General features: G+C 33.5%; 4 protein-coding genes, 1 long non-coding RNA gene and 1 other non-coding gene across 8 annotated transcripts in view; 3 read left to right on the top strand and 3 right to left on the bottom strand.

Moving 5' to 3' along the window:
- Positions 1 to 1,972, top strand: part of LOC124898784 — a 40,248-nt gene extending 38,276 nt beyond the window's left edge. The window contains exon 2 of the long non-coding RNA XR_007055559.1: positions 1,509 to 1,972. This is a non-coding gene — a long non-coding RNA (uncharacterized LOC124898784). The remainder of the gene's footprint in view (positions 1 to 1,508) is intronic.
- A 9,303-nt stretch (positions 1,973 to 11,275) lies between these two features.
- LOC107872145 (UDP-glycosyltransferase 92A1) lies at positions 11,276 to 13,428 on the top strand. The gene has a single exon (XM_016718929.2). The coding sequence runs from the start codon at positions 11,595 to 11,597 to the stop codon at positions 13,116 to 13,118; it is 1,524 nt and encodes a 507-aa protein (XP_016574415.2). The 5' UTR covers positions 11,276 to 11,594; the 3' UTR covers positions 13,119 to 13,428.
- A 171-nt stretch (positions 13,429 to 13,599) lies between these two features.
- Positions 13,600 to 25,095, bottom strand: LOC107871297 (protein CMSS1). The gene is made up of 6 exons (XM_016718185.2): positions 24,407 to 25,095; positions 16,227 to 16,419; positions 15,987 to 16,059; positions 15,027 to 15,076; positions 14,320 to 14,433; positions 13,600 to 14,029 (listed from the first exon to the last, which is right to left on the bottom strand). The coding sequence occupies exons 1-6, from the start codon at positions 24,678 to 24,680 to the stop codon at positions 13,903 to 13,905; spliced, it is 831 nt and encodes a 276-aa protein (XP_016573671.1). The 5' UTR covers positions 24,681 to 25,095; the 3' UTR covers positions 13,600 to 13,902.
- Positions 25,096 to 38,488: 13,393 nt separating this feature from the next.
- On the top strand, positions 38,489 to 43,538 carry LOC107871296 (E3 ubiquitin-protein ligase RGLG4). Of its 3 annotated transcripts, none has more exons than XM_016718182.2 (12): positions 38,576 to 38,592; positions 38,897 to 39,050; positions 39,796 to 39,880; positions 40,075 to 40,215; positions 40,334 to 40,447; positions 40,591 to 40,688; positions 41,011 to 41,090; positions 41,550 to 41,655; positions 41,746 to 41,873; positions 42,002 to 42,131; positions 42,954 to 43,010; positions 43,218 to 43,538. In XM_016718182.2, coding segments are annotated over exons 1-12 (1,179 nt in total). In that variant the 5' UTR covers positions 38,576 to 38,590; the 3' UTR covers positions 43,302 to 43,538. The 3 variants fall into 3 exon arrangements, with proteins under 3 accessions (XP_016573667.1, XP_016573668.1, XP_016573670.1); XM_016718184.2 differs by lacking the exon at positions 38,576 to 38,592 and adding an exon at positions 38,603 to 38,779; XM_016718181.2 differs by having other exon boundaries at positions 38,489 to 39,050.
- Positions 43,539 to 43,760: 222 nt separating this feature from the next.
- TRNAK-UUU lies at positions 43,761 to 43,832 on the bottom strand. The gene has a single exon. It is a non-coding gene; the product is annotated as a tRNA-Lys (tRNA).
- Positions 43,833 to 44,421: 589 nt separating this feature from the next.
- On the bottom strand, positions 44,422 to 46,788 carry LOC107871295 (organic cation/carnitine transporter 3). The gene is made up of 2 exons (XM_016718180.2): positions 45,814 to 46,788; positions 44,422 to 45,465 (listed from the first exon to the last, which is right to left on the bottom strand). Exons 1-2 carry the CDS (start codon positions 46,597 to 46,599, stop codon positions 44,815 to 44,817), a joined length of 1,437 nt encoding a protein of 478 aa, XP_016573666.2. The 5' UTR covers positions 46,600 to 46,788; the 3' UTR covers positions 44,422 to 44,814.
- Between the last annotated feature and the right edge of the window lie 22,620 nt (positions 46,789 to 69,408).

A 69,408-nucleotide genomic window follows, 5' to 3' on the forward strand; every position in this document is an offset into this window, starting at 1 on the left:
TCCAGAAACATGGGTGACTGAAATATCTTTAATGGCTTTGAGAGTATTAGAAAAAAACACTGAGAAGTCAATGACATGTAATATTGACTTCAATGGAGAGAGAGGTTTTAAAATATCAGATGGACCATATATACATAGTGTGGATTTGAGAGATAACACATGCAACTTTAAATCTTGGATGCTTATGGGAATACCATGTCCACATGGGACTGCAGCCATACTCTACAAGAAATTGGACCCAATTGATTTTGTTAATAGCTATTACAGTGAGGAGACTTATCTCAAGACTTATTGTCACTACATTCAACCAGTGACCAACATGAGCATGTGTCCATAGTCAACAAATCCTCATGTGGAGCCTCCAGTTGTTGTTCCTATGCCTGGTAGGCCAAAGAAGAGAAGGAATAGACAGTTTTATCAGACCAAAAAGTATGGAAAGATGTCATGAAAAGAGTTTTACATGACTTGTAGCATCCTTCATGGACAAAATCACAACAAAAGAGGCTGTCCTTTCAAGGTGTGTAACTTTAAATGACTTGTATTATTTATTTGTAGCCTAATTATTTTTGAATATGTGACTGCTTCAACTATTTTTATAGGATTCTGTTGGATCAAGTATTCTTAATGTTGGACCAAGTGATGTACCAAGTACCTCAAGACCTAGGGAGAGGCCAAGAAACACTCCTACTACTACTCCTGATGCACCTCCTAGACCTACCGGAAGGCTAAAAAAATAAGTTATAATCCTGATGTACCTCCTAGACCTAGGGGAAGGCCTAGAAAGACAACACCTGCTGCACCAGCTGGACAAGCTACACCAGATGCAAATATTGAACATGTTGCAGCAGCTATAAGAGGAAGGGGAAGGGTTGATGAACATATTGAACATGTTGCAGCAACTGCAAGAGAAAGGAGAAAGGGTGTTAAACATATTGCAACAACTGCAAGAGAAAGGGGAAGGGGTGTTGAACATATTGCAGCAACTGCAAGAGAAAGAGGAGGTGGTATTGAACATGTTGCAGCAACTTCAATAGAAAGGAAAAAAGGTGTTGAACATACAGCAGCAGCTGTAATAGAAAGAGGAAGGGGTGTTAAACATGCTGCAGCAGCTACAAGAGGAAGGGGAAGAGGTTTTGAACATGTTGCAGCTGCTGCAGTAGCTACAAGAGGTAGGGGAAGGCCAAGAATAACACCTCTTAGTGACATAGGAGTGTCAAGGAGGACACCTTTGTATGAGTGGTTTGAAAATCCAACCAGTTATGCTCCACCAAATCCACCTACTTCACCTGTTTATGATCCACCAAATCCATCTGCTTCACCTATTCATACTCCACTAAATCCACATGTTTCAACTGGTAAAAGGCCAAAGACAGTTGGAATAGGTATTTTGATTGCTGAAAATGGTCTCACAACATATAATGTAAGTGCTAGTTGATTTAATTTAAGTTTAATTTGTCTTTAGATGTTTATATATGTATAATTTTCTTTCTTTCTTTCTTTGTCTGCAGCCTGGGTTTCCAAGTAGTAGGATAATACATACTGGTTCTACACATCCTATAAGATTTGTTGATATTACTGGGGACCTTGGTTACAAACCAAAAACGGGAGTAAGGTGGAGGGGCAAAAAAGCAATGATTGGAAACTAACTTGAAGTGATGAGAGATGAGATGAGAATCAACAAAAGACAGAAAATGACTTCATCACAATCCAAGCAACAATGAAAGTAGTTTTAAAATGTTGATAGTTTTTGAAACTAAAACTGATGTTGTATTGTAAATTGGGGTAGGTTATTTTGACAAGATCATTTTTTGTGAAGGTTCTATGATGCACTAGAATGTTGCATCTCAGACATTTGTCCAGTTATTTTGTAGTATATATTGCACTTGAAAGTTCAAGTTGCATCTCAAACAGTTATGCACTGATTTTGTTCTATTGTATTGAATATTGGGATCTATAAATTTGTATCTATCCTTTGTGGTTGTGTTCTTTCTTTTCTATCAATTTTGGAATAATGAATTTAGCTCAACAAAATGAGCAAAACAAACAAGTATAATGAAGTTAGCTCAACAAAATGAGCAAAACAAACAAGTACTCAAAACCAACAATCAGTTTGAAATAAGAGATTTCATTCAATAAAATCAACTTCAAACCACCATACAAGAAACACTGTCATAGGAGAATCAAGTTCAAACTACCACACCATACAACAAACACTACTAACACTACACAAAATACTTCAACCGGCTATTTTGAACCATATAGCAATACACATTATGAAGAAACACACCATGAAAATACTACTAAAGCTCTCTATCTTCTTCACTTCTATAGTCTTCTGTGGTGTATTTTTCATCTCGTCTTTCATCTTAATAAACGAGCTATGTTGTTCTTCTATTTGAGTGAATACAAATTCAGCTTCCATCTCCATTATTTCCCTATCACTGTAAGCACTAACTGAATCTTCCGTCGTCTTCATTATCTTCAACATTTCATTTATGTCCTTCACTTTTTTCACCAACTTTGGAATAATGAACTTAGATCGTTCATCAACCACACCATCCCTCCAAAGAAAAAGTTACACTTGTTTGATCCATAATAAGGGCAAGACCAAAATCATGGAGTAAGAGACCATAATTGCATCGCACCTCTGCATTCAATATTGGATCTTCCTTGTCTAAACAAATATTATTCAAATCCAATTTTACATCTTTCATAGCTAAAACTAATTTCAAAAATCAAAAATTAAAAATTAATGAAAATAGTGAGAAGAAGTTAGAAAATAGTCAGAAATTTACCAAAGAAAATAAAGAAAATCAATGCACAAATTTTATCTTCAGGAATTAAGAGGAAAAGGTAGTAGAGTAGAAGAAGGAGATTTACCTCTCCTTAAATTGGTTAAATTAAACAACTAAATGAATCTAACCCAAATTTATAAATTTACGTATCAAAAAAATAGGTTTATAACGTTTTTTAATCACTCTCACGTGCTCAACGTCGGTGATTACACGCACATGTAAAAGTTAGCCGATATATGCCACTAAAATACAAAAATAAAGTCTAGGGGGGTAATAAGACCCCCGCAAAGTTCAGTATGCTCCACTGGAAATTTGGTTAAAGTTCAGGTATTTTCGTGGGTATTATTTCTAATTTAATTTAGAAGAAAATACATTATATCACAATTATTTAAAATTTCAATCATTTTAAACTAATTACACAAATTGTTGGTTTTACTTGAAAGCTTAATACATCATAAAAGAATGTGACGTATTCGTGTAAAATAAAATGACGTATTCAAAAGAATATGTTATACTCGTGTAAAAATTAAATAACGTATTTGAAATAATGTAATATATTCGTATGCATTAAATAATTTTTTTTTAGTAATTTGGGAAAAAGTTGATAGAAAGTAATTAGCTCTAAAAATTTATGTAACTTTTACTTTAATTTAAGATTTGTATTTAGCACCGGAGAATTGCTTTATGTCACTCTATTGACATATTCATTCCATCTCAAGTGGTTTTTTTTTTATCTATTAATAGCGTTTCAATAGAAAATACTGTAATAATTGAATTTTTTTAAAAGATGTAATTAGTTCACTAATAAAGAAAAAAGGGAGAAAGGTATTACTTTAACAGACAGTTAGAGATTAGGAATTAGAAATTGAGGGGGGGGGAAAGAGAGAATAAAAGGAGAAAAAGAAGAAGTAGCAGAAATTTCATGTTAACTTGGACATTGAATTTCAAGTACAGCAAAATGTAGATTTTAAAAATAAAAAGGAATAAATCTTCCTTCAAAAATTTATGAGTGTAATATGAGTATTTCTATCAAAGAAATTATGAGGAAAAAAGTATTGGAGATGAAAATATTAGAAATGGTTGAGAGAAATTTTGGGAGAAAATAGTTGGAGGTGGGAAGAAAGGAAATAAATGCATAAAATTAATTGTAGAAAGAAATTATATTTAATTTTTGGTGATATTAATATTTGATTTGAAGAAGAAAAAAAATGAAATGATAGAAAAACAAGAGCACTCGAGTGCTTGGTGAAGAATGAAGATGTCAATGATGAGGCCCCACAAAAGACACATGTCAATAAAACAAAAGGCCCTCATACAACTTTTGTTGGTTGTAGGAGACTCATAATAAAAATTTTCATGCCAAGTCATGTTTCCATAACAAGTTTCATCATTATACTAATTATACTATGGCTATAAATAGCCTTGTTCATTTGAAGGAAAAAGAACACACAAAAATAAGAACTTTCATACTCTCCAATATTCCCTTTGTTCTCTTTACTTACTTTATATATTTTATATCACGTTATCAGCAAGAGTCTCTGCAAAATCCTTCTGAAGGTATTTAAAGGTTAGTATTTAATTTTCTTAAATAATGTCTAATATTTTCAAACGTGAATTTAGTGTCCTAGATATATCTGGCAAAACTTATATATCCTGGACACTAGACACAGAAATACATTTAAATAAAACGGGTCTGGCAGGCACCATTAAAAATAATAATAAGACATCAGATTAAGATAAGGCCAAGGCCATGATATTTCTTCGCCATCATCTTGACGAAGGTTTAAAAATGGAATACCTCACGATCAAAGATTCCCTCGTACTATGGAACAATTTAAAAGAAAGATACTATCACCTAAAGATGGTCATTCTTCCACAAGCTCGTAATGAATGGACCTATTTGAGGTTTCAGGACTTTAAAAGTGTAACTAAATATAATTCTGCGATGTTTAGAATTAAATCGCAGTTTGATTTATATGGAAAAAGTATGATGGATCACGACATGTTAGAGAAAACATTCTCTACTTTTTCCTCCTTGAGTATGCTCCTGCAGCAGCAGTACCGAGAAATGGGATTTAAGAAATATTCTGAATTAATTGCTCATCTTCTTGTTGCTGAACAACATAATGAGCTTTTAATAAAAACTAATGAAAGTCGGCCTCCTGGTACTGCTCCATTCCCAGAAGTGAATGCAGCAGACTTTCGCCCAACTAGGCATGAAAGAAGTCCTGATCCCCAGCCGTGGTCATGGTTGAGGTTGAGGTCGAGGTCGAGGTTGAGGACGTGGCAGGTATTTTTATCAGGGTGATCGCCTGACAATAAAAAATAACCCTCCGCACCAACAGTGCAAAAGAAGGGGGAAAGCTCCTGAAGTAGCGCCAAGGACGAACTCTGAAAGTAGATGTTATCGATGTGGAGGAAAGGGACACTGAACGCGTACCTGTCGTACGCCAAAATATCTGGTAAAACTCTACCAGGCATCCTTAAAGAAATCATAAAATGATGTTGAAACAAACTTCCTCCTTGAAGATAACGTTGAGCCCATAGATCTGGAAGCTTCAGATCTCTTTGCCATTCCTGAAAAACATGTAAATCACCCTGAAGATAATGATTATAAAATGGACTAAGTATATTAATTTTTGTTAAAGTTAAATTAGTTTTCGTCCCTATTATTAATATTTTACTAATCTGATATATAAATAAATGTTTATGTGCATTTATTGTGTAGCAAAGTATTTTTTTTAATATTGGTATCTGCACGATAATATAGTAATAATTTATTAAATAAATAGACTTTTAAATTTAGTAATATAAATAGTCACATATTTACATAAACAAATAACTGAATAATAAATATAGTTATTGCAAGCACTATTTATATTGACATATAGGTAACATGAAATGAGATATTATATAATATGTTATGTGCTAGTTATATTATAATGTTTATTTTGTTTATATTTTTATTTTGAAGAAAATATGGATACTCCTCAAGTCTTAGTTGGATCAATAATCGATCATGGCGATATTTGTGTAATTGATAGTGGGTCAATGCACGCAATATTTAAAGATGAAAAATACGTTTTCCACTTACTTAGAAGAAGAGCAAATGTTACAACAATTGCTGGTAATTCAAAATTGATCGAAGGCTCCGAAAGATCTACTATATTTCTGTCGAAGGGGAAAAAATTAGTTATAGAAGATGCATTGTTCTCTTCTAAATCCCCAAGAAACTTATTAAGTTTAAAGATATTCGTAGAAATGGATATCATGTTGAGATAATAAATGAAATGAATGCCGAATATCTTAGCATTACCAAGAATTTCTCAGGTCAAAAACAAATGTTGGAGAAATTACCAACTTTGTCTTTCGGCTTATACTATGCCGAAATTAGTACGGTTGAAGTACACTCTATCGTAAATTAGAAGTTTACTGATATAAATATATTTTTTCTTTGGCATGATCGAATAGGTCATCCTGGCTCAATAATGATGAGATGAATCATTGAAAATATAAAAGGGCATCCGTTAAAGAACCTGAAGATTCTTACACTGGATGAATTTTCATGTGCTGCTTGTTATCAAGGCAAACTGATAACTAGGACATCGCCACTTAAAGTTAGCGACGAATCCCCTCAGTTTCTAGAATGTATACATGGGGATACATGTGGGCCTATTCACCCACCTAGTGGGACATTTAGATATTTTATGATCCTAATAGATGCATCTTCAAGATGGTCGCATATGTGCCTCTTATTATCTTGCAACCTGGCGTTTGCAAAATTATTGGCACAAATAATACGATTAAGGGAGCAATTCTCAGGTTATCCTATTAAAGCTATTCACCTAGATAATACTGGAGAATTTACATCCCAAGCTTTTGATAATTATTGTATGTCAGTTTGGATAAAAGTTAAACATCCTGTTGCTCATGCTCATACTCAAAATGGCCCTGCTGAGTCATTTATTAAGCGCCTACAACTGATAGCACGACCCCTGCTTATGAAAACAAAATTGCCTACTACTGTTTAGGGCCATGCTATCTTACATGCAGCATCACTTGTTCGTCTCAGTCCAACTCATTATAATAAATACTCCCCGTTTCAATTGGTTCTAGGCCATGAGCCAAATATTTCTCATCTATGAATTTTTGGATGTGTTGTATATGTACCAATTGCACCACCTCAGCATACTAAGATGGGCCCCCAGAGAAGGTTAGGAATATATGTGGGGTTTGAGTCACCCTCTATAATTCGCTACCTTGAACCATTGACGGGAGATTTATTTACTGCTCGATTTACAGATTGTCGATTTGATGAAACAAATTTTTTGCAATTAGAGGGAGAAAAACATGACCTTAAAAGAGAAATTGCGTGAAAAATTTCATCATTATCTCATTTTGATCCACGTGCCCCCATATGTGAAAGTGAGATTCGAAAGATCATTCACTTACTGAAATTAACAAATTAAATGCCAGATGCATTTACTGATCTGAAAAGTATAACCAAGTCACATATCCCTTCAGTGAATGTGCCTGTCCGAATTGAAGTTCCAAAAGAACCATCTTCTAATGTAACAGCTTCTGAATCCCAAACACGCCTGAAGAGTGTTAGGCCTTTGGGTTCAAAGGATAAAAATCCGAGAAAAAGAAGCGCAAAAAATAATAAAGATGGTATTATAAAAGATTCTCCTAAAGAGACTCAAAATTTGATTAATCCTGATATTCCTGAAGAAATTAGTGAACCCGAGACTCAAGTGAATGAAGAACTTTCAATAAGTTCTACTAATGATGAGGTAAATTTAGATAGATCGAAAATTATGGTGGATAATATTTTTGGATATTATGTTGCACTAAATATCATGCAAGACAATGAGGACCTTGAACCTCTATCTGTCGAAGAATGTCGACGAAGAAAGATTGGCCAAAATAGCAAGAGGCGATTCAATTTGAATTGAACTCACTTGCTAAACGGGTAGTTTTTGGACCTGTAGTCTAAACCCCAAATGGTGTAAAATCAGTTGGCTATAAATGAATCTTCGTACGTAAAAGAAATGAGAAAAATGAAATTGTAAGATACAAGGCACTCTTTGTTGCACAAGGATTCTCTCAAAGAACCGGTATTGACTATGAAGAAACATATTCACCTGTCATGGATGCAATAACATTTTGATACCTCATCGGTCTAGCTGTACATAAAAATCTTGAAATCTATCTAATGGATGTAATTACAGTTTATCTTTATGGTTCACTTGATAACGATATTTACATGAAAATCCCAGAAGAATTAAAATTACCTGAAGCATCTAGTTCAAAGTCTCGGAAATTATATTCAATCAGATTACAAAGATAGTTGTACGGTCTAAAACAATCATGGTGTATGTGGTATAATCGCCTAAGTAAGTACTTGAAAAATAAAGGATACATAAATGATGTCATTTGTCCTTGTATTTTCATTAAGAAAATGATGTCAGGGTTTGTCATACTCATTGTTTATTTGGATGATATAAATCTCATCGAGACTCTAGAAGAGGTCCAAAAGGCAATCGAATATCTAAAGAAAGAATTCGAAATGAAAGATCTTAGAAAGATAAAATTTTGTCTTGGTCTGCAAATTGAACATTTAGCAGGCGAAGTCTTCATCCATCAAACTGCCTATACCCAGAAGGTTTTGAAACGTTTTTACATGGACAAAACATATCCATTAAGTACTCCAATGGTTGTTCGATCACTTGATATAAGTAAAGATCCATTCCGACCTCTGGAAGAGGGTGAAGAGATTCTTGGTCCCGAAGTACCATATCTCAGTGCTATTGGTGCACTTATGTACCTCTCTAATGCTACAAGGCCGGATATAGCATCTTCTGTTAATTTGCTAGCGAGGTATAGTTTTTTCTCTACGCGAAGACACTGGAACGGAGTTAAGCATATATTGAAGTACCTAAAAGGGACTATTGATATGTGTCTGTTTTATACTAACAAAGCTAGTCCAGATTTTTTTAGTTATGCAGATGCAGGTTATTTATCTGACCCACATAAAGTACGGTTCCAAACAGGCTATGTGTTTACATATGGAGGTACTGCAATATCATGGCGATCGACAAAGCCGTCCATCGTTGCTACTTCTTTTAATCATGCTGAGATAATAGCAATTCATGAAGCAAGTAGAGAATGCATATGGCTGAGATCACTGGTACATTCCATCAAAGAGAGATGTGGCCTGAAGCTTGATACCAAGGTACCTACAGTCATATTTAAAGACAATGCAGCATGCATAGCTCAATTAAAAGGAGGTTTTATAAAGGGAGATAGAACGAAGCACATTTCACCAAAATTATTCTTCACGCATGATCTCCAGAAGAATGGTGATATTGATATGCAGCAGATTCGCTCCTGTGACAATCCAGCAGATTTATTCACCAAATATTTCCCAACTTCAACCTTTGAGAAGATGGTACATAAGATTGGAATGCAAAGACTGAATAAGTTGAATCGAGGTCTTCATCAGGGGGAGTAAGAATACGCGTTGTACTCTTTTTTCTTTAACTAAGGTTTTTATCCCACTAGATTTTTCTTGGTAAGATTTTTAATGTGGCGGCACTAAAATGTGTATTCGGTAAATACTTCATAGGCATCCAAGGGGGAATGTTGTGAAACTAATGGATGCCTACTCATCCTCCATAAGTGTATGGATGACAAATCATCCTCCATTTGTTAAAGATGTCAAGTCATGTTTCCCTAACAAGTTTCGTCATTATACTAAATATACTATGGCTATTAATAGCCTTGTTCATTTAAAGGAAAAAGAACACACAAAAATAAGAACTTTCATACTCTCCAATATTCCCTTCGTCCTCTTTGCTTACTTTATATATTTTATATCATCTTTAAAAAAAGTTTTATAATGACTAAAATAACTTCCTCGATGAAGGTAAAGAAGACAAGTTTAATTTCATATTGATTGTATTTTCTTTTTACTATTTTCTAAAAATGACAAATTTTACGACCGTAATTTCATATTAATTGTATTCTCTTTTTACTATTTCTAAAATATGAGATAAAATAAAATTCCAAATATATGTATGTAAGACCTTCGTAATTTTGTATGTTCAACGGTTAGAACAAACAGAGAAAGACTTTCTATGTGGAAATATCATTTCTTCTTTTTTTGTGGTTGAAAAATGACTCATTTCATATATATATTATAGATACTAAAATTCATTAGTCCGATTAATTTAGATTTGGTTTGAATAAAATATTTATTCATTCCATGACACTTTTCAATCGTCTTTTTACTATTTCTTATCTAGATTGTTTTATTTTGAGTAGGGGGTCTATCGGAGACAGCTTCTCTATCCCACCTCTGAAATAATCGTATAAACTGCGTACACTTATCCAGTTATCCTCCTAAGACCCCACTTGATGAAAATATACTGGGTACATTGTTGTTGTTACTTTGTATCTCATATTTATAGTGGATTCCCAACTAATTTGAATTAACATTATGTGGAAATTGCTTCCTAACATAATTTTTCTGCATTTTTAAGATTTAAATTTAAAATTTCTAATTTAGAATAAATGAATCGTATTCATCTTATCACGATCCGTATCAAGGCTTTCCAGAAGCCGTGACCAACCTAAAATCAAATAGTATGCAAATACATTATGACATACGTACCATTTGGGTCATATTTCAACATGGTACACAAGGAATTTAGTGAACTCAATTTAACCACGTATGTCATGATGTTGATATTTTTTTTTTCCAACAAAGAACTTTAAATTCTTTATATGGCCCCCTACCATAACAAATTTGCCTAATATCATTCATTGCATTTCAACAATAAATACAATGTATTCTCAAAGCGTATATTATTCAGATAAGTTAATAATTTAAAATAGGTTACATTTTTTAATTATTCAAATTAACCTCAATAACTGTAAAACCACATGTTTGTTTCAGTGAGGATGACAGGGGCGAAGCTAGCTAATAGTGAGGGGTTCATCCGAATTCCCTTCGACGAAAAATCATACTATTTATACAAGCTTAAAATTATTTTTTATGTTTATATAGCAGACGTAGAACCCCTTTCGACTAGTTCTTTTATTCATATTTTTTAATTTTATATCTCCTTAGTTAAGATGTTGACCCTATCATATAAGGATGATGTATATAATTAAAGAGGCAACATATTCAATGTGGTTAGCTTATTTCTACATATTGAGCCCCTGAGAACACATGCAAAAGCTCTTCCAAAATTTGAGTCGAAATTGTCTAATAAAAATATTTTATCATGTATTCAAATATTTAATTAAAATAACTCATAATTTAAGTATCTAAATAAAATATACTGAGGACTGAGGAATTTACAAGGTTGTCTATTTACCAAAATATTTAATCTTTTTGTTTTTCCTCTTAATTATGAAATGATGAGACCATTTTTAATGATACCAAAAGTAGGTTGGCTTTCTCAAGTTTCAATCTATAAAATAATGCTTTGGAATGATGATAACAAACTCAAATTCACTTTGTCTTGTGCCTTCTTCTCACCCTCACATATCTTTCTAACTCTTCTTGTCCTAATAAAAATTCCACAGATATCCTCTCTCAATTCTTTAGCAACTCAAGCAAGCTCCCAACAATTTTTGTACGACAACAACATATCTAGTGAAATCCCACATGTTAGGTTAGAGTATACAGACATATCCAGTGAAATCCCACATGTTAGGTTAGAGTGTATAGGAACCATATCACGCTGTTTTTGAAAGACGCCCGGCTCAAGTGCAGCAAATCCAGGTACAATGAAAATGGGTGACCATCAAGAACATATAGTAATGCTTCCATTTCTTGCAATTGGCCATATGATTCCTTTCTTAGCCTTAGCCAAAAAAATCCAACAAAGAACTAACTACAAAATCACTCTTGTTAGCACCCCTTTGAATGTCAAATATCTTAGTTCAACTATAGCCAAAGATTCAACAAAACAACTAGTACAAAATCCAAATAACATTTCTTTAGTTTCACTTCCTTATAATGGTTCTCAACATGGTTTACCACCTAATATAGAGAATACAGAAGCCTTGCCTTTAAAAGACATGGTGACAATGTTCAACTCTACATTATCTCTTAAAGAACCACTCAAGAAAGTGATCATAGAGATTATTGAAAAAGATGGTAAGCCACCACTTTGTGTAGTTTCTGATACATTTATGGGATTTGCTAGTGAAGTTGTAAGATCTTGTGGTACTTACAATGTGAGTTTCACTACTGGTGGTGCTTATGGGACAACAGGTTATGTATCACAATGGCTAAATCTCCCTCACTTATTAGCCACTCATGATGGTGTTTTCAAAATGCCAGGATTTGATGATTCTTGTTGTTTTTTCAGTGTTAATCAACTTCATCCTTTCATGAAATCAGCAAATGGTAATGATCCTTGGTCTAAAGTGTTGAAAACTTTGTTATCACCTTCTTTGGATTCATTAGGATTCTTGTGTAATAGTGTTGAGGAGATTGAGCCTATGGGAGTTAAAGCAATCAAGAATCTTACTAAACTTCCTGTTTGGTGCATTGGACCTTTGCTTCCACAATGTATGCTTAAGAAAGGTGAAAAAGATCAAATCTTTGAACCAAGAATTGGTAAAGAACATGGATTGTCACCAGAAGAATGCATAGAATGGCTTAACAAACACCCTCAAAGATCTGTTGTTTACGTATCTTTTGGTTCACAAAACACAATTAGTACATCTCAAATGATGGCATTGGCTAAGGGGTTGGAAGATAGTGAAAGGCCATTCATTTGGGTTATTAGACCACCTATTGGATTTCACATAAAAGGTGAGTTTAGACCTGAATGGTTACCAAAAGGGTTTCAAGAAAGAGTGGAAACTAGCCAAAAAGGTCTACTAGTGAAGTCTTGGGCACCACAATTGCAAATCTTGAGTCATCCATCAACTGGTGCATTCTTGACTCATTGCGGATGGAATTCGGTATTGGAGAGTTTGAGTCAAGGGGTGCCTATTATTAGTTGGCCTTTGGCTGGTGAACAAGCTTTTAATTCAAAGATGTTAATGGAGGAAATGGGGGTTTGTGTTGAGTTAACTAGATGGTCTTCAAGTGATATTGAAAAAGAGGATGTGAAGAAAGTGGTCGACATTGTTTTGGGTGAAAGTGGAAAAGGGAAAGATATGAAGGAAAAGGCTAATGAAATTGGGATGTGTATTAAAGGTGCTGTTAAGGAAGAGGGGGATTTCAAAGGTTCTTCTGTTAAAGCATTGGATGATTTCATATCTACACTACTTTGTAGAAGAAATATGTCATCTTAAGAAGGAAAAGAAAAATGTTAGGTAACGCCAACTTCCTGCCTATGTCACGGTCCATAAGGGAGCTAGGTGGCTCTGGTGGGAGTTATGATAGAATGTGAAATTTGCTTGGTGGGTTTCATTGAGTGATAAAGTTGCACCCTTGCTATCAGCTTATACCTTTTGGCATGATGACGAGCAATTTGATCCAAACAAGAGTTAAAAGAAGATGCAGAGTTTCCTGTTTTATGCTTTAACAGTTTTATTTCAATTGTAGTTTCATGTCAATTGGACTGTTTTAACAGTTCTATTTCAATCTATTTTTCTAGATCTACCTTTTTGTTCTAATTTGAAGAATTAAAAGAAAAGGACAGCTCAGTGCACTAAAGCTTCCGCTATGCGCAGAGTTCGGATTACCTTGCAATTCTGCAAGAGGCTGTTTCCAAGGCTTGAACCCATGGACCTCTCGGTCGCATGGCAGCAACTTTACCACTAATTTGAAGGATACAAAACAAAAATTTAGACATTGATTATCAACTCACCATCACATTTCATGAAAATTCCTTTTACATAAAGATCTCACCAAAAAAAATTTTAAAAAAAAATCCCATCATAGATCTCTCCGAAAGACATCCAGTTGAAGTCGGAATTCATTTTTTACCTGCCAAATTTACCTAGCTAAACAACACAACCTACAGAGATTCCTAGATAGTTGCTGCTTCTGTGTGTTCTCTTTCACAAATTTGTGATACAAAAATGCCAAAACTTGGCTGGATGTCGATAGTATAGAATCCTCGTCGTGAAGAGGCTAATCATCTTCGTTATTCTTCTTTCTCTTAATATTAGCCGGTATTTCGTCATAAAGACATATCCGCAATGCACCTTCCAGTATCCGTTGGTGAAAGTAGTTCCTATACAAGTCCCAGAATTCATCTCTGCAAAGTGACATGTATGCCATGAGATCGCACAAATTGGTGACCAGAAATTGTACGTAGAAAGGTTAAGGGAGAAAGATTGCTGATTTGCTATTTATTTATATCTCCAGGACCATAAAGTGCATTTACAACACATTCTGAGGGGGACAATGGAAAATGAGCAAGTCGAGGATGAAGAGAAACACGGAGGTTGATCCAACGCTTGAGACACCATATACCAATTTAAGTATTACTAGTAACTTTAGCTCGAAAAAGGTGTGTAATTAATTCTTAGGTACACAGAATCTAACCTGACTTGAGGCAATGTCAACAATGAATATCCCTTCGCGTCACTTTTCATATCCAGCACAATCACAGCTAATCGAGAAAGGTCGAGTGCCTCCATGTCTATCAGCTTCTTAATCCTGTCACCAGTTCGAAAGAATCAACTTAATGGTATATGACAGCACTTTCAACCACAAAAGTATCAAACCACCAATTGGTGCATTTGGAGATACACCTAGAACATAACCAAGTCATTTAAAGCGACATCTTAGTTTTATCTTATGTATATGCAGCTTGCACCCTCTCAACTCTCGTTGCTGTGATAATATTTAATCTTTATCAACTCATCTATGATGGTGCATCCATATGAACATCTTCATTACATACACGGTTTGCGGCAACAAACAAGTCCCACTAAATCATGCATACTTGCGACTTGCGAGAGAACAAAAGCAATTTGGAACACCATGAATTCATCATTCCTTGGATCATGAGGCTTCATCACCTTTGGGTAATATATTTACAAAAGTTTATGGAAAAAGTCGCTATAAATCAACAAACCGTGTATATAAATAGTCATTTTCATTTCATCTAAATGGCTCGTTGTATTGTAGTCACAAAAACAATCATAACGAATATCAGTAGAAAAACATTTCAATATCACTGTTCATAAATGGTAATTTTTTGAAGTTAGTTGAAATGAGTTCAACTTGCAAGGAAAAATTATACATACCTGCTTGGTGTCCCACTTGCGATATTAACACGATTCTGGAGAGAAGAAGCCTGTGATGAATAATAACAAATATCATCCCAAAACTAAACAAAAGAGAGTAATCAAGGGAGGGGAAAAGAGAGAAAAATAGAGTTGTTTCACCAACATAAAATCTACTGGTGTTTGCATGTTTTTCTTTTGTATGTATAGCTTGTTCTGAATGGTTATGGAGAAAAGCCATTTACTTACTGAGTGATGAACTCACCCTCTTCCATCTTGTTCTCCAGAAACGACAACTGAGGGTGAGCCCAAATGTTGAGGAACATTACGAGTTAACATTTAGTGGTGAGCCTTCTATTGTTATAATTTGTTTGGATAGTATGTCCCATCGTTATTGTCTCAAATATTGCGAGTGTTTTGAGGGTTTTACTTAAATATGAATATGCCATTTTCTTTAATATACTATAAGGACTACTAGAGACAGGGATACTTGAGTTGGTTCGCTTGGAGGTCTTAGCCCTTCAGGTGCTGGCCATGGATGGACCGTGACATAACCACTCTTGACCACTATTTCTGAACTCGCTTGCATCCTGTAGCTCCAAAGCAATCCTAAAATAGCATAACTTTCATATTGTTTCAGTTCCATATTGGAACTTTCAGTTAATCCTACCCCTGTATATAACCCCCGACTCACTTTTGGAATTTATTAGCTCTTTAGCCTTACGATAGTTTTTTTGTTATTTTTGTATGAGCTGGTATTTCCTCCACTTTTCCTATTATGCATCTTCTTGATGCTTTTGTGAATAATAAACCACTTCATGAAGAAAAAAGGGTGTAATACATTTGTTAAGAAGATGAACTTTATTGAACATGAAAAAAAAGAAAGGATAGCTTTTTGTCATTGACTCTTGTACTTAAAAGTTGATGAATCTTGTAAGTAGCATATGGATATTTATATAGATACAAGTAGTATATGGATACCTGCTCCTCAATCTTCATATGCTTTGAGAAAAGCTTTGCAGCACGGCATTCACTTGTCAAAGGCCGCAATTCTCTGCCAAAGCAAATTTATTTATAGATTATACTAAGAGAAAAACTACTAATAGTTTGAGCTACATTACTCCATGCATATCGAACTCAGAGTTTTATTACAGGATTAAGTTATGCGCGTGGAACTACTCAAAGAAAGAACAAGCTCCCGCTCTAACAAAAGAGACCAACCTGAGAAGGTCCAACGAACGCAAGGCAGATAAGCTAACAACCAGAAGGGCAGGTTGCCCTGGATCAACTGTCCCATCAAGCTCCTTTTCACATAGAATCTCTTTCCACGATGGTCCAAAAGCAACCTTCATATGGTCAGCCAATGCACTACTACTTTGAGCTTGATCAGGATTGAGCTCAACCATGCATGTCTCTGTATCATTACAAAACAAAGTAAGATTCGTAACGTAGTTAGACAGCTTGTCATGTGCGGAAAAAGAACGAATGTATGAGTTTAAAAAGCATCGAGTACTTTTCCTCCAAAATCGTACTTCTCTGTCCAGTCGGTAAGAATTCCTCTTCTTCCTTTCTTGATATTCATTGTTTATTAAATTTTACCTGTTCCAACTAACTGCCGAAAACCTTTTTCTAGCCGACAAAACAAATAGTAAAACAATTACTACTACACCTCAATCCCATGATAGTTGGGGACAGTTGTATGAATCCTCTTATGACCTCCTCAATATCATAAATGCTTTGCTTGGATCCATCATATTTCAATAATTTGTACTCAACGATTATCTAACACTAGTAGTTCTCTAATATATCCAAGCGCTTATTTCTAATATAGTAAGAGTGCACTAGTCTTCTAGTTGGATCACTTACATGGATTTTCAACTTTATTGTTTTCTATCTTTTGCTAGATCTGCCTTGAGTCCAAGATGTTCTAAATCCTTTTAGATGACTTCTTCCCATTAAGATTTGAACTTGAGACCTCATGGTTTTCAACCCACTTCATTCACCACTTGTCACGACCCCGTTATGCATTTGAGTTTCTTACTGCTTGTGAGGATAGGCTTCGTGCTTTGGGCCTTGTTGAGACTCGTGGTATGGATTACACCACATTTCAGTTGGATTTGTCTGCTCGTCAGTGGTGGAGGGGTTTCGCAGATTCTAGACCAGTTGGATCTTCTCCCTTGTCAAGGACTCAATTCTCCGAGATGTTCTTGGAGAAGTATATGCCGCGTAGTCTTAGAGATCGACTGAGGGATCAGTTCTCCAGACTTAAGCAGGGCTCCATGACAGTCGCCAAGTATGAGGCTCGTTTTCATGAGTTGGCCAGACATGCGACTTCTATTTTGGACATTGAGTATGAGAGGGTTCGATGCTTTGTCAAAGGGTTGAGACTCCCTATTCGGATGGCTACTCAGAGTCTAGTTGTTGCGGGTAGGACTTTTGCTGAGATTTCTATCATGCTAGAGTGATGGAGGAGATGCATAGGGAGAGTCGTGAGGGCGTGATAAGAGGCCTAGATTCCAAGGTAGATTTGGTAGGAGCCGTGGTAGTTTCCGATTTAGGAGTGGTATTTCTTATGCTGGATATCCTCCGCGTCCATCTTTTCAGCCCCTATGACTAGATTGACTAGAAAGGAAGTTCCTTTCCGATGTTCGAGGAGTGCGAGTTGAGCTTTGGGAAGCTCAAGGATTGTCTCACTTCCGCCCATGTGCTAGCTCTTCCAGTTGAGGGTGAGGGATTCTCTTGGATGTGTTTTGATGCAGCAGGGTCGTGTCGTTGCTTATGCTTCTAGACAGCTTAAGGTGCATGAGCGCAACTACCCCACTCATGATTTGGAGTTGGCGGAGGTAGTTTTCGCGCTCAAGTTGACTTGTTTGGTTTTTAGAGTCACTTTTCCAAATTGAAGTCTTCGTCGATTCCAAATGGCCGCCGAGCGAAAAATAATTTTGACTGCGCTAGCAGCTATGTAATATCGATTGTAGGATGGATAGACCCTTGGTTCTGATCCCACAGCACCCGAGCTCATTTCGACCCATTAGTCAAAAAGTCAAATATATAGGTGTGGGACCCACAAATGGCCTAAATGACCTCGGATGGAAAATCCGACTTCACTAATGCATCCGAAATGTCAAATTTAGTGGGGTTATATAGTTCGTTTGCAAAAAACGGAGTCCGAATGAGTCCAGGAGGTCAAAAACAAGTTTTGACCTTGCGGGCCCATTTAAACTCGTATAAAAAGGCCTTTGGGCCGATTTTTTAGACATTCTTCAGCATTTTGAAAACCGTAGCAGCCATAAATATTTGTTGACAAAAAAATGAGTCTTGTGGGTGGATTAGAAGCTTAGCAACTTGTGTAATCTACCTTTTTGCTACAAATCTAAGGTAAAAACTCTTCTAATTTGATATTGATTTCATGGTTTCTTGACTCAAAACCCCTAAATCATTGTGGGTCAATTGTAGCCCCAAAATTGAGTGATTGACTCAAATTACTTGAGGGTTTTAACTCCCTAAAGATAATTAGGCTATGGGTTGGTCTTGGAAACTCTTTTTCAAGGGTGAAACCCAATTGGGGTTTTGGTGTCCATTTGAAACTCATGGCCCAATGGTCCTATAATGGGTATTGTCATTTTTGTTGTAATGCTTAGATTGTATTGTTGATAACATTGCTTGTGGAAGGGGAAGCTTCTCGAAAAGGAAAAGCTCGTTGGTTCGTGAGTTGCTTAGATTCAAGGTAGGTTAGGCTTACCCGTAGTATAGATTGAGCTTGTTTGTAATGTAATCATGGATATCTTGCGAGATTGGGTGGGGAATTTAGACGATAGTTGATTAAATGGTGAACTTAGGATTCATTAATTACTATAGGCCATGGATTTGTAAGGTATGTTATTTGACCCTTAGTCTAGGACCTTGGTTAGCTTAATTGTGGTCTCATGACTAGTGTGAGAACACTATAGTTGTTCTAAGTAGACATGAATGGTATACTTCTCTATTCTTAGGAGTGTATTGACCTATATAATGCCTAGATAGAAAATGACATTGGTGTTCGGTTGACTTAGGAAGGATTCTTGAAAAGACTTTCCCTATAGACCTAGAAAGGATTGGTAAGCCCTTATGGTGAGGTATGGATGACTTAGCCTAATTCCGGGTAGAAGCTAGACATATGTTAGTAAGCTTGGCATTCTCGGGATTTAGAAGTGAGACTTGACCTACCTTAAGCTTGAACTAAGTAAAAGCTTAGCGACCTAGATACGTGGTGATTGTTCAAGCTATATACATATGTGTAGGAGTTATGATGGTTGCACTCGATTATCAAATTATCTTGTGATCATGACTTGAATACCCTTGTTAAGTTATTATTGTGCATGTTTGGTAAATACTCATGCTCTTGTTGATGCTCATATTACGTGTGAAGCTTATTAGAAAGGTAAAATGGCAAGTGCTATCCCACATCCCTACTTCTTTATATATTGTGAGCTTTTGTGTATGCTTATTGGTTTGGCTATGCATGTGGATGTATGTTGTTGTATCCGGAGAAATATGTGATATTATGATGATGCCCGGTTCGAGTCCCGAAGGAATGTATGATATTATGATGATACCCGATTCGAGTCCAGAGGAATATGTGATATTATGATGATGCCCGGTTCGAATCCGGAGGAATATGTGATATTATGACGATACTCGGTTCGAGTCCGGAGGAATGTATGATATTATGGTGATGCCCGGTTCGAGTCCGGAGAAATGTGATATTATGATGATGCCCGATGAATCCGAAGGAATATGTTGATATTGTGATGATGCCCGGTGAATCCGGAAGAGGTAAGAACATTATGATACCATGTAGGGCAAATTTACTTATATGCATTGATATTTGTAACGTTAGGCCGAGTGGGGCCAACCGCCTATGTGCTTGAACTATGAGGTCTCTCTTGGTAAATTGTTATTCGTTTCTTGTTCCAAATCACTATATAAGAGGTGTGACCCTCGTTGACGCTAAATTAGCTACTAGAGGAAACTTATGCCTAATATTGAGTTAAGGCTTAGCGTTATGCGTAAACTTGCATAAAAAAATTCAAGGGCTAACCTAATATATATACTTGACTTGAATAAGAGGCTATATTATGAAATCTTGCCTAGTAAGGTGGCTTACGTGGTAACTAGCTACTTCTAAAACATATGATTATTATTTCGAACCTAGAACCTAGTAAACTAGTTGGACTTTACTTGATTAAAATATGGAAACTAGTCCTTAAGGTTGTGACATGCTTAGTGATGATGAATCTAGTATTGTGTGATGGTTAGTTAAATTATCTCCTAACATGTGAAGATGTGAAGTTGAGATGGCTAAGTCATCCATACCTCACTATAAGGGCTTACCAATCCTTTCTAGGTCTATAGGGAAAGTCTCTTCAAGAATCCTTCCTAAGTCAACCCAACACCAAGGTCATCTCCTATCTAGGCATTATATAGGTCAATACACTCCTAAGGATAGAGAAGTATACCATTCATGCCTACTTAGAACAACTATAGTGTTCTCACACTAGTCATGAGACCACAATTAAGCTAACCATGGTCCTAGACTAAGAGTCAAATATCATACCTATCATACCTTACAAATCCATGGCCTATAGCAATTAATGAATCCCAAGTTCACCATTTAATCAACTATCGTCTAAATTCCCCGCCCAATCTCGCAAGATATCCATGATTACATTACAAACAAACTCAATCTATACTACGGGTAAGCCTAACCTACCTTGAATCCAAGCAACTCACAAACCAACAAGCTTTTCCTTTCCTTTTCGAGAAGTTTCCCCTTCCACAAGCAATGCTATCAACAATACAATCTAATGACAATATCCATTATAGCACCATTATGCCATGGGTTTCAAATGGACAGCAAAACCCCAATTGGGTTTCACCCTTAGAAAGGAGTTTCCAAGACCAACCTATAGCCTAATTATCTTTAGGGAGTTAAAACTCTCTAGTAATTTGAGCCAATCACTCAATTTTAGGGCTACAATTGACCCACAATGATTTAGGGGTTTTGAGTCAAGAAACCATGAAATCAATATCAAATTAGAGGAATTCTTACCTTAGATTTGTAGCAAAAAGGTGGATTACACAAGTTGCTAAGCTTCTAATCCACCCACAAGACTCAATTTTTTGTCAACAAATATTTATGGCTGCTAGGGTTCTAAAAATGCTGAAGAATGTCTCAAAAATCGGCCAAAGGACCTTTTTATACGAGTTTAAATGGGCCCGTAAGGTCAAAACTTGTTTTTGACCTCCCGGACTCATTCGGACTCCGTTGTTTGCAAACGAACTATGTAACCCCACTAAATTCGACATTTCGAACGCATTGGTGAAGTTGGATTTTCCATCCAAGGTCATTTACGCCACTTGTGGGTCCCACACCCATATATTTCAATTTTTGACTTTTCGACTAATGGGTCGAAATGAGCTCGGGTGCTGTGGGATCCGAACCAAGGGTCTATCTATCCTACAATCGATATTACATAGTGGTTGGCGGAGTTGAAATCATTTTACTGAATTTTTCGGTCGGCGGCCATTTAGAATCGACGAAGACTTCAAATTGGAAAAGCTATTCTAAAAAACAAACGAACCATCAGGTAACCGAACTATCGATTCCAGCAAGTCAATGACTTGGGACGGTTATGGAGGATCTCTATCGGCGAAAATAAGCAAGAACATGGCTAATGACCTGAAGGGTCTTTACACCACTATGCCACACCCTTGGGTGCTTGAGAACTGCTAGTTACTTTGTTATATTATGGCTATATAAGAAATTGTATGTATGCCTTAGTCGACTCATTCCCCTTAATGTTCAATTTTTTTGTACTTTCATGTCCATGGCCTACTAGTTCGTGTCAACCCTACTTAAGGCATTACATCTGGACAAACTTAAAAATTCTCATCCTATGAAAATTGTCACTTATAAGCAACCTCCCAAGCAGTTTTGTAAACTAAAGAGCAGCTTTCTCCCACCTTTGAGATTCATAGTCTTCTGATGGAAGCCACAGACCATCAAAACCCCTAAAATAAAATAATACTAGTATATTTATTGCTTACTATGAACCAATGGCTAATCAATGTCAAGTTTCCATCTAAAAGAGATCAGAGCAATTCCTCCATTTAATAGCATATAAACTTATAGCATCAAGAACCAAAAGCCTCACTGAATATATTCTTTTTATAATCGTGGTGTTTGGGCCTTGAGGGGTGTGATGTGCAATGCTTAACCTAATGCAAACATTAGTAACTGTCTTCAAAGCTCAAACCAATGAGCTATAGGCCATACCTTACTCAAAGACTCAAACTTTAAATTCATGTAAAAGAAATTCATTTGATAGGTATACATAATCTATCTAGCATCGAGTAAACAAAAAGGATTGTGGGGTTCCGAACCCATAAACTAAAAATCCTGGCATAGACTCTAGTACTAAAAGAACTTGGGGATCGTTTAGTAGAATGTATAAGAATAGTACGGATAATGTTGGGATTAGCTATATCGGGATTATTTCTTATTCACTGTTTGGGTTTGGTTTGGTGTATTAAGGGAAGTTTTGTCTTTAACCATGTTTATCCATGTATAATACCATAATCTACTTTATATTAGTTATACACCCTACATAAGTTGAAAATTCTACCAAACAAAGTATTAAATAATACCATGACTAATACTACTATTAGGAGTCGTTTGGTAGGATGTATTGGAGAATTTAGTATATGATAGCCATGGTATTATTTAATCCTTTGACTGGTAGGATATTTAACCTATTTACTATTATAGTTTGTATAACTAATACACAGCAAATCGTGGTATTAGCAATACATGGACTATTAATATATGGATAGGCATGGTCAAATATAGAATTACCCAATAAACCAAACCAAATGGTAGATAATAACTAATCCCAGAATTACTAATCTAAGTAATACGATTCTTATACCATCTACCTAATAACCCCTTAATACAATGGTTTACAAGGTTGAAAATAAGGATTAAATAATCCCACGACTACTAAAACAACAACATATCCGGTGTATTCCCACAAAAGCGTCTGGGAGGGTAAAGTGTACGCAATTCATATCACTACCTCAGTCGAAGCAGAGAGGCTGTTTACGATAGAACCCCAGCTACGGACAAAGTTGAATGTTGAATGTTGGTTCTTCAAGGGGTATAGTGCAACCACAAACAGTTGGAGGATTTGACAAGAACTCAAATGATATAAATAACTTGACTCAAACATGAAGAAGAAACTTATATAGAGAAAGGCAGGGAATAAATAAAAAATTGAAGGAAATCGTTAGTGGGCCAGCGACATGTAAGTCGTTATGGATCACTTACAAGTCACTGTCCCCCAGCAACTTCTAAATTGTTGGGCTAAGGGAGTTTTATCCCATTTGATTTTTTCCAGCATTCATTGTCCCATTTGGCATTTTTGCTCCAAAAATTAGCCCTTTCAGCTCCGAACTCAAACAAGACACCAACATAGAAGTACTATACCCTATCCATCCGAAATCACAATCATCACAAAAAACACCACGAAACAAGAAACTACAAGACACACGCAAAGCACTACGACTACATGCACGGCTACAAGTAAAGCATCCCTACCTAAGCAAGGACGCACTCTCACCCACTAACCAAATTTGCATCCTCCACACCTTCCTATACCATCTCCCTAATGACCCCTTAAAGCAATGGTTTACGAGGTTGAAAATAAGGATTAAATAATCCCACAACTACTACTACAACAACATACCCAATGTATTCCTACAAAGTGACGCAATCCATACCACTACCTCAACTCAGCTGAAGTGGAGAGGTTGTTTCTCATAGAAACCCAGCTACGAACAAGGAAAAAAACATGGACTAACACACCAATAAATAATAACAGAAACAAGACACCCACAAAGAAAGTACTATACCATATCTATCCGAAATCACAACCATCACAAAAAAACCAACAACAACAACAAGATACCCGATGTATTCCCACAAAAGAGGGGGGTCAAGGGAAGATAAAGTGTACGCAGTCCATATCACTATCTCAGATGAAGTAGAGAAGTAGTTTCCAATAGACCCTCGGCTCATGACAAATAACACTGTACCAAGCAGAGGACATAAAAACAAACAAAAAATATATGGTAACACACCACTAGAAATCATCACAGAAACACCACGAAACAAGAAACTACAACACACACGCAAAGCGCTACAACTACACGCACGGCTACAAGTAAAGCATCCCTTCCTACTAGCAAGGACGCACTCTCACCTACTAACTAAATTTGCATCCTCGACGCCTTCCTATACAGGGTCGTGTACTCAATAAACTGTAACGGCATATATTAATTTCTGTATTACAAGAAAGAACCTGTAAACGAATCGAGCTCGATAGAAGAAAGCTGAACCCTATTAGTGGATTCATACTGTTGATGAAAATACATCAGCTGTTGTGCTGCTGTTGGAAAACGAACTATGTCTTCTTTCACTTTGCTGCTTTTGGATTTCACATATTCAATAGATTTGCCATTGTTACTTGGTGTCTTCTTCACCTTTTTCTCCTTCTTCCTTTTAGTATTATTCACTTTTTTACTAGGTCCTAATCGTCTCTTCTTGTGGCTTTTTTTCTCCTTGCTGCTACCCATTGATCTTCGTTTGGTGGTGACTGTTTGCTAGGTTTGGAATATATTGTCCCAATTTATGTGTCAAAATCAAAATTTCTGAGATTCAAATTTTAAAAATGATGGGAGAATGAACTAAAAGAGATTTTGAGTGGAAATAAAGAAAATAAAATATTAGTGATATATATTTTTTAAATTTTAAAATACTTATATCAAGTATGACCAAATTTATTAGGCAATATATTTTAAAAAACAACATTTTAAATACTTTTTCGGTGAGTGTAATATACTCATCCCACGTCAACTATCACGTCATCTTCCACATCATTTTTAAGTATAAAAAATAGTAAATATCAAAATAAATAAATAAAGAAAGAAAGAAAAGAAAACCAACCAACCCCCTTCCTCTCTCCACCCACCCCCTTTCTTTATTTTTCATGTTCTACTTCTTTCTTGATATAAAATTATATATATTGAGTAAAAGAACAATAAGGAGTAATGTAATAGTATTAGTTTCTTGATTCTGCACATCTTTCCAAAGATGGATATGGCTATTTATAGCCAAGCATCGTAAAATTTTATCTAATTTACAAGTAGTGGAGTATAACAATTATTGTTATTAGGACATAATTATTATTATTAAAACATATGGCATCCACTTAAATGACACATGGGCCTTTATGTGTCTTTTCAACACTCCCCCTTGGATGCCTATGTAAAAGGAAAAGAAACTTTATGAATACGCATTTAAATGTTGCCTCATTAAAAACCTTATCAGGAAAAACTCAGTGGGAAAAAAACCTTGGTTAAGGAAAAAAGAGTACAACGCGTATTTTTACTCCCCCTGATAAAGACCCCGATTCAACCAATTCAGTCTTCGCATCCTAATTTTATATACTATCTTCTCAAAGATTGAAGTTGGTAAAGATTTGGTGAATAAATCTGCTTGATTGTCACAGGAACGAATCTGTTGCACATTAATATCACCATTCTTCTAAAGGTCGTGCGTGAAGAATAACTTTGGCGAAATATGCTTTGTTCTATCCCCCTTTATAAAGTCTCCTTTTAGTTGAGCTATGCATACTGCATTATCTTCAAATATGACTGTGGGTACCTTGATATCAAGCTTCAGGCCACATCTCTCTTTTATGGAATGTACTACTGATCTCAGCCATATGCATTCTCTACTTGCTTCATGGATTGCTATTATCTCTGCATGATTAGAAGAAGTAGCAATGATGGACTGCTTTGTTGATTGTCATGATATTGCAGTACCTCTATATGTAAACACATAGCCTGTGTTGGGACCGTGCTTTATGTGGGTCAGATAAATAACATGCATCTACATAACCAACAAGATCTGGACTAGCTTTGTTAGTATAAAACAGACTTATATCAATAGTCCCTTTTAGGTACCTCAATATATGCTTAACTCCATTCCAGTGTCTTCACGTAGGGGAAGAACTATACCTCCCTAGCAATTAACAGAAAATGTTATATCCGGCCTTGTAGCATTAGCGAGGTACATAAGTGCACCATAGCACTGAGATATGGTACTTCAGGACTAAGAATCTCTTCACCCTCTTCTAGAGATCAGAATAGATCTTTACTCACTTAGAGTGATCGAACAACCATTGGAGTACTTAATGGATATGTTTTGTCCATGTAAAATCGTTTCAAAACCTTCTAGGTATAGGTAGTTTGGTGGATGAAAACTCCATCTGCTAAATGTTCAATTTGCAGACCAAGACAAAGTTTTGTCTTTCCAAGATCTTTCATTTTGAATTCTTTCTTTAGATATTCGATTGCCTTTTGGACCTCTTCTAGAGTCCCGATGAGATTTATATCATCCACATAAACGGCGAGTATAACAAACCCCAACGTAGTTTTCTTAATGAAAATACAAGGACAAATAACATTATTTATGTATTCTTTGTTTTTCAAGTACTCACTTAGGCGATTATACCATGTACGCGCTGATTATTTTAGACCATACAACGATCTTTGTAATCTAATTGAATATAATTCTCGAGACTTTGAACTATATGCTTCAGGCAATTTTAATCTTTCTGAGATTTTCATGTAAATATCGTTATCAAGTGAACCATAAAGATAAGCTGTAACCACATCCAATAGATGGATTTCAAGATTTTCATGTACAGCTAGACCGATGAGGCATCGAAATGTTATTGCATCCATGACAGGTGAATATGTTTCTTCATAGTCAATACCGGGTCTTTGAGAAAATCCTTATGCAACAAGGCGTGCCTTGTATCTTACAATTTCATTTTTCTCATTTCTTTTACGTACGAAGACCCATTTATAGCCAACTGGTTTTACACTATTTGGGGTTTGGACTATAGGTCCAAAAACCTCCTGTTTAGCAAGTGAGTTCAATTCAAATTGAATCGCCTTTTGCCATTTTGGTCAATCTTTTCTTCGTCGACATTCTTCGACAGATAGAGGTTCAAGGTCCTCATTGTCTTGTATGATGTTTAGTGCAACATTGTATGCAAAAACATTATCCATCATAATTTTCGATCGATCTAAATTTACCTCATCATTAGTAGAACTTATTGAAAGTTCTTCATTCACTTGAGTCTTGAGTTCACTGATTTCTTCAGGAATATCAGGACTAATCAGATTTTGAGTATTTCCAGGAGAATCTTTTATAATACCATCTTTATCATTTTTCGCGCTTCTTTTTCTATGATTTTTATCCTTTGAACCCAAAGACCTACCACTCTTCAGGCGTGTTTGGGATTCAGACGCTATTATATTAGAAGATGGTTCTTTTGAAACTTTAATTCGGACCGGCACATTCGCTGCAGGGATATGTGACTTGGTTATCCTTTTCAAATCAGTAAATGCATCTGGCATTTGATTTACTAATTTCTGTAGGTGAATGATCTTCCGGATCTCACTTTCACACGTGGATCAAAATAAATGTTTATTTTGTTTATATTTTTATTTTGAAGAAATATTGATTCTCCTCAAGTCTTATTTGGATCAATAATCGATCATGACGATATTTGTGTAATTAATAGTGGGACAACGCATGCAATATTTAAAGATAAAAAATATTTTTCCCACTTACTCAGAAGAAAAGCAAATGTTACAACAATTGCTGATAATTCAAAATTGATCGAAGGCTCCGGAAGAACTACTATATTCTGCCTAAGGGGACAAAACTAGTTATAGAAGATGCATTGTTCTCTTCTAAATCCCTAAGAAACTTATTGAGTTTTAAAGATATTCGCAGAACTGGATATTATGTTGAGACAATAAATGAAATGAATGCCGAATATCTTGGCATTACAAAGAATGTCTCAGGTCAAAAACAAATGTTGAAGAAATTGCCAGCTTTGTCTTCCGGCTTATACTATGCCGAAATTAGTACAATTGAAGCACACTATATCGTAAACCAGAAGTTTACTGGCATGATCGAGTAGGCCATCCTGGCTCAATAATGATGAGACGAATCATTGAAAATTCGAAAGGGCATCCGTTAAAGAACCTGAAGATTCTTACACCAGATAAATTTTCATGTGTTGCTTGTTATCAAAGCAAACTAATAACTAGGCCATCGCCACTGAAAGTTAGCATCGAATCCTCTCAGTTTCTAGAACGTATACATGGGGATATATGTGGGCCTATTCACACACCTAGTAGGACATTTAGATATTTTATGGTCCTAATAGATGCATCTTTAAGGTGGTCGCATGTGTGCCTTTTATAATCTCGCAACCTGGCGTTTGCAAAATTATTGGCACAAATAATACGATTAAGGGCGCAATTCCCAGATTATCCTATTAAGGCTATTCGTCTCGATAATGCTGGAGAATTTTACATCCCAAACTTTTGATGATTATTGTATGTCAGTTGGGATAAAAGTTGAACATCCTGTTGCTCATGTTCATACTCAAAATGGCCTTGCTGAGTTATTTATTAAGCGCCTATAATTGATAGCAAGACCACTGCTTATGAAAATAAAATTGTCTACTACTGTTTAGGGTCATGCTATCTTACATGCAACATCACTTGTTCGTCTCAGGCCAACTCATTATAATAAATACTCCCCATTTCAATTGGTTCTAGGACATGAGCCAAATATTTTCCATCTACGAATTTTTGAATGTGCTGTATATCTGCCAATTGCACCACCTCACTATACTAAGATGGGCCGCAGAGAAGGTTAGGAATATATGTGGGGTTTGAGTCACCTTCTATAATTTGCTACCTTGAACCATTGATGGGAGATTTACTTACTGCTCGATTTACAGATTGCCAATTTGATGAAATAAATTTCCCACAATTAGGGGGAGAGAAGCGTGAACTTAAAAGAGAAATTACGTGGAAAGTTTCATCATTATCTCATTTTTTGGCTTTTTCAGGGACGCCTGATATAGTTTTACTAGATGCTTAGGCGTAGGTACGCTCCCAGTGTCTCTTTCCTCCACATCGATAACATCTATTTTCAGGGTTCATCCTTGGTGCTACTTTAGGAGCTTTACCCCTATTTTTGCACAACTAGTGCTGAGGGTTATTGTTTATTGCAAAACGATTACCCTGATTAAAATACTTGTCACGACCTCGACCTCGATCTCGACCATGACTGGGGTCAGGATTTCTTTCACGCCAAGTTGGGTAAAAATTTGCAGCATTCACTTCTGGGAATGGAGCAGTACAAGGAGGCTGAGTTTCATTATTTTTTATTAAAAGATCATTATGTTGTTCAGCAACAAGAAGATGACCAATTAATTCAGAATATTTTTTGAAACCCATTTCTCGGTACTGCTGCTGCAGGACCATACTCGGGGAGTGAAAAGTAGAAAGTGTTTTCTCTATCATGTCGTGATCTTTGATCTTTTCCCCGCATAAGTCATACTACGATTTAATTCTAAACATCGCGAAATTATATTCAGTTACATTTTTAAAGTCCTGGAACCTCAAATAGGTCCATTCATTACGAGCTTGTGGGAGTATGGCCATCTTTAGGTGGTCATATATTTCCTTTAAATTGTTCCACAATGTAAGGGAATTTTTGATCGTGAGGTACTTCATTTTTAACCCTTCGTCAAGACGATGACGAAGAAATATGTCTTATTGTTATTTTTAATGGTATCTGCCAGACCCATTGCATTTAGATGTATTTCTGCATCTAGTGCTCAGGACATATAAGTTTTACCAGATACATCTAGGGCACTAAAATCGCGTCTGAAAATACTAGCCATTATTTAAAAATAAATAAACTACTAACCTTTAAATACCTTCGGAATGGTTTTGCAGAGGCTCGTACTGATAACATGATATGAAATTATATATATTGAGTAAAAGAACAATATTAAAATAGAAGAACAATAAGGAGTAATGTAATAGTATTAGTTTCTTGATTCTGCACATCTTTCCAAAGATGGATATGGCTATTTATAGCCAAGAAACCATTATAAAATTTTTTCTAATTTACAAGTAGTGGAGTATAACAATTATTGTTATCAGGACATAATTATTGTTATCAAACATATGGCATCCACTTAAATGACACATGGGCCTTTATGTGTCTTTTCAACATTTCTCTATTTCTTCTTCTGGTTTTTTCTTATTCTTCTCCCTCCTCTTCTCGTTCCTCTTTTTCTTCATCATCTTCATCTTTTTAATCTTATTGCTCTTTGAAAAAATTGAGAAGTGAGGGCCGAAGAATTTGAGAAATATTTTTTTCTTTTCAAAATTTAAAAAAATCGAAGAGAGTCTAAGTGGTGGGGACCGAAGAAGAACAAAAAGTGAATTTATGTGTTAGATTTGCTGAAATTTGAGAAACGAATTGATTTTTTCTTCTTTTGTATTTTTTACTTGTTGGATATGTTGAAATTTTATGTTTTAGTTGTTGAAGTTTGAGAAAATAGCTCACTTGTTCCTTTTTTTTTTTTTTTGAATTTTCACTTATTTAATTTGCTGAAATTTGAGAAAAAATCAACTTTTTCTTCATTTTTTTGTAGTTTTCACTGGTTGAATATGCTAGAAATTGACGTTTTAGTTGCCGAAATTTAAAAAATGAATCAGTGCAACCCGTAGAGCTCCGGCGGGTTTACCGGTGGCGGATCAGTGCCAAGAGAAGCGGCAGCCACTCGCGAGCTTACCCTACCAAAAAAAACTTGTTGAGCCAAACACCACTAATTTACAATTGAATGGCACCAATTGCGAATTCCGGCGACAGTGGCGCTGCCGCGTCTAACCGGCAAATCGAAAAATTTCCATACCAGAAAGGGTGCCTCCTCACGGGGAACAAAACCCACCAAAAAGTCCCAAAATTTTATGGGTCAAATGCCATCAATTTTGGTTCGTTTGCTGCGCCACAGATCAGACTAATTTGGAGTTAATGGTAGTGTGGCCATGGCAGCCTTAGAGGCTGGGGGGGGGGGGGGGGAGTTTTTTTAAATTTTTTTTTAATTATTTTAATATAAAATTGAACAAAAATGACCCTCACTCGAACTCGTGGTGCATGCCTACACGCGTTTCGTCCTACTCAGCTATTTTAATACCACATAGGTATGGTCAATGGTCAAAGTGTTTAAAATGTTGCTTTTTAGTTGGTTCAAGGGTCCAGATGATAAATATGTAAGTTGGAGTATCCACATTACTAAACGGACATAGTCTAAGGGTCCACCGAGCTATTTAACACACTTCATTGTCACCCTTTTTAGCTGATGTGACCATTTTTAATCGACGTGACATTTTTGATGCGAGTCTCATTTTTATGTAATAAAAGTGTCATGTCAGTATAAAAAATGATAAAAATTAGCTAAAATTGAGTTCGAGTAATAAGACTCGTGTAAAGTTAGAGTGTGTCGTAGCAACATTGGGCATAGTTCGAGGGGTAGTAGATGCTTATCTCTTTTTTATTTATACAAACTCCTACTACTTTTTTCATTTTCCCTCCACCCCATCAGCCCCATCCTCCCCCCTCCCCCACAACCGCTCCAAATAACTAATAGATGTTTAAATAATTTTCTATTGTCAAATTAATAATTTATATTTACTTAAATTATTCTTGATTATTAAACAATTTATGTTACTCACGTTGTCCTAATTTTAAAATTTAGAGAGTCAATCAAATTTTTGGTAATATATTTTTTAAATATTTTAAGTTATTAATCATTGTGATTTATAGTATTTTTTTTATATAATTTCAAATAATTCATGTTACTTGCTTTATTGCAACTTATTTAACACTATTAGAATTTCAAAAATCGATCATATTTTTTACGATATGTTTTGAAAAAATTATAAGATAATAATTACGACTTATAATTATTTTATTTTGCATAATTTTCAAATAATAATATTTTACCAAAATAAAATAAATAAATTAAAATAAACAAAGAACTAAATTTTCATAACATGTTAAATTCGAAAACATCATTTGGATCAACAAATTACTAAATTAAAACATACAAACTATAAAATGTCAAAACTACCCCTGGATTTATGTGACACAAATATAATTTAGATAATCAATCATATTTTTAATATGTTTTAAGATATTTTAAATTGTAAGCTATTGTAATTTATAATACTTTTATGTCATTTTCAAATAATATATGTTACTCTCTGTAACATCCCGAGTCTATACCCGAGACGTCACATGGTGCTTGCTATCCCGAAGGACCACAATCCAATCCATGACCGATACCTAATATGAACACTGAATAATAATGATGAAATGAATGAGGAAGTTAGACTGAAGTTGTCATAAGGTTCATAACTGTATAAGTGAACTAGATAAAACGGAATCAATTACTGAAAAACTGAACATCTGTCTGAAATAATCTAGTCTTAAGTCTCTAACTGTTTGAATATGGAGTTGATGGGACAAGTCCCCAATTAACTCTGACTACTGAATATATTGAACTACTAAATTACTGAAATAATAACTCTATCCTCAAACTATGAGGACTTACCGCTATATCTGCTGCTGATAGTCTGGGCTGCTAAGTACAGTCAGGAGCCCGTGTGTCTGAATCTATGATATAAAGCATCATAGCGCAAAAGAAAGAGTATGTGTCAGTACTTTGAATGTACTGGTATGCTAAGTGAGGTAGGCTGATATGCAAGGATTCATATGCATGAACAATAACTGCCGAATAATATGAATATAACTGGATGAGAGTACATGTATGACTGAAACTGTTGAACACTGATTATGCAATACTGTGCACGTAATTGCATATACTGTAACTATGATCATACTAATACTGGATATTGAGTTCTGATAACTAAATAACTAATGTCTGAGTTTTTCTTATAACTGTATTACTAATAGTTGGGTGACTATTTCTGAAGTCCTAATCCTGTAGAACTGAACTGAGTTCTATACTGAGCTGGGTGACTGTGTCTGACAGTCCTGATTCAGTAGAATTGAACTGTATTGAGTCTGAAACTGAAACTGTAATTGTGGGAGTGTTTATCTAACCAACATACCTCGATTATAAACTAAGTTGGGGTCCAACCTGTGACCCTAGTTGGAAGGGTATTAGCACCCTGCCAAGGGATACTAACAATGGTTGTGAGTTAACCCTATCTGGTAGGAAGATATTTCGTCAACCCAACTCATACGAGATGCATCAACCCTTGTCTGGCAGGAAGATATCTTAACCTACGCTGGCTACGTAGTTCTGTAATGCAAGAATTGTTACTAAGGGTAAAACCCTCTACTGGCAGGAATATCCCCATCCCTGGGTTCGCTCGGTGTTGATTCCTACTCCTAACTGAATAGACACTGAACTGGTTTCTAGATTATTCTAGGCTTGACTGAACTATTACTGATCGTGATATCCAACTGAACTGGACTGAGTTCTGTAACTGACTGAGTACTACTGTTTGTGACATTACTGAGACTATTCTGTAGCTACTGAAATTCTAAGAAAACAGCTAGATTTTTGGGTACTGAATATCCCCAGGACTCGATAGCATTGAAAGTAAAACATGGCATGATTATAATAGCATAACAATAGTATCTTGTTAACAATGCTTTCATTTAAACATTGTGTCAAACAATTGAAAGGCATGAACTTGGGCATATACTATTATGTCATGATTTCACCCTTCAACTCACATGAACATTTTCTCAAACACTTAGGGAGCATAATTTATGCACATAATAATAATCAATATGCAAACATCACGATCACAATCCCAACTCACAAATTCAAGGGGCCTTTAACATAAATCCACATAACACTACACACATGTTAATTACTTTACATGAAACTTGTAATAATTAGAATCCCAAATAACATCATAGTCATAAATACAATCAAATTCAATATGAAATTCATGAAATCAATCAACTTATAGTTTTAAAAGAGGTTCTTGAACTCCAAGGGCGGAAGAAAACCCTTGGATGAACACTTAACATACCTTGGTAATCAAATTCGTGAAGATTGATGGTGTGTTCTTGAAGCTTGGACTTGAAATTAAATGCCCTGTGGTTTGTTCTTGAGAGAAATTGAGTGGTTTTGCCCTTAGGATAGTTTAATCTTGTGTTTTAGCGCTGAATAAAAGTGAGAGAATGACCCAAATACCCTTATGGACGTGGACTTTCAATTACTGAAAAAGTGCCTAGCGACTCATAGACCGTCGCGCCGCGTCGATGGGGTAAACGCAATGATCGATGCGACGCGTTAATATCGCATCGGTTCACTGGAATTTGCACTGAATGCTGGAGAAAATATCCATCGACACGACAAGCGATGTGACGCGGTGAGATCGCATCCACTCACTATTTTCAACAACAAACGAGCTTCTAATAACGTCCGAAAAATCCAAAACTCACCCGAGAACACCCATTGACATCCTTGATTATGAATCGACTTAAAAATCAACATTTTAAGGTCATAAGGGTCATAAATAAAATCATGAAAATACCGAGGTCCTAAAATGAGACTAAGTGCCATTACTTAGCTGGAATTTTCTAAGTCTGGGACCTCTTTTCATGCTCTAAAGGACTGCATTAAGCTATAATTTTGCGCGGTCTTACACTCTCCTTGTCCAGATTTTTGTAGCATTGATAGTCAATTATATTCTTAAAATAATTTAAGTTTTAAATTATTATGATTTATAATACTTCTTCTTCTATTCCAATTTAAGCGGCACTAATATGATTTCGAGAGTCAGCCAAATTTCATGATTGAGCAGCGAAGCGGACATATCCTAAATGACTTATAATAGCTAATAAGAATTGATATAGAAAAATTACTATAAAAAAATATTTGTGAAAAAAAATTAAATAAGTTTCATATAAGATGTCATGTTAATTTCAAACATCAAAGAATTAATATATTATTTATGTCTATTTTATTATTTATTAAATATTATTAATTTTTAAGACCTAGATGACTTATAATAATTAATTAGAGGTGACATAATAAATCTACTGTTGAAGCAGCTGAAATAGTCATGTTATAAATATTTATTTTACTTTTTTTTAAATTAAATATGATTAATTTTTTTATATGCAAATAACTTATAATAATTAATTAAGGATAATATAGTACAATTATGGAGCAGCTAAAGTAGGTAACGAAGCGGGCTACCTGATTGTTCACTCTTATTAAGTAGTAATAATAAGGTATAAGTAAGTCATTACTTTAACCATAGATATATTAATAGTAACTAACAGAGTTAAGTTGTACATTGACCCTTTTCCCTATACTTATTCTGTTTCAATTGTTTGGCTTAGTAGGCGTTTGACAGAATATTATTTATAATATTTTAAAATATTTATTTTAAAATATTTATTTGACCATAAATATTTTGAAATAAGTTTTCATAATATTTGGATTTTTGAGAAAATCTAAAGAGGTGTTTTCACTTTTTTCACATTTTAAATTATTTTTTTCAAAAAAATCTAAATCTTTAATTTTCATAGAATATAAGAATAACTCATTTTTTTATAAAACTCTATTTTTTTTTTTATAATTATTTTCACTTTTTATATCTTTTAACTTGAAAAATACCTCATTTCTAAAATATTATGACCAAATACAGTTCGAACTCTATTTTCAACTTTAAAAATATCAAATAAAGTGAAAATATTTTTGGTTGTTATAGTCAAACGAGTGCTTTAGTTTTCTTTTCAATTTTTATCTTTTTGACAACTCTTTAATTCTAACTTTAAACTTTTCGATATGTTTAAAATTACAAGATTAAATGCTATTCTGATATATTATCATATTTTTAGTTTAAAATTGTTAGGGGTCGTTTGATTCGGAAACAAGTTATCCTGGGATTAGTAATCTCGGATTAGTTATATACCCTCAAAAAGGGATAAAAATAACATTAAAATCATGGGATTACTAATTTCGGAATGAGTTATTCGATGAATTTTATTCCGATCAAACAGGGGATAAGTTCATCTTGAAATTAATTCCGAAATTAGTTATCCCTTATCCCTCCTACCAAACGACAGGTTTAAAAATTCTTATTTGCCTACTTAAATTTCTTGTCAAATCAAAATCATATTAATAAATTAAAACAGACGAAGTATTTATAAAGAACGGACCATTCCTTCCATATCATTAAGGAAAAAGGGTTAAATTTACCCCTATATTTTGAAAAATTGATTAATCATAATTTGAAGCCCAATTTACCGTTTTGTTATACTTTGGGCTAAATTTATCTTTGTACTTTGAAAAATTGGCTAAATATATTCTTCGGCATACTTTGAGGCCAGATTTTTCCTCGATGTCATACTTTGGGGCCAATTTCCCCTTGATGTCATACTTTGGGGGCAAATTTATCCTCACCGTTTAACTTTTCACATGCACTCTTTCTTTAACAGAAAAACCCCAATCAACGTTAAATGACTCATTTCTTAAAATAAAACACCCTAATTTAACCCACTCGATTCGATCCATAAAACACACACAAATAAATATATCTGTCCCTCAATTCTATTGATTGAATTTTTTCAATGAATAAATATACTTCTCTTTCAACGTGCAGTGCTGGTAGTTTCTTTACAAATGAACAAAATGTAAAATGAAATGAGATAACACAGAAGCATGGAACTAGAGAAAATGACAATTACAAGCTCTAATCTTGTTCCAGTTATGTTCAAATTTTAAAATTTGATATGCAATTCTATGTGCATCTAGACTCTAGATGCTACGGATAAGTTTTCTGAGCAAATAACATGGTGAAAATTTGTGTAGATCCTAATTGTATATAAAGATATAAGAATGAAGAAATGTCATGATTGACACATAAAGAGATATGTTAACTCAATCATTTAGAGAAATATCTCGTGGGCCTGATTGTTGTATTTGACCGTTAAGTGCCAATTTTTATGAGCTTGCACTAATGCAGATCCATGAATTGAGGGAGGGTTATTTCTTTTTGTGTTTGCACTGATGCAAATTCAATTTTCATGAGTTATGCATTGATAAATAACAATGACTTAATCTCGTTGAAAAATTTTGATCAAAAGAACTAGAGGAGGTATATTTATTTGTGTCTTTTTTGTGGCTCAAGTCATGTCGGGTGAGTTAAATTAACGTGCATTTTATTTTTTTAAAAATAGGATATTTAACGATGAGTTAGGCGTTTCTATAAAAGGAAGGATACATGTGCAAAGTTTCTTAACAACAACGGTAAATTTGACTCTAAAGAATGACATTGAGGGTAAATTTGGCTCCAAAATAGGATAACGAAGGTAAATTTGGCTCCAAATTATGACGAAGGGTATATCTAGCCAATTTTCCAAAGTACAGGCGTTGATTTGATCCCAAAGTATGACAACGAAGACAAATTTGATTCTAAAATATGATAAAAAAAATATATTTAGCCTATTTTCCAAAAATAAAGCATAAATTTAACCCTTTTCCCTATCATTAAACACGGATTGAGCTCCTCTCCAGTTTCATTCTCTCAATTTTCTCCAAGTTCCTACTTGGATGAGAGACACATGACATGAGTTAACATAAATGGTTAAGATTTGACTAATAAATATTTCATATATTTGCTTTCAAAATTTTTAGTAATTCCACAATTATAACTACACAATTATTTTATTCATAAATATATTTTTTGAAAATTCTCTCTCTTCTTACTTTTTTCCTAACCATGATGTAACTAGAAAAAAATTTACTCTATGATTAAAAAAAAATTCTATGATTAAAGAAATTAATAGATACACCCTTATCATTTTAAAAACTTTATTATTTCTCCCTTTTTTCGAATTTCTTAAGTCTTATCATTTTTCCTCTCCGTCCAAAAAAAAAATAAAATTAGCTATAAGAAAAATTGGCAAAGCCGAAATCATGACGACAGTAAATTTTTTTCATAAATATGAATCTTTGAGTAGTAAATTATTATAATAATATGAGCATTATCGATATTATCATAAAAATATTCAATTAGAATAACTAAAAAGAAACTTGATTGATTTACCAAAAAACGAAACTTGATTATTAAAAATATTGAAGTTCGCCATTTATACTCATAACTGATTTTAAAGAAAAAGTATTTAATGGTTAAAATGAAATTAAAAAATTAACTTAAAGAAGTTCAAAGATAGATGGTGAGTATGAAAATAGAACACAACGTAGAAAAAAACATAGAAATAGAGAGAATTTTTTCTTAAAAGTATATTTGTGGATAAAATAATTTTGTAACTCTAATAATAGTTGAATTACTAAAATTTTAGAAGTAAAAAGGTAAAATATTTATTGTTTATATCATGGCTAGAATCTTATTTTAGTTATTAAATTTTAACCATATATTTTAATTCATGTATCAAATAAAAACTTGGGGAAAATAGAGAAAATAGAAATGCAGAGGAGCCAATCCCATTGAACATCATGACCTCCCTAGAACAAGAGCATTTATGACACTTTAAACTGTGTAGTTTCCTGGAAATTATTGTGTGTGGGGTGATGTAGGAATCACTTTACCTTTAAAGCATACATTCATTATATCTTACGTACTCTTTGGTTCTACCAAATCTAATCCAATGGCTTCCACTTTAATTTGTTGTTAGATAAACCAAAGGAATCATATTCTTTCCTTCCTTTAATTTCCTCCCCTTTTCTCCTTTAACCACTAATAAAGTCTTGTGAGTAGTAGTAAGTACTTAAAACATTTTTTTAAATGGGTAACATTTTCAGTTCAACATTTGTTAAAAAAAGTGTTCCTAAAGGTTTAAATGATAATTCCAGTTCTTCTTCTTCTTCTACTTCTAGGAGAAAGAGGAGTCTGTCGCGGTCGATTTCTTCTAATAATTCTTTTGAGAAGAAGGTATTAAGTAACAGCAAAAAGGAACTTAGCAAGATGATGGAGAATAAGAAGAGGGGCAAGTATTACTATATTCCTGATAATTTCAAATCACTTGATCAGGTTTTGTTATGTTCTTCCTCACTCCTTTCATTTCTGTTATATATGTGTACAACTGTTATCGAGAGCAACAGTTAAGTTGTCTTCATGTGACTTATTAGGTTGAGTCGTGGGAGCAACCACAATGGTAAAGTTGTCTTCATGTGACTAATAACTTATTAGGTTGAGTCGTGGAAGCAACCACAATGGTAAAATTGTGTTCATGTGATTTAGGTTGAGTCGTGGAAGCAACCACGACGGTAAAGTTGTCTTCATGTGACAGGTTGAGTCATGAAAGCAACCACAACGGTAAAGTTGTCTTCATGTGACTTAGATTGAGTCGTGGAAGCAGCCACTAATACTTTATTAGGATAGATTGGATATATTACACCCCTACTTCCCTGGAAACTACTATTGTGTGATATATGTTTTGTGCATCACAATGAGCTCTTTATTTGACTAATATGAATTTAGAAAACAGAAGTAATTTTTTGTCACAAAACAATAGTATCAAAAACATGTTTTCATTAGAAAGTTATCACTTTGTATACATATTAATAGAGCATATGTCATGTCATTTAGTGTAAAATGTAAAATTAAAGAGTTGCCAAAAAGGGAAAGATTAAGCATTGTTTAAATGGGCTAAAAAGGAAAGGAAGACAAACAAATTGAGGTGTGGATGACCATAATCTGCCGTAAAACTAGATGGTAGCATGTGTTTGAAACTTTCTTTTTCTTACATGTATCGGAATCACAACTTCACTTTCAGGTGACTTTGGCCCTGAGAGAATCAGGTTTGGAGTCATCAAATTTGATTATTGGGATAGATTTCACGAAAAGCAACGAATGGACAGGTTAGTCGAGCAGTTGAATTACTATGTCGATTGAATATCAATCCCCAGATGGTAGTAGCATATGGTAGTTGTCAATGTATTGTGACCATTAAAATTTAGCTTTCATCATAGTCTTGCTAGTTCACCTGTTCGACTATTCTGTTTTAAGTTTTTTTTTGTGATTAGATGCTCTTTGGATTGTTTTCTTTCTGAAGGTAAAGTTTCGTTCAACAACAGAAGCTTGCATGCAATAGGCGAATTAGTCAATCCATATGAGAAAGCCATATCTATCATTGGAAAGACATTATCTCCATTCGATGAGGACAATTTAATTCCTTGTTTTGGATTTGGTGATGGTAAGTTCCGCTCCCCTTAACTTCTGCTTGCAGAGAATACTTCTCTGCAGTTTCGACATTCTGTTGGCTTTGTGTTTTGCCATCAAACTCATTTTTTTTTTTAACTCTTGGGTTCTAGTGACCACGCATGATCAAGACGTGTTTAGCTTTCACAGCGATCACTCTCCTTGCCATGGATTTGAAGAAGTCCTAGCTTGCTACAAGAAAATAGTTCCAAATCTGCAATTATCCGGTATTTCCTTCTGTTCTAATTTGCAATGTGCAAATCACTTCCGTCATTTCTCCTTCTTGTCTTAACATAACAACCTTCTTTTTAAAGAATTTGTCTAATCTGTGTCAATGGGATCATCCTGATTATGTCCTTTTATGTTCAAGGACCAACATCGTACGGGCCAGTAATAGATGCTGCAGTAGATATAGTAGAGAGAACTGGTGGACAATACCATGTGTTGGTTATCATCGCTGATGGACAGGTTCTTAAATGCTTCTATCTCACTCTTTCTCCCTCCTTTATTCAAACAAAACTCACCAGCATGCACAAATACACGCGCACATATGTGGAGACCAGGTAGATGATCCCCCTTTGGAGGAAAATTATACTGTGTATACATGATTAAAATTATCGTTTATGTATGTATAGTAGATGTTGAATAACCTTTGAATTCTTCGTGTGTTTACTTTTTCATATTTAAACCCCCTTAGTGAAAAACTGGCTCGGGCAACTGCGTGGAACCTTGTTAATGATAGTCATACACTTCTCGTTGTATATTGTTGACAGTTCCTCTTGTCCTGTAGGTTACCAGGAGTGTCAACACAAGTGATTCGGAACTCAGCCCACAAGAAGACAACACAATTAAGTCTATTGTTACTGCAAGGTATAATGCTATGTCTTGCTGTAATTCATTTTCAAATCACTCAACACGGTCATGTTGCTTTGGGCTGTCTAAATATTCAGCTTTATAAAATATAAGGTTACCATTGATAAGTGTGCTGCGAAGTAATTACAATAATAAACCATGACGCGTAGGAAAATACTTGTTGCCTGTTCTGTTGCAAAGAGACATCTTATAAGCACTATTGGAAAACTGTTTTGTGGGCACTATCGTAAAAGTATTTCTGATAACTCCAATGCACATTGTTGTAGTTCATATAGAATTGGATTTTTGATAGTTCTGAATATATAGATCTCTCTTTGATCTACTCCAATGCACATTGTTGTAGCAAAGTTGCGAGGCCTAATAGATGAGTTAGCGTTGAGTAAGATACTATCTTCTATCTTCTCTTAAAAGAATTATGGTTATAAAAAATTCTCTAGCATCTGCATTTGTTCTCAGCATGTATCCTCTCTCTATCGTTCTTGTTGGAGTTGGCGATGGACCTTGGGAAGACATGCAAAAATTTGATGACCGTATACCTGCTCGTGAAATTGATAATTTTCAGGTATATATAACTCTAGTCGACTTTTTAAGTTACCGATGAGATCTGCAATAGAAGCAGACGTTCGTTTTTACAATCATTTTCTATGTACAGTTTGTGAATTTCACCGCTATCGTGAACAAACATTCAACTGATTCGGAAAAAGAAGCTGCATTCGCTCTTGCTGCACTCATGGAGATCCCTATCCAATATAAAGCAGCTAGAGAACTCGGTCTGCTTGGGTACGTGGCACATTACTACCTTTACTATTCGCATCCAAGAACACAGGGATCATGGTCGCTCAGTTAGTTGGTTACCTGATTAATGTCATTGTTGTACTTATTATTTCTCTTGTAATTTTGTTGTTTAGAAAAAGAACAGGCAAGGCAAAAAAGATTGTTCCAAAGCCACCTCCTATCTCTTATCGTCGCCCCATGAGAATCCCAACTCAAGATCAAAGCAGTAGTCTTTCAGGATCCGCGCAAAATGAACACAGTCAAGTAAGACCTTACATATTTCTTGGTTTTGAAATTATACGCGAAACTTTGATTGAGATTCTTATACTGCGTTTGGTGCTTCGCGTGTTGAACATGCCATTTCTCACCTTTAACTTAAACGAAGACACCTTAGATTGGAGGTTACGGAGGACATGGATTAGGTTAGAAGGATAGTAGGTAGTTTAAGTGTTGTCTCGCTTGTCCTTTTGTGCTAGTAGTTGTCTAATACCCTTGTCGTTTCTTGTTATTCGAGTTCTGTTACTAGCTATTGTTCCTTTTAAGAAAGTTTTGTCATGACTTCTTCACTCCCGTTAATCTGTTTTTTTTCGAACTGCTTTGAAATGCTTCTCCTTGAGCCAAGGGTCTTTTGGAAAATCGTCTCTCTACCTCCATGAGGTAGGGGTAGGATCTGCATAAACACGCTATCCTCCTGAACTCCACTTGTTGAATTACAGTGGATATATGTTGTTGTTGTTGTTGTTAATTGACATCTGGCTGCTTTGACGGGGCCGGTGGAGCCATTTGCCAAGTCAAACGGGCGAAACGGCAGAAATTGTGGGTTTTTGCAACTTTCGATGGGTACACGGTTCGGGGGTGGGCTTGGGCTCCGGACAAGATTTTGAGCGAAACTTCTTGGGCGGTTCCCCGGCGACTTATTGAGTGGACCTGGTTGCTTTAGCGGGGCCGGTGGGGTCATTTTCAAATCAAACGAGCAAAACGGCAGGACTTGCGGGTCTTGATAGAGAAGCACAACTTTTCATATTAACCTTTGTGTTTGGACAGCAATTGATATCCTCTCTTTGTTTTTTCTTGTTCAAAATGAAGGTTTGCCCAGTTTGTCTAACTGGTACTAAGGACATGGCTTTTGGTTGTGGACACATGGTGAGTTCCTTTTGTCGACTATTCAATTTGTATGACAATTTTTCCTTTCTCTTCCGCATCTAGTAGTGTTATTATCTCGGAAAGTTACTAATTTTCTTCAATGACAAAGTGACTTTCTAAGAAAATAACTGTTAGTTGAGTGACTATCTGACAAGTCGCTTCTTCGTTTACATGGTTTTAATGAATTTGATAATCAATTGAATGCAGACCTGCAGAGAATGTGCTCCAAGATTATCAGATTGTCCCATATGTCGTCGACGTATAACTAGCCGTATACGGTTATACACTTGATATACCAAATAACAAGTGTATGTACATATACATGTATTTTATCGAGTTTAACTTGTATACCTCGATGGTGTAAAGAACGTTTACACTATATCAAGTTACTTTTACGTATTGTAGTAGGTAATTTGTCTTAATTTTAAGGTTATTTGTAGATATCTTTTGGTAACTTGATGGCGTAATCTTTCTGTTGTTGGTATTATTATTACTATTATATAAGTTAAAAAGTCTATTATCTTGTTATTTTTGTGTAGTTTGTGATATGGACTGCCATTAATAAGGTGCCTAACCACAACGATATACACATGTAATCTCACAAATGATGTCTGCAGTGCAGAGATAAAAAGCGACTAGATTATATTATAAGAAAAGCCAAAATCGAAAAATATGTATAAGCAGCAACATATTGGTTTGAATTAACTAGAAATCGATCCGGTGCCTAAAAAAAAAAGGAAAAAGAAAAGTCGCCGTCTGTGGGGATCGAACCCACGACCACGTGGTTAAAAGCCACGCGCTCTACCACTGAGCTAAGACGGCTTTACATTTGCAATTACATTATTTTAATATAATTAATCAAAGTTTTATATTTCTAATTACCGATTATTATAAGATTATTACACAGATCAAGTTTTATCAGAGATCTAAATATTTATTCATACTTGTAGTATGATTGCACGTTACATTTTATTTTACACAATTAATTTGAGTTATTTCGAGTAAAAAGTTAATTTTCAAAAAGTTAACATGAATATATATTTCATTATTGTGTTCGACTTAGGTGTGAAGTTTAAGAAAGAAAGCAAGATTGACTTTTGATAAGTACGTAAAACTTATGATGTTAAAAATATTTAGTTAAGGATGAAATAAAAATTTTAAAATTATAATGTTTTCAATTTTAATAAATTTTTCCTTTTTTCAAAACAAACAAAATAGAAAAAGTGACACCTAAAATAAAAAGTATTTTATTAATTCTAAATGGATAGTTTAATGTCCTAAGTTTTTGCTATACGAAGGGTTCAGTGTCGAACAAAAAAAAAAAATTATTCCTTTATTGACTCCAATTGTAGTAAGACTTTAGTCAACCTTCCAAAACAAGCAAATCTCCTCTATAAACAAAGCAACAATCTTGTCAATTTCTAATCATGCTATAATTTTATTATTATTGAAAAAAAAATCTTACTTTAAATTTACAATAATTGATTTACAAACAACAATAAAACGAAGTGAGAGACCAGAAGACAACATATTCCGTATAATTTCATAAGTGAATCTGATGATGATTTATATGAGACTTTACTCCCACTTGAGAGGTCAGGAGACAACATATTCAGTGTAATTTCATAACCAAATCTGACGATGATGTGTATAAGACTTTACTCCGACTTGAGAGGCCAGAAGGCATCATAGTTAGTATAATCTCATAACTGAATCTGACCTGACGATGCTTTATATGAGACCTTACTCCTACTTTTGGGGGCCATAGAGATGTTTCCGGTAGACCATTGACTCGAGTAATTGATTAGCAAACAAGTACACTTTCCTTGTACTCCTCTTCATCCATAGTATCACTCAATGTCCTACCTTTAGTCTCAGGCAAACACAACACAAACAACCCACAAATTGCTATACAAATCCCAAAAACACCATATGATAACCACCTATTTTCCCTCCCAAAAGCTACCAACATTGGACTAAATGAACCACCTAGTACCAATGCTTGTCTCACCATTGACACTGCTGAATTTCTTACACATGTTGGAAACAATTCCACAGTGTAAATTAACAACACATTAAAACAAGTACATGCACTGAAAAATGAAAAAAGTTCTAACCCCATTTGTAACTCTTTCAAATAATCACTTTTCACTATTACACAACCTATACTACATATTCCACTTAACATAGCAAACCCTAATAGTGATTTTTTCCTAGTTAATTTTCCAATTAAGAAGAATGTTACCATAGATGCTGGTAATTCTGATAGTGCATTAAGTGTAACACTTAGGTATAAATTGAAAGGTAAATTTCCAACACCTAATGGCATACCATAATATACCATTCCTATACCAAAACCAACCAACATAACCGATATAAGTCGTCTAAAAGCCCAATTTTTTTCGATCAACATCTTGATAGCCGAATAGAGACTCATCGTTGACTCCTCTGAGTTCTGTATTAGAAAATAAGACAGGTTACTTGCTACAACATGTAAAAGTTTTGACAGTAACGATATATGTAAGATAAACTCAAATATAGTAATTGAAAGCTCACAAAAGTAATGGTTTATGATACACGTTAATGAAGAAGTACTCCCTCCATTTTAATAAATTTGTCCATCTTAGTTTAACTCGATAGAAAGTTTAAGAAAATAAAGAAGACTTTCGATTCTTGCGGTCATAAAAAGTAAGATACTTAAACTGAGACAGACTATAAAAAGTGATATTCTTTTTTAAAAAAGACGAAAAAGTAAAAGTAAAACAAACAAACTGAAACGGATCGAGGGAGTAATACAACTTACATTATGTTCTTGATCTTCAAATTCAAAGAAGGAGCCAAAGAAACTCAAAGTCAAGCTACTCCTTGTTGTAATACTTTTCAAAGTTAACACAAATTCTTCTTTGTTCCCTCTTACATAAAGCCATCTTGGTGATTCATGAACAAACAAATGTACCAAAATTGAGTACAAGATTGTTGGAACACAAGTCCACAAGTACAAAACCCTCCATGAAGACTCTTTATTCACATAAGCAATCATTGGCAATGAAAGGAAACCAATAGTAAAACAAACAAATCCAATTATACCAACTTGTCCACGCCATTGATTGCCTACTAACTCTGTTGACAAAACAAGTGCACATGTCCCAATAGTAGCCCTTCCAAAACCACTTAAAAGCCTAAAAAATGAATACATCCAAATGTTTGTTGAAATTGATGTAATGGTTCCAGTAAGTGACATGATTAGACATGACAAGATCAACATGTTTTTTCTACCAAGTTTTGTGTCAGCCAATGTTGAGAGGACTAAACCACCAATAAGACAACCTATGAAAAACGAAGATGCTGGCAAGCCAGTAAGAGCTGAACTCACACCTGGCTGCAACGACCATTCACTGACGGCAAGCGTGTCTGTGAAGACACTAATGAATGTTTGTTGAGCGTCGAAAACCCATGACAAGGATACGAGGATGGATTGTAACAATTGTGCCCATCCAAATTCACCAATGCACCTTTCTATCGTCTCATCGAGCGATTTCGATGCCTTTTTTCGATTTAATAATAAGGGTTCGGATGATTGATCACTCATTTTTTTTTTCTTTTTAGAATTTGTGTATACAAACTTACAAAGTGTGTACAAAATTACAAATTAGAAGTGTGTGTGGTTTTTAATCACCTAGAGAAGTTAGTTTATATATGAAAAAAAAAACTATAGGACAAGGACAAGAACCTATAGCTAGTTGCATTTTAGTTTTTATTTTATTAAGTGGACAATGTTGTTAGTGATAATAAATGGATTCCGATACTTATCCAAGATTTTTTTATTTATTAAAAAAGTATATAGCATTAGATTTCAACTTGTTTCTCTACTAGCAAGTGTTAGGTTTAATTTTTGTACCAAGAGTTTCTCTTTTCTTTTTCTTCAAATACTAGGTAATTGAAATCTACTCATGAATTAATTCGAATTCACATTAGAAAGTCTAGTCATTTATGATTTTACTAAGCTCAAATTAGAAATTTTTTACTAAAGAAGAAAAAAGATAAAGCATCCAGTATCCTCGAATCATGGTCAAAGTTGCTACGACACACTCTAACTTCACAGGAGTCCTATTACCCCTGAACTCATTTTTAACGTATTTTTCTTACCCTTTTGTGGGGACATGACACTTTTACTACATAAAATGGAGTCCACATCAAAGATGTCACGTCAGCTAAAATAATTGATAAAAGGTGTCATGTCAGCTAAAACGGTTGATAAAAATACGCTAAAATTTAATTCATAGATTAATAGAACTCTCGTAATGTTAGAATGCATCATAACAAATTTGATCATAAATTAGAGTTACTGGATGCTTTAATCAAGGAAAAAAAATCTTCTTAATTTTGGCACTGAAATCTAAATAAGTGTTTAATTACATAACTTTGAGATCTCAAAATTGAGTCAAAGGTAGACAATATTAGTTGCAATTAGAGTGGCTAGGGCCATTACAAGTTGTAAGAATAATGATTTTTTGGTATTCCACATGTCATATTCATTTCATATGTGTGAGTGACAAGGATATTGAAATGCTATCTAGCCAATTGATTTGACTTGACATGATAAAAAGTCCATTATTTACGATTTAATTGCTCTATATCAAAGAAGGGTGAACAAAATCCAAATTCCAACTGCAAATAGTTTTAAATCGTAAATTAAGTCAAATTAAATTTAAAAAAAAAATCTGATTAGTGATTTTGTTTCACTTGGCTGGGCCTTGGTGTCGTAAAAAAACCTGATATAATTGTTTTGGTTTGATTTTAATTAAAAATGGTCAAACTAAACCGAACCGATATTAATTTATAAAATTTTTAAAAATATTTAATACATAAAAATATTTATTATGATGTAATTTATAGTATTTCTTAAACTTTTTCATTAGTTTTATCTTTAGTACTATATTATTTCAAGTTTAAACTTTGAATTTTGAATGATCCAATAAATTTTACAACTCATAGATATTATTAATTCAAATAAAACTCAAACTGATACTAATGTAAACAAAATTATTCAACTAAACACTAGGAATGATAATAATATTTGATAGATATTCTTAAGTTAAACACATAACCTAAATTTATTTTTCTATTTAATACTTAGTGTTATTTTTTAAGAAACACTTAAGATAGTCGTATCTTGTTAGGACTAAAGAAATATTTGTAGCACAAGTTAATTATATGCTTGTATGAAAACTTTATCGAGAAATACCCAAAAAAAAAAACGTAAAGCCCGAGAAAGCCAAAAAATCCAAAAAAAATCCGTAAAACCTGAGTAGGCCAAAAAAAAATTTAAAATTTTGAAGTTGAAAAACCCAAATTTTATTATTTTGATTTAATTTATAGATTTAAAATTCCAACGTAAATAATTTAATTTGATATTTTAAAAACTCAAACCATTTTATGTACACCTCTACTAGAGATAATTTCATTTCTAAAGCTCGAATCAGAGACTTTTAATTAAAAAAAAAACAAGAAAAAACTTACTATCCCACCACATCTTAACCTAAGAGATTTAATTAACTTTAAAAAATTCCATGGACCACTATTGATTGAAGTCGAAAAGGATTTGCTATGAAGCTTACTTTAGGCAAATTAAATCTCATATATAAAACCAAAGAAAAAAAGTTAATTAAGGACCAGTATAAAGACGGATCGTATTATAATCAGACACTTCTTTCGTGCTATCTATGAGCGGACAATTTTAAGAAAATGGTAAGATATAGGGCTGTACAAAACTGAAAAAAACCGATAAAAATATTATTGGATTATTGGTATTGGGTTATCGGGTTAACGATTTTTTAGTGGTTTTATAAAAAAAAATTTATTAGGTAAACGGTTCAGTATCGGATATACTAAGTTATTGTTTTATCCCTATGTATGTTATGTATTTAAATCTCTCTCTCTCTCTCTATCTATCTATCTATCTATCTATCTGTGTCTATCTGTCTGCATGTCTATATATATAGGTAGATAGATATGTGTATGTATATAGATTATATGCACTACTAATTCATAATTCAGTGATTTACAAAGTATTAACCTATTCAGTGCAACAAAGGCACAATATAAAGTTCGGTTATTATCGTAATAAAAAGCTTGAAGCATTTATAATTTCCAACAATTAGGATTCAATTTTTTTTCTAACAAACATTCAGTTCAAGTTTGAAGATTCTTGTAAACTAAAATGCATTGCGTAGTTTTTTGCGGTAATTAAGATTTCATTTTTTTATGTTAGTTGTTATTATTTCAATTTTATAAATATTTTCTTATTGGTTAAATCGAAAATCAAAATGTTAAGGATAAAAAATCGATAAACCAAAATTGATAAGAAAATATCTTATTGATTGGTTATTGATTTTACATATTTAAAAATCGAAAATCGATAAACTAAATCAATAACAAGTAAATCTGAATCGAATCAACAGATGCACACCCTGATAAAATATGACCAGGCTCATCCTAACGACGAAAAGGAAGTCACCTTCTTTGGCCCGTGAACGAGGGGTCCAGCAAAATAGGAAGTATTAACTCGCGAATCTACACGTACATTTATTACGAAATAAAGATGTATCAACACGTTTAGTAAATACTTTCTTCGTTTCAATATAATTAATCTTTATTTGCTCGACACTCGACACTCATATCTTGTTAGAATCAGACACTTCCTTTATGCTATATATGAGTAGACAATTCTAAAAATGATACTCCCTGTTTTAAAAAGACTGACCTACTTTGACTTGATATAAAATTTAAGAAAATAAAGAAGGACTTAATACAAAATTTAAGAAAATAAAAAAACTTTTGAATCTTGTGGTCTTAAATTAAAGTTGTATCAAATGTATCAAAATATCCTTTAATTTTGTGATCTTAAACATGTCATGTAGAAAATTGAAATTAAAGTATTACCAAAAAAGAAATAGATCATTCTTTTCTAAACAAACTAAAAAGAAAAATAGATTTTTTTTTTTTTTTTTTTTTTTTTTAAACAGAGGGAGCAAGATATAATGGGACCCGTCCAAAATACGAAAAGGAAATTGTCCTTTTTGGCCCCGGACGAAGGGCCCCGCAAAATAGGAAGCATTAAATCGCTAATCTATATGTACACATGATCACACAAATTTTTTATATTTTATATAACTATTGAAAATTTTAATTTTGAGTCTATCGAGATACATAATTAGCTTTCGATACATCCAATAAAGATATATTTTTTTTCTTTGTAAAGATACATAATTAATTTTCGATATATTTTTTTCTTGTAAAGATACCTAATTTACTTCTGAAATATTTTTTTCAGTTTTGGGTTTGTCAAGATTTATAATTAGCTTCCCGATACATCCAACGAAGATACATAATTAGTTGAGGTTTTTGTAATTACTTTATAAGGGTGAAAATTTGTATAAATATGATAAGTTAAGGTGTATATTTATGTTATTTTTCCAAATCAAGATGTATAAGCACGTGTAGTAGATACTTCATCTATTTTAAAATATTTAACCCTTATTGAATTGGTACTCATCTAAGACAAAATTTATTAGGGGTTTATTTTACCAATTTAATCTTATTAATTATGTTTTGAAAATATAAATTTGAGTATACTCACCTTGTTTAATTATTTAATGATAAAGTTAATATTGAAAGAACATACTCTTAATTTTATAAAAAAGACAACTAAATTAAAATATATATTTTTTTTAAAAGGGTCAACTATTTTTAGCATAGTATCTTTTGAATTTTCTTATGTTTGTATGATACACTATGTAGTTATATACCACTTGTAATTTAAAATTAGCATATTATCTTTTGAATTTTTATAGTATTTAATTAGATCAAGATGCTAACATAACAAAATATGTGCAGCCATTGGGATTTGGTCAGGACCATGGTATTATGATTTGCTGGTATTCCACATTTTATATTTCATGACATCGTATCATATCATCAACATGAGTTGTCATTTTTGAAATGAAAAAAAAAAAGTTATGATTATTATGTTTAAATCAGTAAATTAGAATAAACAGGAAACAAAAGGCAAAAACTTCTATTAAAAAATAATATTTGCGATCATAGTAGAATTTAAGATTTACTTTCTTTTCAAATAGAAGTACCTCAAACGTTCACGACTTTGTTGAATGCAATAACAATAATAAATCGCATAAAGACTTGATTTTTACTAATATAAGAACATATGCAGAAGAAGTTCAAAAACTAAATGTGCGTGCAATCGATTGAATTCGAACTGAGCAACTATAACTGCACGTGTCCGCCCTCATAAATAAACTTAGCAATATACGAATACGAACTTGATCAAATTTTAGTACAAATATCATACACCAAACTGAAATAAAAAAATTTATCTTTTATCATGTGTTAGTGACAAGGATCTGATCCCATTATAGGAAAAGTTTATTTGATTAGCATTATTCTATAAATATCTATTTAATTAATTAATACATTAATTCACTGTTCTAAAAACAACCACATATTTGCTGTGTCCATGAGGACAAGTTGCACATGCAATCTAATCATTTTAATTAGTTTATTATTCCTAGTTAAAAAAGACAATAGTAAAATGAAATCAGACGATTGTGAAAAAAAAAAAACATTAGTTATAGAAATCACCTAATAAAAAAAAATTGGTCGTTCACCAAAAAAAAATAAAAAAATTGGTCAATAAAAATATTCCTTGTGTTGAAAAAAGTTAAAAGAAATAAACCATCAAGGATTATGCTTCAATGATTTTTAGCAAGCATTTTATTTTTAATATAACAATTTTTAGAAAACTTATTTAATTATATTTTAAAAATATTTATTATTTATAGCTATAAAAATTTTAATACATGCAAAGTTCATTTTTAATACACATTGTAGATTTTTATTTAAAATAAGTGTGATACTTTTAAAACACTTATTTCTATATTATAGAAATGATGGTTTCAACATGGCAATTCTTGTAATTTTAAAAAAGATTGAGGGTAGTTTAGTCATTAAACATAAGTTCTAAGCTCAATTTGATAATTTTTTGTGCATTGTTTTTTGAACCTCATCAAAAATTTTAATAAAAGCCCATTCTTTTCTCTTTAATTACCAACAATGCCATCTAAGAAATTTATCATAATGCCATCACACATGGTCTTGCATATTTCTATATTATTTTCACACATGTGAGTCCTCTATCTTCCATTTATTTTTCATTCTTAGTATTTATCTTTTTATGTGTAAAATTATTTCAAATATATTATATTTAAGTAAATTAATTAGTAAGATGGTAATTTATTATAAAAATTAATTATAATTGATACAATTAAATAAATTTTGTTCTTTATTTAATTTCATATCAAACATATAATTTACTTTCTTTCTTATTTGTTACTACAATTTCACCTAATTTAAAAAATTTTAATATATAGAAGAGAGAATTTTGATATGCCTGCTTATGTTGTCTGCTTCAACTTCTTCAATCGTGATCTTATTATATTATCTCTAATTAATTATTATAAGCCATTTATATATTAAAAAAATATTTAATTTAAAAAAATTAGACATTTATGACATTTCTATTTCAGTTGCTTCAATTGTAATTTTACTTTTCATTGTATCATTTTTAATTAATTATTATAAGTTATTTATATATTAAAAAATTAATAATATTTAATAAAAAAAGTAAAATAGACAATTATGACATGTCTGCTTCAGCTGCTTTAATCGTAATTTTACTAAATATCACCCCTAATTAATTATTATAAGTCACCTAAGTTTTTAAAGAAGCTCTCTGTCGACTTGTCGGCTTGAGCTATTTGCTCTGTGATTTTACTATATCATTCCTAATTAATTATTATAAATTATTTACATATTAAAAAATTAATAATAGATAATAAAACAATAGAATAGACATTTATGACATGTCTGCTTCAGCAGTTTTAATCATAATTTTACTAAATATCACCTCTAATTAATTATTATAAGTTATCTAAGTATTAAATAAATAAATAATTAAATAATATTTAATAAAAAATAAAATAGATATAAAATTATAAGTTAACTCTTGATGTTTTAAAGTAACTTGAATTCTTATATGAGATTTCACTTACTTTTTTTCACTAGTATCTTTTACAATAATTTTATTATATCATTTCTAATTAGTTGTTGTGACTCATTTAAGACATGTCTGTTTCGCTGCTTCAATCGTAATTTTACTATATCACCTCTAATTAATTATTATGTTCATCTAAGCATCATGGCATTTAAATTAGAGTAGAAAATTTTTACACAATAATTAAAAATTTAAATTATTTAAGAAATATAATTGACTATCAGTGCACAAACTCTGGACAAAGAGAGTAACATATATTTTTTTGAAAATTACATAAAAAAATTATAAATTACAATAATTAAAATTTTAAATATCTAAAATAGTTTAATCTATTATATATCTGTAACAAATACTTAAAAAATATTGTAATTCACAATAATTAACAACTTAAAAAATTTAAACAATATAAATATTTGGTTGACTCTCAAAATTGTATCAGTGTCACTTAAATTGAAATAGAAGAAAAATATTATAAATCACAATAATTAAAAACTTAGATTATTTTGAAAATATAATTGACTATCAATGTCACAAAAGTTTGAAAATACAAATTTTAATACAGTACACTGTACATCAAAAAGTGTATAAGAAATAATGTTAGCATAAATAATACCAATATTACTAATACAAGCATTATTAATGCAAACATTATTAATACATTCTATCAACATTATTTTTATACACTCTAACAAACGACTCCACATTTGAATGGAAGGAACATATACAAAACCAAAGTTCAATAAAATATCTACATTAGTATGTTTTATCGTGTTCTCAAAGTCAAATAATTTAAATTAATATGAAAGATGGTAACTATAATTTTTTTTCTACATGATTTTTGAAACACTTAAAATTTGAATTTAAAATATTAATTTAGTTTAACTTCAAAGAACAAGTTGACAAATAAAAGAGAAGGAGAAAATAAAAACAAATAATGTTTATGACAACTTAGTAAGGAAATACATAATTATCTTGTAAGACTTGGCTTCTTGCAAAATACTACCATGCTTCTCTAGTAATACATATATATTGCATGCACAATTCACTCTTCGTACATAGTATAATACATTTATATTACATGTATAGTTTGCTTTTAAAATATAATGCATTTTTTTTTATCAAAACAAGTCCAATACATTTTAATGTACTTTTAATACATCTGTAATGCATACTTAAATCACTTTTAATACATCATAAGTTACTATAGATGGTAAATATTTTTTAAATATAAAATATTTAATTAATAAATAAAAATTATATTTTAAGTTGGTCCTACACTAGGATTAAGTTGGCATATTTGGCTTTTTTTTCCCTTCTTGTTGATTTGGGATAAATAGTCAATTTAGACTAAAAAAGTGCACCTTGTTTTGAACCTAAACCAATTCCACATGTTTCAAGACTTTTTTTTTATTTGCAAAGATTTCATTAATCCCACTTGACTTCAATATTTAATTAGCTTATGATATTATTTTATGAATAATACATAAAAAGACACTTGAATTTAGCATCGACTAGCAATTGTAAACACTTCAATTTTGAGAGTGCACATCTAAACACTTTAACTTTGATCGTGACCGGAATGTACTAAGCACTTCAACCCACTTTCACTGTGTCTCGTGGACACCTGATATTAATTGATTAAATTTTGGAGGTGTCTGGATGAACAAAACTCCAACCCACTTTCATTGTGTCTCGTGGACACCTGACACTGAATGATTAATTTTAATTTTCAGGTGTCTAGATGATCATTTTGTAAATTAGATTGTTCAGTTGACATAGTAAAGACGAGTTAAAATATCTAGATATACATACTCAAAGTTAAAATAGTTACTTGTTAACTAAGGTCAAATTTGAGTGTGTATATATATATATATATATATATGTATGTATGTATGTATGTATGTATGTATGTATGTATGTATGTATGTATGTATGTATATATTATATTTTAATTTATTTGTTGGAATTTTTCGAGTACATATTCACATATTCAAATTGACCTATTGTTTTATATCTCTATTCATGAGTTTAAAATGGTTCATCACAAATTACTGCCCCATCCAATAATATTTATCCACTAATATTATCTTGGTTGAAATCTTAATAAATTTAATATTTTAAAAATTGGATTTATCCACTAAATAACAAAAAAAATAGGGATCATACCATTTTCAAGTTCCCAAAAACTCTAGACCAAGTAATCAAGAAATATAGAGAAGACATCAATGCGCTGGTCTAGTAGTTAATAAAGTGGTTAAGAGTCATGAGGTTTTAGGTTTAAATATGAGTTAATACATAAAAATGACCCTAAACTTGACACCAAATTATAACTTTGACCTTAAACTTTGATAGTGCACAAATAGAACCTTTAACTATTCAAAACCTGAACAAATATGACCTCCGATTTTTCAACCCCATGCGTGAGTCTCACTCCCGCCTATGTGAAAAGGTAATTCAATCACACGGTGCCACGTCGTTAAAAGGGATGACTTGGAGAGCGGTCATATTTGTGCAGTTTTGAATAGTTAAAGGTCATATTTGTGCACTGTCAAAGTTTTGCTTTTTGTGTTAAAACGGCGTCGTTTTTATTATTATTATTATTATTATTATTATTGTTGTTGTTGTTGTTATTATTATTATAATAATAATAATAATAATTTTTTTTATATATTTCTATAGTAGCAGCACCTAACTTTTTTTTAATTTAAAAAAATTATTATTATTATTATTTTATTTATTTCTATAGCAGCAACACTTAGCTTTTTTTTTTTATTTAAAAAAAAACCCGCTTTTTTTAATGAAAAAAAAAACACACAAGCAGGGATCGAACCCGCACAGTAGGCTGAAGGAAGTGCCCAAGAAGAGCAAATAACACCACTATGCTATCTAAGTGCCTTGTTTCATGTGGTTCAACATTAATATACGTTTATAAATATACATTTTCTATCTTATATATATACAACGTAATTTTTTTACCGAGGGAGTTCGGGTGAACCCCATGGAAACCACATAGGTACGCCCCTCGTTAATTTAATAACGTTTTAATATCGTTAATTTAATAACATTTTAATTACATTAATTTGATAACGTTAATTTAATATACTACTACTACTACTACTATCCTTAATAACATTAGTTTAATAATGTTTTATTAAAACTATAATTGCTTTTATTATTAGTATAGTTTAATCTTTAATTTAATATTTAAATAAATAATATTTAGATATATTATATAACTTAAATTTGTCCTCTGCTTTATAATATATATACATATCCGCTCAATTTTTTCGTATAAGGCTGACTTGCCTAATTAATAAATCTTCAATATTGCTCTTTTTCCGCAATGACAAAAGAAATTAGATGTCATTTTCATTTTTGAGCCAAAAATAATGAAAAAAATAATAGTGAAGAGTCATTTAAAGGTCATATTTGTGCACTGTCAAAGTTTAAGGTCATATTTATGTATTATGCCCTTAGATTTTAAGCTGGACGCTCTCAGTTTTGCGTGTTGAACACGCGTTTTGCCACGTAGGATTGGAGGTCATATTTGTACAGTTTTGAATAGTTAAAGGTTCTATTTGTGCACTGTCAAAGTTATAATTTGGTGTCAAGTTTAGGGTCATTTTTATGTATTAACTCTTTAAATATCAGTAGAGAAAAAAAATATTATGTAATTTTTTCACATCTGTTCTAGCCTTGATAGTAAAATTATCTGGTACATATTGCCCATGAGAGATAGTAGATGTATAAACAACATAAATCCCCTAGCTTAAGAAAGTAATTACACAAAATTCCCTCATAAATTCTCTCTCCCGAATTTTGGCAAAGATACTCATACATTCGGCCAAATATTATACATTGGTGAAATGTATAATGAAATAGTTATTCCTAAATTTAAGGTAATAGAAATCAGTAATTATATCACTGTTCCTTAATTAATGGCAATAATTAGCTAACATTAACTCATTTATGGATAAAGCTAGTAACTGAAATTTGAATTTCAAAAAAAAAAAATTACAAGTCAAATATTATTTTCTCTAATATTTGATTGAAGATCTGGAAAGCAAAAAAGCTCTATTGCTGTAATTTATTTCTTCTAAAAAAATTTCAAAAAGCAACAAAAATCTTCTACATACGTTCTTCAAAAATCCCAATATTGCTGCGGCATTCAGGAATTTGGGAGTCAAAAACTAATTCTGAGTCATACAAAAGTGGCGGAATAATTATTTCCGAAAGTATTACTTTCTTGAAATTGATTTCTACGATCGCCATTGAGTTGGATATAGACGAAGTACGTAAAAAAAATTGAAATGAAATATGTGGTTGAAGGAAACTCTTCTCCAATTGTAATAAGAAACGACAATGGAGTGAGGGTTTACGTTGAGTTAAATAAACAACTTGCTGGTTTGGTTAATTTTTCACTTTGTATTTCAACTTGCGACAAAGCCAATAGTGAAATAGAGTTTGATAAAGCAACTGGTTCTATAATGTGTATCGAGGGTAGTAAATATGATTCGGTTGCGTTAACTGTTGTTGAAACGGATAATCAGTATGGTCTATATGTGCCTGAAATGAAAGTTAAAAACTTCATTACTGATTGCAAAAATACTGAAATAATGATGAGTCAGATATATAAGGATAAGGAAACTGTTGTTACAGTAATGGCAAGACACGCAATAGCGAATGAATTCAACACAAAAGCGAAACGATCCGACAAAAAAAGGTATGATATCAAATGTATGTCCTGATCTTATAACATATTTGTTTTTTTTTATTATAGGAAATTTATGTTGTGTAGTTTTGTGAACTGTCGATGTGTAATGTTAATATACGAATGTATAATGTGATACTTTATATGTTTGATAATGTATAATTAAATCGTGTCAGGCAAAGAAGTGTATTCATTTGTTTAAGAGATTGTGAATTAGTTTGTGATTTATTACTGGTTTTTTAAGTAAAAAATGTAAATGTATAATTTTAATTATACATACAGATATATGTATAATATAACTGTTGTAGTGAAAGTTTTTTTTTTGTTCTTACTATTTTAATTTTATATATTTATGTTTTATATATTAATTGAGTTTTTATTTGTTGATGAAGATATGTACTGATAACATGAATATATACTTTCTGAAATTTAATTTTTTGATTAATGTGTTGAATGAATTATGTTTTTTTAGTTAAAAAATGTATGTATAATGTATGTATAATGTATATTATACATTCAAAGCTATGTATAATATAACTGGACAGTTTATGGAATTTTTTTTTTTTCTATTTTCAAGATTAATAATTTTATTTAATACAATGAATAAGCTTTTATATTTTGATGCAGCTATATACTGATTTGTCGTAACGAAGATTGCAAGTGGGTCATGAAGGCGTTTTGTATGAATGAATCGAAATTGTTTTTGATTAAAACATTTGTTTCAGAGCATAGTTGCAGTCTTAGGGATCGAGTGCTGAATAATGTGGTTGCGACAAGTAATTTTGTGAGTGATTTACTGCTCCAAAATTAATCAATCACAAAAGAATACACACCCCCACAGACATTATCGAAGAGATGAAGGCTGTTTACGGAGTCGACATTAACTACATGAAAGCATGGCTCGCAAAAGAGAAGGCGATTGTGATGCTTAGAGGTGGACCCGTAGACGGATATAGAAAAATGGCCTGTTATATCTATATGCTGAACCAAGTGTATCCACAATCGCACATTCGGATGCATAAGGTAGTAGATAACGAGTTTAAATACTTGTTTATTGCATTGTGTCCGATGATTAGGGGTTTTGAATTTTGTAGACCTGTTGTAGTTGTTGACGGGGCACATTTAAGCGGTCCATATGAAAGAACATTTGTATCGGCAAGCACATTAGATGGTGTAGATACTGTGAGTTCATTTTTTTTTTGTACTTTTTTTATTTTCTTATTTACTATATATTATATTAGCTAATACATTGATGTTTTATTTATAATGAATCATAAAGATGCTAAAATTAGCACTTTTATAGTTGACTTATTTTTTTAACAATGATTGTCTTGTTTAATTTATTTGTAGGTTGTATTATGCCATTAGTGTACGTTGTTGTTGATTCGGAGAATGACAACGAATGGATTTATTTTTTTCAACAGTTTAGAGAGTCATTTGGTGAAAGAAACAACATGTGTGTTGTTTCAGATAGAAATGAAAGTATCATAAAAGGTGTAAGCATTGTTTATCCTAATGTCCCTCATCTAGCTTGTATATGGAATTTATGAAAAAACGTTTGCACCCATTTTAGGAAAAGCAAAGATAGACTTAGTGACCTTTATTATTCCATGACTAAATCTTATAAAAAAGAAGATTTTGAATATATTATATCTAAGGTTGCTAAGGTTGATCAACGAGTTAAGCAATATATGGAGGAAGCTGGGTATGAAAAATGGGCTCGGTGTCACTCTCCTGTAAAAAGAGATAGAATGATGACTTCAAATATAGCCGAATGTATTAATGGTTGTTTGGTTGAGGCTAGAAAACTTTCTATTCTAGGTTTCCTAGAAGAAGTTAGAATCTTATTTGCTGCATGGAATTGTAAGAACAACAAAATTGCATCGTACACCAATACAACTCTTGGCAGAAGATTTGACGAAATTCTAACTCATAATGGTGTTAAAGTTTTGCGGATGACGATATGTATTAGAATAATTATGGAATAGAAACTTTGTTTTACATTGAGTGTATATTAATATTTTTTCATCTGAAACATATTATGTTTTTTGGTAACAGGTTAAGCCAGCAGGGAGTTATCTTTATTGTGTTTATGATTCAGGACAGAAATACATTGTAGATATTGAGCGTGGAACGTGTAATTATGGCTAATATCAAATTGATGAAATACCTTGTCCACATGGAATTGCCGTATTAAAAAGTAAAAATGTGGATGTAAAGGATTATGGTCATTATTGCTCTGAATTGTATTGGCCACAAACCATCGTGAAGACATATGAACTCCCGATAGTTTCAATGCCAGACAAGAAGGATTGGAATGTTCCAGGTTTTGTTGATGATGAAGAAGTTTTGCCGCCCGAATATCGAAGACCTCCTGGTAGGCCAAAAAAAGGAAGGCATCTGAAATCAAGTGAATCACTGTCTTTAAATTCAAACCTCTGCGAAAAATGCGGACGAGCCGGTCACAACCGTAGGACTTGCGGTTTCTTTCCAAAGGAATCATGATGAAGATAATATGTTTTCCTACTTGCTGATGGTTTGTTTGGTTTTAGTAGTATAATCATTTTAATTAGATTTTTTTGGAATGCTGGAACACCTAATAATAAAATTTTTGGTTGCTATTTTAGTTTCACTTGTTCAATTAATATTTAATAGTTGCAGAACATTTTGTGTAATTTTTCGTTTATCATATTTCATAAACATATCACTGTAATTTACAACTGATTGGTATATGTATTATGTAACTTGGAAAATATAACAGTCACTTAAAAAATTGTTGAAACATAATCTATATGAACTGTTATACGTTAGTAGTTACTGTGTAAGAAATGTATGATTTAGCATTAACTTTGTGTTGGTGTATATTTTACAGAAAAAAATGTCATTTTAATGACACTAAATGATTAAACGTTATACGTTTATTTAATTTTTTTTTGTTAAGTTACGAATGTATAATTTAGATTATACATTTGGATCATTGTATGAAATTGTTTAATACTTTAAATAAGTGATTCGGGTAAACCGTGTTTGTAAATTTTATTTAAGAAAATATAAAGTGTGACAACATGTATTATGTGATGTGTTACATATATGTAACGTACTAATTATTAGTGCAATGTCGTTTTAACTTATAAGAAAATTTATGTTATAGTAAAAATATTATGTGTTCAAAAGCAATGTGAGTGTGTTTTTATTTTTGTTTATACACGTCGTAAAAAAAAAAGGCAAACTCAATATCGACCAAGAAAAAGTTTGTATCATTACAGTATTGTGTTGGAAACTGCAAATCAATTGTTTTAAAAAGAAGAAGACATCCATAAAATGTTCATTAACATTAAGAAAGTAATCCTGGAAATGTGTAACATTAACAATCAAAATAAGAAATAGTTCTTTCAATGCCAACAATTAGAAAATTTTGCTACTCTAAAGTAACAATTGCACTCGCTTCAATTTCTTCGATTACACTTTTCTTTGGTCGAGGAGAATCTCCATTATCACTCGTGTACCCTTCATTTGCCTTTTCCACTCCGTAATGCCACAGTAAGGAAGCATCGCGTGCACGTTGACTTGCAGCATCAAACCCACATAAATGAACTTGTAGTCCTTCGCTTAATATTTCTGCATAGGCACACACAAATATACCACAATCCCTAATTTCAAAAATAAAAATGAAATAATATTCAGTAAATCAATTAAAACATTATTATACATGAAAAATAAAATGTAATTTACTTACAAACTATCAGACGCTTGTTGTAGGATATTTTCCACATAGTCAACATCAAATGAAATTTCATTTACAAGTCCAGTTTGCTGAGTAATCTTCCTTTTGTATGCTTCAAGTGATGACCGGTCAGTTCACTCGGTCTTATCATAAAAGCCATTGTCTGACAAGTAGGAAGCATAACTGCAAGCTTTTGTATTTCAATAGGAGGTTCTTTTTTCATTTTACCTGACAGTGAGTCATACACACATATCAATCTTTTCTTCAAGACAATCACAACCAATACCTAATGAAATTCTTTACCACAATTAATTGGAACATATACCTCATCAACCATATACCATGGTAATCCAGCAGACATACAGAATCCATGAATTATATTAGCAATAGAATCTTCATTCTTAGCCACCACAATTGATTCTACATAGTCTTGTTGCGTCGATAGCTCAACTGCCGATTCCGCTGGATAATAGCGAGTATGTGTTTTCTCAACATATGATTTAAAGAAGCAGCTTGTATTCGTATATCTATAATTATCACCCAATTGAATCTTTGATTTCTTTCTCAAGTGTTAGAAGATCACATCTAAATGCTACAAGCGAAAATAGGGTAAAATAGTAAATGTGATTAAAAGAAATCTGTAGCTTCGAGCTTACTTGTTGATTAGATGTATGATATACAGATATGCTGTAGTTTAATGTTATTATACATGACATGTCGGTAAATGATGAACAGTTGATAATGAAAAATACTTCATGTATGATATGTCATTATACATTGGCTAACATGTATGATTTGTTATTATACATTGGTTTACATGTATAATATGTTATGGTATTGTAGCATATTAAGTTTCAGCAAAATAACTTATGATATGGATAATATTTAGAATAAGTTACCTCATCGTTCCAGCATTTCTTGCATTCGGACATCAAGTAAAACCAATTCCTAGACTGTGGGTATGCAACGACAAAGTCCAATTGACTATAACCTAACCTAGAAGCATTTAGTCGATAGTGGTTGTCCGTCTCTTTCCTGGGAAAAAATCATTGATTACACATGACAATAACTGTTTAGTTTAAGATGACATAGTATTGTTAGGCATAAAAATAATACCAAATTTCTTACTTGGCAGAATGAGTTTTCAGTAATCCTACGACAATCCACTGGGAGTAATCAATCATCAATTCGTTCGGCAAATCTTGGTTGACGGTATACCCATCAAAAGCATACTTCAGCTTCTCCTCTTTATCGAAATCAATAGAATTTTTAGAGCCAGAACCATACTTTGAAATGTATGGTGACTTAAAACCCTGAACTTCTTTCTTTCTCGTTTGGCAGGTGCATTCGCTTTTGAGGCTTGAAGCTCCCGAACCTGAGCATCATGGAAGTCAGGTGGAATCTGACTGTCTGGAAGGTCCCAGTGTCTTTCGTTCATTTTACTTGAAGCACCAACATCCATTGACTTTGTAGTCAAAGGTGTTGACAGACTAAATAAAATTGTATCTACAACTGCTTATATTAAGTCAGTTATTGTTCCACCAACTTCATCCTACGTGAACACATAAGGATTTGTAATGTATACATACAATATCTGAATGTGTAACTATATTAATGCTTACGACATTTATGTTAGAAATCATGACAGCATCAATATCAATAAAATTTGATATGCAGTAGAGAAAAAAATCAATACATTCCATTTGTTTCAAAGTCACATTCAAAATTTGATATGCACTAGAGAAATAACATTAAGTCCCAGTACGTACTTTTACAAAGTCGAACACGTAGATCGATATTTTTGTGTAAAAAAAAAAAAGTGTTAGGGACAAAAAAATACCTGCCCATCTGTCACATCAGTAGATTCCTGATTTTTCAATTTCACTTCATTAACATCTTCTTTAGCGGTTATATTCACATCCTATATTTAATAATAATTATCGTGTATTAACATCTATTCAAAATATAATATAAAAGTTTGAGCTGATGTTTTACACCCGTGATAAGAAAGTTCTATCTGTAAGGGGTGCATATATGTAATACCGTGGAAAATTTTTTGTTGAAATTTTGTGTGTAAACGTGTTGGGTTCTATCTCCTAGAATGAATTATAAATTTTTCATGTGGAATGTATTAGATTATGACCCACCGTTGCGTAGAATATTGAATAAGATTTCCAACGATATGTGGATCATCCAAAACGGACACTCGAGCGACGAGTTATGAACATTCTGATCGAACCGTGAATAGTAGTGAACAGTAAAACATGCTGGAAAAAGTACTGAGGCCTGACGTATTTTTGCTCTAACTTTAAACAATCATAACTCCTTGTACATAATTATATGGGCGATATATCAACAGAAAGCTCTGCGAGTCCTCTTTCCAATGAAATTGGTTTCATCCAATCTGTCTATCGGAGCAAAAAGTTATGGTCGATCTACTTCAGCCTATCAAAAGAAAATTTTTGGGTCAACTGCAAACGGTCATAAATCCTCATACACAATAATCTGGGTGAGATACTATATATCAACGGAAAGATATGAGAGTCCTCTTTCTAATGAAATTGGTTTCATCCAATTTGGATATCAAAGTAAAATGTTATGGTTGATCTACTTCAGATTTTCAAAACAGTCCACCAAAGGATAGATTCGAGAATTATTTAATTTTTAGGGGCGTTTTGGTCATTCTCCCTCACCCAAAATCCATCCAAACCCTATATTAAAGCCTATTAGAAGCATTATATGTTATATTTCATCAAATTCCCTCCAAAAGAAAACCCTAAGCTCCTACATCCAACTTCAAGAACCTTCAAAGTTCACCATTAGTTCTGCAAATTTATTCAAGATTCCAAGTTCCTAGTTCAAGAACTCCAAGAACCATCATTCAAAGGCACGATTAACATCTTAAAAACAAGTATCGATCTAAAATTCATCATTCAAGGTATGTGGGGTTTTTCAACAAGAACTCTCTTTCGTTCTTGTGTCCAAAAGTAATTTTCTTTACAAAGGCATGATTTTTATTTAATTTTTACAAATTTAAAGCATAAACCCATATCTTATGAAGATTCTTATGAAATCTTGATGTTTATGATTTTGAAAGATGAATTTACATGTGTGGAGATATAAAGCATGAATCTTGAACGATATTTATCATGATTTTGATATTTGGGTCGTGAATCCCTATTGGAAATTGTGTTTTTTGAGAAAGTGTGTGTTATAAGCACGTTGATGTTGAATATTTGAGATATTTTGAATGATTTGACCTTTTGGTCTTAATGAAGTAATTTTGAACTCAAGTGTGAAAGAAATCCACAACGTGGTTGATTTTGATAGATGGGAAGCATGATGTCTCCCGATTTATATTTATATATTACTGAAATTGTTTTATTGTGGATTGTTTATGAAATGATCTGAGCTAAGTTTGGGAGAAATCTTTAGCACCGAGTGGGAGGTATAAAGCGACCTTACTTTCCTAGAACTACGTGGCCCCATAGGAGTGAGCCTAAGGCTGATTTATATAGTGATTACTAGTTTATGTGGATTTGATATCTATAGTCCTACTCCGATGGCAAGGATAGGATGGCTCTCCCCAACGTGGGTTGGATGTTGGACTCCATATGGCTCACATGGTTTATGTTGGTTATAGGATCTCCCAGTGTGTGTGTGTTTCCTTGTGTCTATGGTGAACGGTGAAGTGATTTGAAAGTGGAACTGTAAAAGTTATTCTTTCGAAAGATTTAAATGATATTTACATTATGAGAATTGATATTCTTGATGAACTGAAAGTGATTGACAAATTATATGATGACTCACATGTGTTATTATACTTATTTCATCTTCTCATGATTATGATGATTTTCTTCGGGCTATGTGAGTCTTTCATACATCCTGCATATTTCTTATAAATATTTATGATGATGATGTTTATACAACTGCATACACCCCCATATACTCGGTTCCTTTCCATGGTACTGACCCACATCTTCGGATATGGGCTACATTTTCTCGGAATATAGGTTCAGGTGCTCAGTTTTAGGTTCGACAGTGATTTTTTGGCCACGTTGTTCTAAATCCTCTGTTGTGGTGAGTCTTCATGTTCTGAGGACGTGATGTCTGATGTTGGTTTCACAGAATTATTTACATTTGATAACTGAGTATGAGTCAGTTGGGGCATGTCTCAATGGCTCGCTGGTTTTATTGATTTTCTTAGAGGCTTGTCAGACTAGTATAGATGTTGGGAGTTGACTAATAAGTCATATTTTGTTGTCTTTCTGAAATTCTTTTATTCTTGGATGATGATTACTTTGTTAATATTTGAGGGATATTTATGGAAACCCCGTTGATTTATGTTGAACTGAATAAAAATGGCTCAAAGGGTTAGCTTGGGGCTACTCATAGCCTCAAGTACCGTGTGACGCTCCGAGATCCATTTTTTGGGGCGTTACAAACTTGGTATCAGAGCCTAAGGTTTTAAGGTGTCTTGGGGAGTCTGACAAGCCGCGCTAAGTTGAGTCTTAATCATCGGTGTGTAGCGCACCACATCTATGAGCAAGAGGCTACAAGACGTTTTAGGAAAAAATATGATTCTTTCTTTTAGAAGTCTATCGTGCTTAAAATGTCTCTCTTGCTATTGATTCGTGCTCTCCTCTTTCAGAAATATGTCTCCACGTCGAGCGAGAAGAAATAATGATGGTCAAAAACCTTAACCCGCTGACCCATTGAATGAAAATGTGTCTCATGCTGAATTTTGGGCCGCCTTTCAGGCGCTAGCCCAAGCTGTTACTGCAAATGTTCAGGCCAACCCAACCCCGGCTCTATAGTAACAGGGAGGTGATTCAGTTGCTGCCAGGATCCATGACTTCATATGGATGAATCCGCCAAAATTCTATGGGTCCAAGTCTGATAAGGATCTACGGTTGTGTTTAGAAAAGGTGTGGAAGATTGCTTAGGTGATGTATGTATCTGAGGAATATAGTGTGGAGTTGGCTGCATATAGGTTGAAAGACCTTGCTTATGACTAGGTTGTTGCTTGGAGGAAAAGTATAGGTAAGGGAGCTGTCCCTACAACTTGGCAAGAGTTCCAAGATGCACTCCTGGATAAGTTTTTCCTTTTGGAGATGAGAGAGGCGAAGGTGGAAGAGTTTATGAACCTGCGACAGGGCTCTATGACTATTAGGGAGTACTGTCTAAAGTTCAATCAGTTGGCCAAGTATGCTCCTGACTTAGTGGCTGATAATCGGGCTAGTATGAGTAATTTTGTGACTGGAGTGTCTAGTTATGTGGTTAAGGAGTGTGGATCTGCTATGCTGAATGGTGAGATGAATTTTTCTAGGCTGATGACTCATGCCCAACAGATTGAGGCAGACAAGATTAAGGAGAGAGATAGAATGAGATTGAATAAGAGAGCTAGGTACGAGCAGCACGAACAGGGTCAGACTATATCACAGGGAGGGAGTCACCCTGAATATCAGGATCATTCGTCTATGCCAGCATCATCATCTGCTAGTGCTCCCGTGCCTAGAGATAGGCAGGAGCAAGGTAGCAGGTCATATGCATCCAGGTCCCAGTACAGTAGTGGGAGTAAGCCAAATCGTCCCCTGTGTCCTGAGTGTGGTAGGGCTCATTCGGGTGAGTGTTGGGGTGAAAAGAGGGGTTATTTCTGGTGTGGTGACATGGTTCATAGAGTTAGAGATTGTCCACAGGATGGACAAGGGCGTCATGACTCTCGCCCTCAGACCCAGACTCAGACTATTAGTGCTCCAGTTCCAGCGACTCGCCTAACCCCAACTTAGGGCACCTCTTCTAGCAATGCTGGTGGGCATCACCAGAATAAATTCTATGCTTTACCGTCCCTCTAGGAATAGAAGGACTCTCCCAATGTTGTTACTAGTATGCTTCGTATATTTCAGTTTGATGTGTATGCTTTGTTGGATCCTAGATCTAGTTTCTCATATGTTACACCTTTGATTGCTGTGAATTTTGAAATGAGTCCTGAGATTATTCCTGAGCCTATCCTAGTTTCTACCCCAGTGGGTGATTCAATTGTTTCCCAGAAAGTGTATAAAAGGTGTCCTGTTACCGTTCTTCATAGAGTCTTGTTGGCTGATCTGATTGAGTTAGACATGGTAGATTTTGATGTGATTCTGGGTATGGACTGGCTGTATTCTTCTTATGCCTCTATTAATTGTCGGACCCGAGTGGTCAAGTTTCAGTTTCCGAGTGCATCCGTGTTTGAGTGGTTTGGGAATTCTGAGTCACCCAAGAGTCATTTTATCTCTTACCTCAAAGCTAGAAAGCTTATTTCCAAGGGGTGTATTTACCATTTAGTTAGAGTCGAAGACACTAAGTCTGAGACTCCAACTCTCCAGTCTGTTAACGTCGTCAATGATTTTTCTGATGTCTTTCCGGATGATCTCCCAGGAATACCTCCTGATAGAGAGATGGAGTTTGGAATTGATCTTCTTCCTGATACTCAGCCCATTTCTATTCTTCCTTACCGTATGGCTCCTGTAGAACTTAAGGAGTTGAAAGAGCAACTCAAAGATCTACTAGATAAGGGTTTCATAAGGCCCAGTGTTTCCCCTTAGGGTGCTCCTGTGTTGTTTGTGAGAAAGAAAGATGGCTTTTTGCGTATGTGCATTGATTACCGCCAACTGAATAAAGTCACCATAAAAAATAAGTACCCCCTTCCGAGAATAGATGATTTGTTTGACCAATTGCAAGGTGCAAGTTATTTCTCAAAGATAGACCTTCGTTCCGGCTAGCATCAACTCAAAGTTAGGGAGTGTGACATCCCAAAAACCGCTTTCCGAACTCGTTATGGCCATTTTGAGCTTCTTATTATGTCTTTCGGGTTAACTAATGCCCCAGTAACTTTCATGGACCTCATGAATCGAGTGTTCAGACCATGTTTTTATAGTGTTCATCGATGATATATTGGTGTACTCCCGTGGTGAGGATGAACATTCTGATCATCTCCGAACTGTCTTGCAAACCTTTAGAGATCACAAGTTGTTTGCCAAGTTCAGTAAGTGTGAGTTTTGGCTAAGGTCAGTTGTTTTTCTGGGTCATATCATTCTTTCGAGGGTATTAGAGTTGATCCCCAAAAGACCGAAGCTGTTAGAAATTGGCCTAGACCTATTTCTCCGGCTAATATTCGAAGTTTCTTGGGTTTAGCTGGATATTACCGCCGTTTTGTTGATGGTTTCTCCTCTATAGTGTCTCCTATGACTCGGTTGACCCAAAATAAAGTAAAGTTCTTGTGGTCCGAATCTTGTGAGAAGAGTATTCAGGAGTTGAAGACTCGACTCACTTCAGCCTCTGTTTTGCCTTTGCCTGATGGTATTAATGGTTTTGTGGTGTACTGTGATGCTTCGAGAGTTGGGTTGGGTTGCGTATTGATGCAGAAGGGGAAGGTGATAGCTTATTGTTCTAGACAGTTGAAACCCCATGAGAAAAATTACCCCACCCATGACCTTGAGTTGGCTGCTGTTGTGTTTGCTTTGAAAATCTGGAGACACTATTTGTATGGTGTCCATGTTGATGTTTTCACTGATCATAAGAGTCTGCAGTATGTGTTTACCCCGAAAGAATTGAATCTTAGGCAGAGACGATGGTAAGAATTATTAAAGGACTATGATATGAGTGTGCTGTACCATCCGGGCAAGGCCAATGTTGTGGCGGATGCCCTAAGTAGAGTGTCCATGGGCAGTGTTTCACATATGGTAGAAGGTAAGAAAGAGTTGGCTCATGATGTACATCATTTGGCTAGATTAGGGGTTAGGTTGTTTGACTCTGCTGAAGGTAGTATAGGGGTTCAGAGTAGTTCCGAAACCAA

Source organism: Capsicum annuum, chromosome 5 (assembly GCF_002878395.1).
Source record: "Capsicum annuum cultivar UCD-10X-F1 chromosome 5, UCD10Xv1.1, whole genome shotgun sequence".
In the NCBI taxonomy this organism is placed as follows: domain Eukaryota; kingdom Viridiplantae; phylum Streptophyta; class Magnoliopsida; order Solanales; family Solanaceae; genus Capsicum; species Capsicum annuum.

Coding starts and splice junctions, on each gene's coding strand:
- LOC107871295 (XM_016718180.2), bottom strand. CDS start 46,599: ATGAGTGATCAATCATCCGAACCCTTATTATTAAATCGAAAAAAGGCA. Junction 45,466..45,813: donor TTGAAGATCAAGAACATAAT/GTAAGTTGTATT, acceptor TTTCTAATACAG/AACTCAGAGGAGTCAACGAT.
- LOC107872145 (XM_016718929.2), top strand. CDS start 11,595: ATGAAAATGGGTGACCATCAAGAACATATAGTAATGCTTCCATTTCTT.
- LOC107871296 (XM_016718181.2), top strand. CDS start 38,805: ATGGGTAACATTTTCAGTTCAACATTTGTTAAAAAAAGTGTTCCTAAA. Junction 39,881..40,074: donor GAAAAGCAACGAATGGACAG/GTTAGTCGAGCA, acceptor TTCTTTCTGAAG/GTAAAGTTTCGTTCAACAAC. Junction 41,656..41,745: donor GTGAAATTGATAATTTTCAG/GTATATATAACT, acceptor TTCTATGTACAG/TTTGTGAATTTCACCGCTAT.
- LOC107871297 (XM_016718185.2), bottom strand. CDS start 24,680: ATGGGTAGCAGCAAGGAGAAAAAAAGCCACAAGAAGAGACGATTAGGA. Junction 16,420..24,406: donor CGAGCTCGATTCGTTTACAG/GTTCTTTCTTGT, acceptor GTAATGATACAG/AGACATGCATGGTTGAGCTC. Junction 14,030..14,319: donor TTGACATTGCCTCAAGTCAG/GTTAGATTCTGT, acceptor GTCACTTTGCAG/AGATGAATTCTGGGACTTGT.